Source organism: Schistocerca serialis, chromosome 6, assembly GCF_023864345.2.
Source record: "Schistocerca serialis cubense isolate TAMUIC-IGC-003099 chromosome 6, iqSchSeri2.2, whole genome shotgun sequence".
Classification (NCBI taxonomy): Eukaryota; Metazoa; Arthropoda; class Insecta; order Orthoptera; family Acrididae; genus Schistocerca; species Schistocerca serialis.
This window is the reverse complement of record NC_064643.1, coordinates 500550382-500622470: the sequence shown is the minus strand read 5'-3', so window position 1 is coordinate 500622470 and position 72089 is coordinate 500550382.

The window sequence follows — 72089 nt, the reverse complement described above, 5'->3', positions numbered from 1 at the left end:
GTCTGCTCTCAGTCGTTGGACCACGGACTGAACTTGATGAGAGAGATTAAGGCCGAAGCCTTCGACCCCTTGGTGACTCCCTCGTCTCCCCTCCATCCTTTCTTTCATACTTTCCACTTGCTACTCGTAGTAATCCCGTAAAAGTTTCGATGGGGGCCAATTAAGACGTTATTTCAATTACGGAGCGTCCCGCGGTGGCGGCCGTGGAATAAGAGACCCGTTGATGAATAGTTTGTTGCGGGCCATTTATCAGGCCCTCCAGCGTGAGGCCGCGGTCTGCCCGGCCGTGTGGACGCGCGTGCGTGCTCATGCGTGCGGACCCGTCTCGTGCGACCCGGCTGTTAGGCTGCCGCTGGCCTGGCGAGTTCGCCCCGGGACGGTAACTCATCGTGGCGTGGCGTGCCGTGCCCGACCGCGTCCACCTGCCACGATACGCCGACGGCTCCTCCCAGGGGATCCGTCTGGATGACGCAGGCGGGGGATTTCTGTTCCGGAATGGAACGCAGGAAAACACGATAGAGCCAGCATTATCGACTGAGTGATGCGAAATCAGGTGAAAGTAATGCCCTTACACCAAGTTGGTACGGTTATTAACTGTGACGATCTTCTTCACCTTCCTGGTCACACAGTCCCCTTTTTTGCTTCGTTGGTGCATTTTGTTCTACCCGACCGCAACCTTTGGGATTTGAGGCTTGCGACAACTGGCAGGTAGCCCGCGTGACTTCACAAATATGCTACAATAGCGAGTCCTACGTGTAAACCTTTAGGCTAACGTTGAATTCTAATCCCTAGGCTGTTGTTGTAGTTTTCATACTTTCGGTAAGCGTACAACGTTGCTGCAAGGTAAGTCGACTACCTTTGATAATATTACAAATCATTTTTGGGAACAGTGATCTGTCAGTAAAGTAAAATTAGTAAAAAAAACAGTCTTGATCACACAGACATTTATTGAAATTATGACCGATTTCGGCCCCCAGAAGTAGACTATCTTCAGATAATGCCCCATCCGGCTGATGATCATTACTCTTAGAAGAGCCGTGCTGAGCCCAATTGTAAAACCGCTCAGATTTACGACTGGGTCAGCAGAGCTGTTCCAAGCGTGATCATCGACAGCCGGGTGGTGCATTATCTGAAAATGTCCCAGTAATAGAGGTCGAACCCAGCCATATTTTTCATAAATGACTGTGCGATCAAGATCATTTTTCTTTTACTAATTGTGGCAATCTTTGAGCTTTCTTATATTTGAATTTGTTTCTAAATTTGTATGTAGTACGAAGAACCCGTTCTTTGTTAAGTTGTTATGTAAGTAGTTCTTGTTGAATCACGTGCAGTCTGGTTTCTTTCCCTATATTTCAGAAAGGATTTATCTGTGTGTTGCCTGATCTAGGTAAATGAAATGGGGCGTACATTTCGTGCACCAGATGGTGAATTACAGGACGAAGTAATAACATGCATGTGAACTAAAGTAAGAGGATCATACTCCAGCTGTCCTGCCTACTATGGAAAACAGCCAGTAATTTCAGAACCCATTTCCAAGAAGAGATAAATGCTCTGAGACTCAACTACTTTGAAAAATAAATTACTGCACAGTACATGTAGACCAAACATTTTATGAATGGGATAGAAAGGAATTTCATAGGGCCAATTGTACAATCTCCGATTAGCAACCGGTTAGGCTCTATTCCCGGAATAGTGCGAGAAACTCGACGTACGAACACGGAATAACGCCTAACCGGAGAACAAACTCGACATAACTTAACCAGCGATTTCTGGTCGGTTAGAGAGGTTAACCGGGGAATAACTTTTCAAGACGGCAAGGATGGTGATAGATGCAGCCAGCAATGGCGAAAATTTGGCCTGTTCATTAGAATGAGGAAGGAAAAGAAAGAGTGAAGAAGCCGATTCCGAATTTCTATCCAGATTTTGCTTACCAAAGGAAGTCATACTTCGTCTTGTTAGTGTTGTACGTGAGAAACTGAAGCATATGACGGACAGGTGAGACTATTTCACTGTTTTCATAAATAATACCGTTTATTTGTAGTAATATGCATTAGATTTCAGTGCCTCGTGAATTCCGTCGTGTTATTTATGTAAATCAGGCACATTAAAATGACGATTCGCACAAAAATATTCTTGTTTATCTGGTGTGTTTTACAACTGCTGCAGTATTGAAAAGGACTATTTCGTTTTATTTAGCAGAGAGTGCCTTATTAGACTTAACCAAATCGAAAAACCACACCAATTATATGTACAATTGACATTTACATCTTTTTCCGTTTTTGACTAAACATAAGTTTTTCGTGTTCCAAAACTTTTTAACAAAACAGTAGTGTCCCAATCTCATCCCTAGCAGAAAATGTTGTACCACCCTGTTTTCTATTGGAAATTCACCTTTTTGTAAACACCACAGCAGTGTCAAAACAATTTTCCACCTGTTACTGAAAATATTACGATTACAGGCCCATTAATGCTTCAGAGCAAGAAGATTCTCTGCCACCTACCATTAGTGACCGTAGACAGTTCTTACTCAGGCTAAGTTTGACACAGCAAAATTCAGAGGAAAGTAAGATTATTTTTTTTAAGTGATCGTTCTCCAGCTGTAGAACATAGCTGTTATTTTTCTGTTATTAGTATTATCCACATAGGCCTGCCCATGTTTATCATAAAATAAAAGCTGTATTTGTATTCTACAAGAACAGAACAGGAATTTAGTTGTTGCATTGGACAGAGTGCCTGGAATGCTTAGTTTTTACATTTCCTTGAATATCTAGTCATTTTTAGTGTTCTCCTTTATGTCAAACTGTAGCTAGTTGAATATAATTTAAAGTGGAATATCTTACATTGTACTTGCGTGAAGTACCATTTTTCCGATTGATTACTGATTGATGGCTTATTATGTTTAATGTAACAAAAAGTTTGACAGCACACTAATAGCATTAGTTCACTCAGCCAAATCTATAGCAGAAAATACTGTTCACTCGTATGTCCCCTTGGGACAATAGCTTTCCATCTTTTAGTCAATGCTACAGAGCAACAAAATGCTCCACCACCTAGCATTATTTCCATAAACATCTAAAGTATTTGTGTTTACTCAAGCTAAGTTAGTAAAGTTAATAGGAAAGTAGTTTTTTTTTTAAAAGAAAGCTATAGCAGATAGCTGTTGTAAATCACAGTAATTAGGTTTATCCATATACATATTTATCATAAATTAATTATCTCTGTCTGGCAAAAATACAGATACTTTTCATTCAGTTAACAGGAATCATTAGTTATTGGATCTACATAATCTCAACAGTTGACAGAGTGGCTGCAAATTATATTTTTAAATTTCTTTTGAGTTGTGTCATGTAATTCTTTTCTTTCTTTCAGAAATGACCTCATCCTACCAATGAACCAACTACTATAGACACTCAGATATTTTGTCTCTGGTGATTTCTTTCTGTCCATTGGAGACTTTATTGGCAAAGGCAAGGGGACAGCCAGTATGATTATTAAGAAGATGAGTATGACACTGGACACTATGCACAAGAGAATTTTTTTTAATTATTTCAATTCTCTGCTGTAATTAAAATAAACTAAAATAAACAAATGTGTATGGATTAATATATTTTTATTATAAAATTATCTGTATTAATTTTTATTTCCTGATTCTAATTTTGAGCTTCATCATCTCCCTTCACTGGTTCTCGTCAAGGTAGTTTTGAAGCAGCACGATCTGCAACTCTGCTAATTCTTAAAACTGATAGGTCTAAGCTGAGTTGACAAGAAAAGAAGGAAGAGCATAGTGAAGGTGCCAGGCCTCTGGTGACTTCCCCTTCTCCTCCCGGATTACATACAGGTGCTAGAGATGATTGAACAACACAAAATTATGAATAAAACAGTTTCTCAATCATTTATGGTAAGATAAAATAACAGCAGCCTCCAGTTTGGTATGTGCCATAGGTACATTTCCACCCCAAAATTATAAAGAAGATAATGGATGCTTATTGTAAATGTTGATATCTTATTTTTCATACATACCCACAATATAATCAATAATCATCACATCACAGAAACATGATTCATGTATGCTCAAGAACTGCAAAAGTGGATGCACAAATAGTGTTCAATAATTTAGCAAGGATATTTTCAGTGTAACACCCATTCCTGTTGAAATGAATGAATCATTCTAAGACATAAATACAACAGCAAGTTAGCCAGTAACACCCTTCAGAATTTTCAGTCAAATCAATCCTCACGATGTCTATGTTGTCGCAGTTTGATGGAGAGACTGTAAAGGTCAACTATTTCACAAAGCAGACCGATTTCACAATTGCTTCTATTTATGTGCCTATATACAGTTCACTTCACCATCTACCCTACATCTACATTTGATGGAATACTATCGTGTAGAAATGTTGCATGTGAATTGAACAGGCTGTGGCACCATTCTATTGACAACTTTATCAAATCGTGTATTTCACTGTGCACGATTTGGAACTTACATTCGACATTTTGGCCGCCATCAATCTACAGCCTCTGCTACCTTTCTGTGCTTAATATTTACGTGTATCTTTCTTTAAATAACAATAATGATCGAACGTCTACTGTAGCTGCTCTGTCGATTTATGTGAAGTTGTTTGTAAATGGAAACTTGCATATTTTTTCATATACTTTATTCGGAAATCTAGAAAGATCTCTTATGGTCAAATAACTAACATCTAATCATTTAACTAAATTTAAGACAGGAAGTTATACATATATGTACGCTACCAGTTTAGTTAAATGTCTGGACTAATATTTTAACTGAATGAGACTGCAACAGTTTTCGTGTTTTCTACTATACTCTTGAACCCGTTCACAGTACCTACCAGCCTCAAGGTATCCTCAAGCGAAAAGTTTTGCGATCTGGAACGTTTATCACTCATGTTTGACAGGCTATTTCTGCAGACGACGACTACGCAAAACGCAAACATGAAATGACATACGGAAAAATACCCAGAGGGCCCTTCACTCGTTGCCACCTTAACTCGACATTAACTCTATTTCGGGAATAACTAACCGAGGAATAAAGTGCCGACGTACAACGCGCACTCCAAGTTAACCAATGGTTAGCCTATTCCTCCGTTACCTATCCCTGAATTTATCCCGAGACTGTACAACTAGCCCATAGTAATGCAACATGATGCCAATGGTAAGATGCTAAATCTGTTAGAACAAACGGAAATTTACTTACACAAAATTAAAAAGACTGAATCTATGTTAAACGAACAGGCAGATTCGGCTAGCCCTAGTTATTTTAATAATTGTAAGGGTTTATTTTAAATGTACTCCTGACATACGTCAACTTATTAATACTCAGATCTCTGACGACGTCTCTGGCCTACGTGATAAACTTCATCTTTGATCAGATCTTGTTAAACTACATCTGTGAAGTGTATTTAAAATGCGTAAACATAGGTGCGCCTTGAGAGACGTGATGTGCGACGAAGGAATGAATTAAGCGACGGATGCTGACCTCAGAAGGTTAAAAAGATTCTTCCTTGTTTGTTCGGTAAGTTTTCATTGTTTTTCCATTGTTCCTCAGATATTTTACGAGCTCGATTCACGAATACAAAACCTAACATCTAAGTTTCGGGTATAGTTTAGCAGGGGATGCAACACGTCGGCTTTGACCAATGACGTCAGAAATGGCCAGAGAGCATGTATTACAAAGATGGAAGTGCTGAGAAGAATATTCAGAAACAAAGGAATGCGAGAGAGAAAAACTGTACTTCACATATGTAAGGGCCAGAAGTATTTTCACGTTAGCGATATCGCGTGTTTGTATCTTACTATTTCTCCGCAAAATACAATGGAAAGAAATGAGTGAAATATGTTAGTAACAAAGAATACATCACGTTACATGTATGTCAGTTTTATCTCGAAACTCTTTCGAACTGTATTGCTTAAGTGCAGTACGGGATACAAGTTTAGCGTACGTCGATTTCTTAGTTTCAACTAGCATTGCTGTCTTGTTGTTCACTTGGAACCATGCATCGCCTGCTTCACTAAACTGTAAATGAAACACCAGATGCAAATTAGAAGCTCACTCGAAGTGTGTTGCCCTAGTACAGTACGGAATACAAGTTTGTCGTAAGTCGATTTCTTCGTTTTCACTAGCATTATTGTTGTGTTCTTCACTTGAACGATGTATCCTTAGCTTCCGTAAACCCTAAATGGAACACGGGATACAAATTGTACATTTGTTTTTTATTTCGTCTCCGCTATTACTAACAGTCTACTGATGACAGAAGGACCTATGTTTGTAATATATGTATACTAGACTTCCGTTGACCTCTATGTATGTAAAGGTGGAAATAGACGTACCTTACATTTGCAACCTGTACCTCAATTAAACTACACGAAGACAAGAAGACGACACATGTACAATTTGTATCCCGTACGTCGCTATGGGGTACAGTTTTTTTGTTGCCTTGGACGCTAATAGTATCCCATTCGTTACATGAGCTATATAGCTGTACGCAACATTTGTATCTTGCTCTCCAATTGACATATATAGTGTCAGTGTGAAGGCGAAGTAAAGGACTGGATACAAATTGTAGTTGTGTCGGGGGTTTCGCAAGTACGCATTCGAAAATTTCGTACTGATACCAGTGCTGGGAAACGAAAGAAGATCGACAGCTGAGAAATTTCTGTTACGTACTTCACAACACGAAAATACACATATTGGTGGAATAAAACATTACGAAACCTCTCTCTCTCTCTGTTTCTCTCTTTCTCTCTCTCTCTCTCTCTCTCTCTCGCACACACACACACACACACACACACACACACACACACACATACACACACTCATTCACCAAACCCCCCCCCCTATCCTCCCCCCCCCGTTTCACTGTGAAATTAGCTGAGATGTTTGGGACGGTACGTTTTGGGTTGGGTTCTTTGGGGGAGGAGACCAGACAGCGAGGCCATCGGTCTCATCGGATTATGGAAGGACGGGGAAGGAAGTCGGCCGTGCCCTTTCAAAGGAACCATCCCCACATTTGCCTGGAGCGATTTAGGGAAATCACGGAAAACCTAAATCAGGATGGCCGGACGCGGGATTGAACCGTCGTCCTCCCGAATGCGAGTCCAGTGGACGGTACATTTTGCCAACATGTTTAATAAAACATTTCGCCAACATGTTTAATAAAACATCTAGGTGGCTTTGAAGAGTCGAAATCTGACGTTTCCCTTTCCCTATGAGAGATTTTACCGCTGACCAATACCCCTCTATACTGTTAGTGCAGGCACCTGTGGATAATGATCTGAATTCAGTGTTATGGTTTACTACAAGATGTTGATAACCCCTATCCCATAAATCCCTATATGAAGGAAACCCGTCTGAAATAACAATAGAACCCTCTGCAACCTGATCTTCAATTAACCTAACCAAAACTTCCTTGCTTCTATTTGGTACTACTCTGAACACTACATCGTCACAATGCTGACCTGAAACTACTGCTCCCCCCCCCCCCCCCCCCACACACACACACACCCATAATCCCACCTGAGGTGCCGGCTGCGGTGGTCTCGCGGTTCTAGGCGCGCAGTCCGGAACCGTGCGACTGCTACGGTCGCAGGTTCGAATCCTGCCTCGGGCATGGATGTGTGTGATGTCCTTAGGTTAGTTAGGTTTAAGTAGTTCTAAGTTCTAGGGGACTGATGACCACAGCAGTTGAGTCCCATAGTGCTCAGAGCCATTTGAACCATTTGAACCCACCAGAGGTTCCCCCCCCCCCCCCCCCCCTGTTGTACTTCCTTTTCCCAAAATGCGACTCGTCAATTTCGATCATAACACCCGCCCCCCCCCCCCAACCGCCCCACCAACGGCCCCCTGTATTTCATATATTCCTTACAAACCTCCCTACAAAACGAGTGCCAGTCCACTACCGTACGCTTACTCACACGACATTCATGCACACACAGCCACACATGATATCTTAAACACCAACAGTAACTGATTTTCATTATGTCTCTCAGGGCGAGCTTAGATTTCTCGAACCACGTTCCCTTCCTAATAGATCGCTACAACCGGTCTCTGTTGCAAATGGTTCAAACGGCTCTGAGCACTATGGGACTCAACTGCTGAGGTCATTAGTCCCCTAGAACTTAGAACTAGTTAAACCTAACTAACCTAAGGACATCACAAACATCCATGCCCGAGGCAGGATTCGAACCTGCGACCGTAGCGGTCTTGCGGTTCCAGACTGCAGCGCCTTTAACCGCACGGCCACTTCGGCCGGCTCTCTGTTGCACCTCCATACAAATAAGTCGTGAGTACGGCGACTTGATACACTGGTGAGGCGCATATGTTGGCCGCATTCACGACATCGGACGTATTCAGCAATAAGACCACACATTTGCAAGAAACAAATTGTGGTCAACATGTCTTCGCCGATAGCTTCCCTTAATTCGTCAAGATTCGTTGTAACAGACAAATCCATTCCTATAAACGAAAATAAGACACTAAAAATTGTTCTACAATAAAAAACTGATACTCCAAATTACCTCAATATCATTACATAAAAAAATTAAGTACCGTTTGAATAAGAAACAACCAATTACTTTAATTACTTTAATTAAATAATTTAATGAATACCAAGCGATCGCTTTTAGATTCACATTCAATTATTTTAATGTACAATGATAGCGCTTATCCAGAACACAAAACTGTTTTATTATCTATGCCTCGAAGTGAAGACATTACAGTACTATCTATGACTCATGTATGACGTCATTGGTCAAAGCCGACGGGTTTTATCCCCTGCTTCACTAGACCCTAAGTTTCTCACAACAGGTACATGCGTTTGATTCCCCTCAGAAAATGCAAATTATGTATTAGATGTTTAAAAACAGGTAGAGCCCGCTACCCGATCCCGCTTCCCCCGTCCCCGCCACCTTAAGGCAAAGATTGCGTCGATAGGAAGAGCGTCCCAGCCGCAAATTTCTGGACGGGATTAACCCGAAGAAGAAGAAATACCTCATATTTAGTCAGTCTGTGTCGTTGAAGGATACCAAATGTTTCGGACATTTACATTTCTTGACTGTTAATTGGTTCCTCAACTGTCTAAATCATGGGAAGGTGTTTAAACAGATTCTGAAAATTCATTTCATTATACTATTTTCTGAGACATGTACTTGTAGTAAAGATGTGAACGAAATCACTTAAAAAATGTCATTCTTGAAATATTATCATGGACAATTAGAAAAAAATGAAGAACCCTTTTGGAAATAACAACGGACGTAAATTACTTATAGTTTCAAAACAAATGCAGATTTCGGTGTAGCGGTGAGTCTTTTCGTTACTAGTTTTCCCGCCATAATGTTTATTTTCCTACACAATGTGATATGAAAGCTGCGCTTTTGACATCAGATCAAAGCCTAGGGCTGCACATTTCTAAAAAGTTTGAAAGTAAAGCCAGTACTCACCTTGTAGATAAATCGTATTTAAAGTGATATTACTGAAGAGTATTTATTCCCGCTGTTCCGTTATTCTACATTGTAAAGTAATATCGTGAAATGCGCAATAAGCTGGTTGATTCCGTAATGATGTTGCAATGTTTTAGGGATTATGGGGAAGCGAAATTGTATCGGTTTGAGGCATGGGACCCTGGTCTGGAAACGACCGAGTCGAAAGTTTCAAACGAAAATTGTTCTGAAACCTCTGACAGTGGAATACATGTACAGGTACCATTGTTGCATATATTGTAATGTCGGCAACTTTAAGAGGTGCTAGAATGGACCAAAACAAGAAAAAACATATAGTAGTCTAAATATGGGTTCTAAAGTGCTATCTCAAGGGCTAGGGACATTTGTTAATCTCTGCTACTTTGAAACATATCTCTTCCACTGAACAAATGCTCATAACTGTTAAGATTTTTTAGCGTCCATCGTTCTGTAGTCTCAGCCATTATATACAGGGTGGGCAAATAAAAGTGGACCGGAAATAAGAATTCCAGGTTACAAAAAAACACGATAGAGGAGAGGAAGTACAGTACTGACCTGACTATAGAAGATGTTGAAAGTCACAACCATTTATCTTTCGGCCCTTCTGGGCCCTGGTCGCAAAGTTGCTGAAGGTGGATCGAAGCCGGAATGCTGCAACTGCTGCAGTCTCATCCGAAATGTTCTGCTGCAGTTCTTGAAGACTATGGGGGTTGTTGCAATATACCTTAGACCTTAGGGCACCGCACGCACTCTGTCAGTCATGAAGATTGTGTAAATGTGCTCCAGCGTTCGGCCGGCTGTATGGGCTGTGGCTCCATCCTCTTGGAAGTACACTAAGTGATCAGAAAGTATCCAGACACCTGCCTGAAAATGACTTAAAAGTTCGTGGCGCCCTCCATCGGTAATGCTGGAATTCAATATGGTGTTGGCCCACCCTTAGCCTTGATGACAGCTTCCACTCTCGCAGGCATACGTTCAGCCAGGTGCTGGAATGTTTCTTGGGGAATGGCAGTCCATTCTTCACGGAGTGCTGCACTGAGGAGAGGTATCGATATCGGTCGGTGAGGCCTGGCACGAAGTCGGCGTTCCAAAACATCCCAAAGGTGTTCTATAGGATTCATGTCAGGACTCTGTGCAGGCCAGTCCATTACAGGTATGTTATTGTCGTGTAACCACTCCACCACAGGCAGTGCATTATGAACAGGTGCTCGATCGTGTTCAAAGATACAATCGCCATCCCCGAATTGCTCTTCAACAGCGGGAAGTAAGAAGGTGCTTAAAACATCAATGTAGGCCTGTGCTGTGACAGTGCCACACAAAACAGCAAGGGCTGCAAGCCCTCTCCACGAAAAACACGACCACACCGTAACACCACCGCCTCCGAACTTTACTGTTGACACTACACACGCTGACAGATGACGTTCACCGGGCATTCGCCATACCTACACCCTGCCATCGGATCGCTACATTGTGTACTGTGATTCGTCACTCCACACAACATTTTTCCACTGTTCAATCGTCCAATGTTTACGCTCCTTACACCAAGCGAGGCGTCGTTTGGCATTTACCGGCGTGATGTGTGGCATATGAGCAGCCGCTGGACCATGAAAAAAGTTTCCTCACCTCCTGCCTTACTGTCATAGTACTTGCAGTGGATCCTGATGCAGTTTGGAATCCCTGCGTGATGTTCTGGATAAATGTCGGCCTATTACACATTACGACCCTCTTCAACAGTCGGCGGTTTCTGTCAGTCAACAGACGAGGTCGACCTGTACGCTTTTGTGCTGTACGTGTCCCTTCACGTTTCCACTTCACTATCACATCGGGAACAGTAGGCCTAGGGATGTTTAGGAGCGTGAAAACCTCGTGCATAGACGTATGACACAAGTGACACCCAATCACCTGATCACGTTCGAAGTCCGTGAGTTCTGCGGAGCGCCCTATTCTGCTCTCTCACGATGTCCAATGACTACTCAGGTCGCTGATATGGAGTATCTGGCAGTAGGTGGAAGCACAATACACCTAATAAGAAAAACGTAAGGTTCTGGGGGTGTCCGGCTACATTTGATCTCATAGTGTAACTATAGGTCTTTTCTTCCCCCGTGAATGTTGCTAAAAATGGTTTCGTCCGGGTCACTTTTCTTCCCCCCGCCCCCGCGCCCTGTATTTTATGTGATCTCACTATTAATAACAAGAGAGCTGTAAAAGCAATGAAAATGATCTGATAGATAGTCCCTAATACGTGGCTTTTTAATTACTTGTGGAGCAATCCAGGCCAAAATCATTATTTGACCATATCGCTAATGAGAAGTGAAATCTCAAAGTTTCTTGTACTAAAAACCTGTAAATTATTAATTGTAATCAAAATTATTTATTAGTATTAACAGGGAGTAAGGGTTCGGCCCGTTAAATAGTAAAAAGGATCGTGGACGTAATGGCGTCGTATTGTTGCACTTCCAAGATACGTTACCAACGATGTCAATTACAAAATGACCAAAATTAGCCTTTTATATCTGAAGTTTCTTAAATAATTGACTTGGAGGGTTTCTACGATAGTACTGAAACGATAACAAGTGAATAATTTAAAACATGTATTTTTAAATGAATCCCTCTGCAAGTCATTCACATTATGCTCATCGATCAGCTAAAAAAAAAAAAAGACAAACATAGAATCGTAGCGAAAAAAGTAACGAACAGCAAAGTATATTTTTTTGCCTTTTAAGATAGTATCCATTGTCTATAAAATGTTGCTTCATTTGCGCAGATATTATCACTTTTTCATATCAGGTCATGGGAAAAGCTTGTATATATTTTATTTAAGGTTTTCAGTCCATTTTCATGTTGTTCACGATTTTACTATGAAAGTGACACTACAAAGCCCCCAGGAATGCTAGAAGCATCTGTAGCTCATAGCTTGCTTCGGGCATTTAATCAGGAGCGCACCTTCTTTATCATGTTGGCATCACAGATGATTTGTGTATCGATAGAAAAGAAATTGATGCGATTTCTGTATAGTTCTGCTTGTGCTCCAGAAGGACAAATTAAGGGGATATGTACGCAATCTATGGCCCCTATGACATTTGGAAATCTACCAGTTTGATAAAATTTCATTTGCACATGCAGTGGCTTTAAGGCAATTAAACTGTTTATCACACTGTTAAAAGCTCTTCCAGCAGTAGTACGATGGATATTAATGAGATCCCCTGCTACGATTTGATAAGTACCTGTGCGAAATACCGGGTGATCAAAAAGTCAGTATAAATTTGAAAACTGAACAAATCACGGAATAATGTAGATAGAGAGGTACAAATTGACACACATGCTTGGAACGACATGGGGTTTTATTAGAACTGAAAAAATACAAACGTTCTAAAAATGTCCGACAGATGGCGCTTCATCTGATCAGAATAGCAATAATTAGCATAAGAAAGTAAGACAAAGCAACGATGATGTTCTTTACAGGAAATGCTCAATATGTCCACCATCATTCCTCAACAATAGCTGTAGTCGAGGAATAATGTTGTGAACAGCACTGTAAAGCATGTCCAGAGTTATGGTGAGGCATTGGCGTCGGATGTTGTCTTTCAGCATCCCTAGAGATGTCGGTCGATCACGATACACTTGCGACTTCAGGTAACCCCAAAGCCAATAATCGCACGGACTGAAGTCTGGGGACCTGGGAGGCCAAGCATGGCGAAAGTGGCGGCTGAGCACACGATCATCACCAAACGACGCGCGCAAGAGATCTTTCACGCATCTAGCAATATGGGGTGGAATGCCAACCTGCATAAACATCGTACGCTCCAGCAGGTGTTTATCAGCCAGGCTTGGGATGATGCGATTCTGTAACATATCGGCGTACCTCTCACCCGTCACGGTAACAGTTAGAAAACCAGAATCACGAATTTTCTCGTAGAAAAAAGGCCCGATAACGGTAGATATGGTAAATCCAACCCATACCGTGACTTACTCGTCGTGCAATGGAGTTCCCACGACAGTTCTAGGATTTTCGGTAGCCCAAATTCTGCAGTTGTGGGCGTTGACAGACCCTCGGAGCGTGAAATGAGCTTCGTCGGTCCACAACATGTTACTCAACCAATCGTCATCTTCCACCATGTTTTGAAACGCCCACACCGCAAATGCCCTCCGCTTTACTAAATCACCAGGTAACAGTTCATGACGCCGATGGATTTTGTACGGATAGCATCGGAGGGTACGCCTAAGTGCCAACCAAACAGTAGTGTATGGAATGCCGGTGCAACGTGCGACTGCACGAGCGCTAACTTCCCCGTGCAATGACGAACCCGCTAGAGTCTCCATTTCTTCCTGAACTGTCTCAGCAGCATTACGCCTTGTGCTCGGTCAGCCACTACGGGGTCTATCGTCTAAACAACCCGTGGCTTCGAACTTTGAAATCATTCTCGCCACAGCTGCATTTGTCAACGGACCTTTACCCGTTCGAATCCCCTTCCTATGGCGATAGGATCGTAACGCTGAACTAGCACATTCCCCATTCTGATAAATACAGCTTCACTAAAAGCGCCTTTTCAGGTAACTTCAACATGCTGCGACTGCTGGCGCATCTGATTCTCTCTCTCATTACAGCTCCTTTTATACACGATTGTCATGCGCAGTCACTGACTTTTGCTGTCCAGTGCCATCTGTCGAATATTTTGTGAACTTTGTGTTTTTTTTTTTTTGGTTCTACTAAAACGTCATTCCAAGAATGTGTGTCAATTTTTACCTCTCTATCTACATTATTCCGTGGTTTATTAATTTTTCAAATTTATACCGACTTTTTGATCACTCGGTATTTTTAATCCTCAAAGAAGTTGTAGCCTAGGAGACAAAGCAAGGTTCCTGTCAGAGTTATGCTGCAGTAACGGCTCCAGCATACCAAGCAGCAACTCAAAAGATTCTTTACGAGACCCATACCGCTCTTTGCAATCACTCTTGCTATACATCACAAATGGGTCTCTTTTCTCCATAACAACCCGCATTCTTGAGATGTTCACCTCTTCCTCCATCGCCACATATTCTTCGTAGTCCCGGTAATCCATAGAATTCGACACTTAAAAGACAGAACTCAAAGGTACTTTACTCCTGTTACTGCCTAGGAGTAAATTTTGGCCTTATTGGCTCCTTAAGTTACTAACATAGTAGCGTTCTCTTCAGTGGTGCTCTCCACCAGTAATGGAGGAAATAAATTTATTTCGGAAGTAAACGAAACATTTATTCCTGGAGTAATTTACTCCTTTAGTTCGTTACTATGGACTGGAAGTCGCCGATTTGCTTCTCTCTTAGTAACTTACTACTTTAGTTTCACTTACTTCAGGTTAATGCTCGCCACCCTTAGGATCACGAAAGAGAAGGGAGATGCATTAGATCTGAAACAAAAACTCAAACACTTCCACCGAAGTCTAGTATATGACCAGTGAGCTCTAAACGTTTGGAGTGGTATGATCCGTTATTACAGCAGGTATGACGTGTGCATGAAAGAGAAGGGAGATGTATTAGACCTGAAGCAAAAATTCAAACACTTTCACAAAAATCTGTTATGTGACCAATGAATCTAAACATTCAGAATTATATGATCCGTTATTCAAGCAGACATGATGAGACTTTTGAGGTCTATTGTTGTGTTACGGTAAACAATGTTATTATTCTTTTACGTTTCCAACATACTGTAGGCAAAATTAATAAAAAGGGACTGTAGACACAAATATACTTTTTAGTTATTATTATTGCTTCGTGTAGATTTAATATTGTTGTAATGTAGAACCCACCGGCTGTGGGCACTACAGTGTTTCGCGAAGAAGACCCGTGACATGGAATGACGCTGTGTGTCTAATGCCGTACGGCAATGTCCCACCATAAGAAACAAAAATCTTGGCAAAAAACATCCTTAGAACTATTATTCAACCCATTTCTACCATTTAGTACCAAGATTTATTATAATAATTTGAAAGAATTAACTAAACAGCTGCTTGGTCAGTTTCTGTAAATTTGGTGTTGTCCTCATGCACGCTGCATTTGTTTAGCTGGGTACTGTGGCGGCGTTTCCCCATTGACCGAGTTACTCACAGCCCACAGGTCACTATTGCAATGGTTGGTATATTAAAAGCTTTGTGTTTCCACGACCGCGGAGATGGGATGCCCTGTGTCTCGGATACATACAAATAGGTTTGTACCACGTATCTCACCTAGCCTGCATTCAACTGTCACGCCGATGGCCAGTACAACCACTGACTACATCCCCGTTGCGGCTCGTGTCGAACTGTACCAAATGGCATGGCTACTGTAACGTTACGTCTCCGACACAGTAGCTATCTCCACCGGCTCGCGAGTGTAACTAACGTCGGCGGACAGGGCGTTGCGACATGCTACGTGACCGGTGCTGTTGTCGTCATAATTGTTAGTGCATTCTGACGTCCGGCCGCTGAGAGGTGCGCCGGCAGGCTACCATTACCGGCTCCACCGCAACTGCGCAGTGGCGACCCCTCAATTAGGCGCCTGCCTTCATATCCCGCAGAGCTGAATGGCGACCATTGTTGCCGGGACGCCCGCAGGATAACAATCGGCGGCGGTTGCCACGGCAGCAGCAGGCCACGCCATCCAGCCAGCCATATGGCTAATTGCTCCGTTCGGCCGGCTAAAGCGCCTCACGCGAGACGCACTGTCGTTTCCCACACCGCAAGGGTTACGGCGGACATCCCTTGCCTCGCCATTGTGGCGGACCTGCTTGCCGGTGCTCCGAGAGAGCGCGCTGCTGCTGAAGTTATCCTGTGCCACGGGGAGGTCCCTGACCCTACCTCACATTTACGCATTAACATCTCCTTCCTGTATATGGTGATTACTAATCTACTCGAGCTTTAAGTGCAAAGAGAAATCTTGAAAGTGAATTGCTGATTCGTCTAGCTCCGCAAAGTCGTCAAGAATTAATTCAGTTGTAGCTGTCGCTCACTCTTCATAAATTGTATGGGCCGTAAAATTAAAACCGCTGAAGGCTTCGTAATGACATTGTAACGGCGTTACGTGATCGGTTCATCGTTCTACGAATGTTAAGGTCAGAGTAGCTAACCACTGTGTAGAGTTTCGAATGCTGCTACGTTAGGTCAGAGAGGCATTAATGGCCACTGGTCAGCACCCATTGTGAGATTGGTACAGGCAGAAACCGCTTACGCTCTCTGGGCCCTGTAACCGCTCTTTAGAGAGTGGTTACACAGAAACGAGTATTAGATTAAATTCTGTAATACGAAATGGCCTAAGATCCAAAAAACGCTAGTAATATTTCGAAGTAATAGTTAGTTAAAATTTTACAAAGAGTAGATATTCGAAACAGAGTAACGCAAAGTAGTAGAAAGGGAATCCAGGAAGACTTAACAGAACTGCGTTTTGTTTTGAATGTAATATATAAACCAATGTTCAGCATTATTATCTCTCTTGAGTATTTGATTTCAGCGGTGGCGAGTGTGTTCGCAGTTCTTCCGTGGTAGTCGGAATTTTGAGATTAGAAGCCTAATTAAACTGCATTCTTAGAACTGGATTAGACATTGGAATGATGGAGAATAGATTATTTTGGTATAAGTTCATAGACGGAGTCAGTTGGAGGTGATTGGGTGTACGAACATTGATATTCAAGTGAATGGTGATTGTACGTGTTATACGAAACGCTACGATCGTATACATACGATTGTGAAGAGATTTATTGACAATACGGAAACTTATATGTTGCATTAGGACTTCATTTCCTGTATGAGAATTATTAAGGAGTATTGGAACGAAAATAGTTTGGACCTTATCACACTAGTATCCTTGCCGTTCGTTGTCAAGGTGATTCCGCTAATAAACGAGAAGTGAAAAATAGTGCCCGTTAAAAGAGTAAAAGATTAAACTTGTGCTGAACAGACATTGAAAGAATTCGAACCAATAATTAATGTCGTGTCGTGACAATTGAGAAGCTTACACACTGTAAGGCCCAGAAACATATATATATAATTTATCGGACATTAATGGCAAAGGACAGTTTCATGGGAAAGCATATCTTTGGCGATAGGTACACGAAGGAATGTAGTACTGACTGACTGTTATCATACCGAAACAATACACACTAGGATCCACTCTCCTTTCATTGATCCCCAGTGCCATCTCTCATTAATTTAAGAACTTAATTGTGTCAATAAAACAGAAATATACGAGACATTCCCTGTGTTTACTAAATTCCATAACCAGCTAGTACATAGACAATAATATCAGTGAACATTCAAGGGTTATTGATGGAAGTTGATAAACCTTTTTACAAACAGTTTTAATAGGATTCAACGATTGCATACAGACTGCTAAGGTAACTAAATCAAATTACTGAGGGAAACAAATTAGTAAAAATAGACTGGAACTCCATTGATATCTTACTCCAGAATAATTAAAAAAACTGTCTTTGGATCCGTCGTGGTTGAAAGTGTATGAAATATCTCTGGAAAAACGCGATCAATTTTCAGCTGCTAGTTCACACGACTAGATTCACAACGTGATTCAGAGATGTTTTATGCCCGACACACACGGAAGGGAATGGTTCTTAACTAGCCGGGACAATATATACACAAACATTCGAGATCAGCTCCGCTGCCGGGGGCAAAGGGCGAAGCGATATCTGGCAGTGGCGACGACGGTGTGTGTGCGGGCATAGCCCTTTCGGCCACCGTGTGTGGGCCCCGGACGGAAGAGACGATTAGGTTACTCTTCCTTAGGGCGCCCGTGAGTACGGATGCTCTGAGTAGCACGTCTGTCTGCGGAGCTGAAATGTGTGAGAGGTTTGTTTGAGTTACCGATAGTCACTCAGTTGCGTGGCATTGATAATCATATCGCACCAACTAATTCAATCAGGGAATGGTGTTAACTTCAGTAATTAACCAACAATTGCTGACGCGCTGCGATGTTGAAGGTTCTTAACTTCAGTAATATTCCGTTTATTTGGTGAGATGATTTCTGCAACTGTAACTTGTGTGGACGAGCGGTGCCACCACGTGATGTACAGTTTTAGTTAGTTTAGCGTATTATATATATGAATGTGTTGTGTGCTTTGTGAAATGCTTGTGGTAAATTTTGTTTAATTTACCTCACTTAGTAGCCTGTACTCTGGTGCACCACGTGTGTTTCTTTGTACACCACGAGGTTCCACTTTGACGTAGACACCTCTCGTGTTCAAATTGTAGCCTTAGTTTCATCACGGAGTAGGTGTTTTCTGGCTTTGTAAATTTATTTACAAAATTAAGAAGTTGTACGGTATTTTAAATGTTGGCTTTGTTCTCTAAAATTGAGCCAGTGAACTTACATGTGGATTAGGGAAGCTTTTTTTTTCCTAAGTTCTATATTTAGTTGTGTGAGTGACTAATGTGAACGTGGTGTGTGTGATCTTGATAAATCGTATCCAGTAATTTAGCAGTCTAGCCCCACATATGTCCGTCCAAATGCTGTGTTGTATAATGTGCCATGTGTCGATGCACGCGCTAGCACCGCAAGTAATTGTATTTTATCTTCTGTGTGTGTCTGTGTTACTGTAAATGAAAAATAAATGTGAGTTATTGTTAAATTCTTTGCTATTACATCTCACTGCACCATTCCGCTCCCTAGTCAGGATCCTTAAAATCAGTCAGTTTGCACCTCCTCTTAGTAATGTTTCATTAGAATTTATCGTGATTATTGGGTTGGTATTTTATTAAATCATCAAGTGATCTGCGAGGTGGCGCCTTTTTATCAGTTTAATTAATCAATATTAAATAAATTTGGCCCACTAACCAAAACTTATGTGTTTGCTATTTGTTGCAGGCATGCAAACGTAGCCTCTAGTTGCAGAGTCATTTTTGGGAGTTAGGGACCCAGTAGAGAGATATATTGCGTAGCTGATGTTATCAGAACCTTGCAGTAGTAAAAGGTAACAGGTATCATTCAACATTGTCAACGGAGGAAGCTGTGGTTCCTGTAAGATCGCTGAGGCCCCACACTTTCCGCTGGGTGAAGGGGAGGGGGGGGGGCGTGTGAACACACCCACGTGGCGACAGGGCGGGCACGTGCACACATCGACCGTCCACTGCACTCAGTCGTGTTGAAAACGGTGAAACGGAGACTTCAAAAGAAGATAAAATGGGTGCAATGCGCTTCCTGACAACGGGAGAAGTGCGGAGAACGAAAATCCATCAACAAATCACAGCTGTATACGGAGACCAATACATATCTGTTGCAATTCCAACGCTCAATCTGCCCTGTGGTGTAGTGGCTGCCAGCGTAACCGGCCTGTCCGCTGGACAGTGGTGTCAGTAATGCAATTCGGTGTTCCAGATGGTCCGTCCTTCCTTGAAATACAGAACTGTTAAGGCTTTCGTGGCCACTAGTTGACAAACTGCCTGTTGGCTTCTGCCTCAGGTTCGTCGGCCGACGTTCGTCTGATGCTTTTTATGAGGCTTCGCCAGCGCGAGTGGCTGGCATTGTCAAAGTTTCACCCTCCATTGCTGGTGGTGGACTGGAGCGCCAACGTCCAAAGGCTTCTCCGCGGTCATTTCGGGTGCGGTTCTCTTGCTACCTGCGACAGTCTTTCGCTGCAGAATCAGAGGCCTGCATACGTTTACCTTGAGGATTTGTTCTTTGTTGTTGAAGCTATTCTCGTGTTTTTGTATTTCTATAGCTCCTCTGAACAAGCGGGTGTGATAGTTCTTCTCTATTGCCAGAACTTCCGTGTCGGCGAATTCTATTACGTGGTCCGTCTCACATAGCGCGTGATCTGCCACAGCCAATTTCTCCACCTGCCCCAAACTGCAATGTCGCTTATTTTCTCCAATCCTGGTGTTGATTGGTCGTCCAGGCATTCCAACATAAACTTTTCCACATGTGCATGGTACACGGTATATGGTTGAAATGGCTCTGAGCACTATGGGACTTAACATCTGAGGTCATCAGTCCCCTAGAACTTAGAACTACTTAAACCTAACTAACCTAAGGACATCACACACATCCATGCCCGAGGCAGGATTCGAACCTGCGACCGTAGCGGTCGCGCGGTTCCAGACTGAAGCGCCTAGAACCGCTCGGCCACACCGGCCGGCTACACGGTATATTCCCGACATTGCAAGTGGGTTCCTTTTCTCCTTTGCCGATCTCAGCTACTCTTTGTTCTTCTTTGTCGGTTTGTAAATAGTGTTTACGCCGTGTTTGCGCAATATACGGCCGATTCTTTCCTTCAGTCTGGGAATGTTGGGCAGAAAGGGCGTAACCGACACTTCCGATTTGTCACTTTGCCGAGTGTTTGGCTTTGTTATACTTCTAATATAGCTTGTGGAGTACCCACAGCTCCTCAGAACAGTTTCCAAGTGTTGTATTTCACATCTGACGTGCTGGGCTCACATGTTCGTCTTCTCGTGTTACGAGCATATTAATCAAGCCTCTTTTCTGGCTCGGTTGGTGATTTGAAAGTTTGTGTAGGTATCGGTCCTTCTGTGTCGGTTTTCGATACATATTTGTGTACAAGGCTTTCACCATCCCATGCGACCAGCACATCTAGAAATGGTAGTTTTTACTTATATGGCCATGACCTTCTTCTTCTATGCGGATGCACACATATTCCCCGAAATCTTACGGGACTTGGTAAGAATGTCTTCCAGTGTGTTGGGGTGGGACACTACGAATGTAGTGTGTGGACATACAAGGTGAGAATGTGGGTCTCGCGGGAGGCGTGCGCGGGATAGTCCCTGCAGTCGCGCTATTCATCTGTGTCCTCGGTGGCTCAGGTGGGTGGAGCGTCTGCCATGTAAGCAGGAGATCCCGGGTTCGTATCCCGGTCAGGGCACACATTTTCACCTGTCCCCGTTGATATATATCAACGCTCGTAAGCAGCTGAGGGTATTACAATTAATTCTAAATAATGGCAGTTTTTTCTCCTTTTCTACTTCTATGGTAAGTTTTATGTTGGCATGGAGGCTGTTCAAGTGTCTTAGAAAGTCAGCTGTTCTTCACCATGTCTTCACACGACGAAGGTATCATCGACGTATCTGTACGACACCTTAGGTTTACAAGGTGCCAAGTGCATTGCCTGTGCTTCATAATGTTCCACGAAGAATTGGGCACCACTGGACTAAGACGACTTTCGCACTTTCGTATACAAAGAAACAGCATTAAAGCCGAGCAGGATGTCGTTTGGTGCAAGTTTTAGTCTCTTCAGTCTTCCCCACGTGCGGCTGGAGCAGAGAGGCCAAGTGTTTTGCCAGTTTATACGTAGGTGAGACAGGACCGTTAACCATCGGTCTTAGTGGAACGTTATTCTTATGGATCTTGATCCTTTCGACAGACAAATCGACCTTGGTTTACCTTTATTTTCACAGTTTCCGATGTCCAGAAACTGACAACTCCCCTACTTACACGCCACTTCCAGTACACTTTACGGAACAAAAATAGGAACACACCGTCACAGTGCGCAAATGTTGCTGTAAAACTCCAAAGAATAACGGTGAGAGGAAGCGCGTAAATAAAAAGACTTCGTTTCGCCTGTACTCGCGATAAGGGAGAGGCGGCGGGGACGCGTTTTGAATTTACAATGCGCGCCTCCGTACTAGGCGAGTCAGGTAACGCAAAACTGCTCAATTATTTCGGTGTACTTGGCGCGGTTGCGAGCAAAACGGGTTTTTGTTTCAATTTGGGCGAGCCGGCAGCGAGTGATGAATGCAGTATATAAAGGCGAGCGGCGGCGCAGCGCCGGCCGTTTTTCGCGGTGTTCGGCTCGTTTTCTGCGGCGGCGGCGCCGAGACCGGTTCCCTCCTGATCGGCGTGGGCCGCGGGGCCCCCTCCCCCCAACAGTCGCCGGCACACACTCAACCTTACTCACTGCTGCCACCACGCCGATTACGGTTAAACCGTGCCATCCGAACGCAGCCTCTTCCAAAGAGCGTAATATTCTGCCTGACTAAAGAAGTAAAGTACCAGAAGATATGGTCGTATGCCGGTAGGTATACAAGTTGAATCACCTAAAACTTCTACATCTACATGACTACTCCGCAATTCACATTTAAGTGCTTGGCAGAGGGTTCATCGAGCCACAATCATACTGTCTCTCTACCATTCCACTCCCGAACAGCGCGCGGGAAAAACGAACACCTAAACCTTTCTGTTCGAGCTCTAATTTCTCTTCTTTTATTTTGATGATCATTCCTACCTATGTAGGTTGGGCTCAACAAAATACTTTCGCATTCGGGAGAGAAAGTTGGTGACTGAAATTTCGTAAATAGATCTCGCCTCGACGAAAAACGTCTTTGCTTTAATGACTTCCATCTCAACTCGCGTATCATATCTGCCACACTCTCTCCCGTATTACGTGATAATACAAAACGAGCTGCCCTTTTTTCCACCCTTTCGATATCCTCCGTCAATCCCACCTGGTAAGGATCCCACACCGCGCAGCAATATTCTAACAAGAGGACGAACGAGTGTAGTGTAAGCTGTCTCTTTAGTGGACCTGTTGCATCTTCTAAGTGTCCTGCCAATGAAACGCAACCTTTGGCTCGCCTTCCCCACAATGTTATCTATGTGGTCTTTCCAACTGAAGTTGTTCGTAATTTTAACACCCAGGTACTTAGATGAATTACAGCCTTGAGAATTGTACTATTTATCTAGTAATCGAATTCCAACGGACTTCTTTTGGAACTCATATGGATCACTTCACACTTTTCGTTATTTAGCGTCAACTGCCACCTGCCACACCATACAGCAATCTTTTCTAAATCGCTTTGCAACTGATACTGGTCTTCGGATGATCTTACTAGACGGTAAATTACAGCATCATCTGCGAACAACCTAAGAGAACTGCTCAGATTATCACCCAGGTCATTTATATAGATCAGGAACAGCAGAGGTCCCAGGACGCTTCCCTGGGGAACACCTGATATCACTTCAGTTTTACTCGATGATTTGCCGCCTATTACTACGAACTGCGACCTTCCTGACATGAAATCACGAATGCAGTCGCACAACTGAGACGATACCCCACAGGCCCGCAACTTCATTAGAAGTCGCTTGTGAGGAACGGTGCCAAAAGCTTTCCGGAAATCCAGAAATACGGAATCAACCTGAGATCCCCTGTCGATAGCGGCCATTACTTCGTGCGTTGCACAAGAACAATGTTTTCTGAAAGCATGCTGATTACGTATCAATAGATCGTTCCCTTCGAGGGAATGCAGTATGTGCTCCAAAACCCTACTGCAAACCGACGTCAATGATATAGGTCTGTAGTTCGATGGATTTCTCCTACTACCCTTCTTAAACACTGGTGCGACCTGCGCAATTTTCCAATCTGTAGGTACAGATCTATCGGTGAGCGAGCGGTTGTATATAATTGCTAAGTAGGGAGCTATTGTATCAGCGTAATCTGAAAGGAACCTAATCGGTATACAATCTGGACCTGAAGACTTGCCCGTATCAAGCGATCTGAGTTGCTTCGCAACCCTTAAGGTATCTACTTCTAAGAAACTCATGCTAGCAGCTGTTCGTGTTTCAAATTGTAGAATATTCCATTCGTCTTCTCTGGTGAAGGAATTTCGGAAAACTGCGTTCAATAACTCCGCTTTAGCGGCACAGTCGTCAGTATCAGTACCATCGGCACTGCGCAGCGAAGGTATTGACTGCCTCTTGCCGCTTGTGTACTTTACATACGACCAGAATTTCTTCGGATTTTCTACCAAATTTCGAGACGATGTTTCGTTGTGGAACCTATTAATGGCATCTCGCATTGAAGGCCGTGCCATATTTCGCCTGTTTGTAAATTTTAGCCAATCTTCGGGATTTCGCGTTCTTCTGAACTTCGCATGCTTTTTCCGTTGCCTCTGCAACAGCGTTCGGACCTGATTTGTGTACCATGGGGGATCAGTTCCATCTCTTACCAATTTATGGGGTATGAATCTCTCAATTGCTGTTGCTACTATATCTTTGAATTTGAGCCACATCTCGTCTACATTTGCATAGTCAGTTCGGAAGGAATGGAGATTGTCTCTTAGGAAGGCTTCTAGTGACACTTTATCCGCTTTTTTAAATAAAATTATTTTGCGTTTGTTTCTGGTGGATTTGGAAGAAACGGTATTGAGACTAGCTACAACGACCTTGTGATCACTAATCCCTGTATCAGTCATGATGGTCTCTATTAGCTCTGGATTGTTTGTGGCTAAGAAGTCAAGTGTGTTTTCGCAACCATTTACAATTCGCGTGGGTTCGTGGACTAACTGCTCGAAATAATTTGCGGAGAAAGCATTTAGGACAATATCGGAAGATGTTTTCTGCCTACCACCGGTTTTGAACAAGTATATTTGCCAACATATCGAGGGAAGGTTGAAGTCCCCACCAACTATAACCGCATGAGTGGGGTATTTATTTGCTACGAGGCTCAAATTTTCTCTGAACTGTTCAGCAACTACGAGGGGCGTTCAGAAAGTAAGCTCCGATCGGTCGCGAAATGGAAACGACTATGAAAATCCGATAAAGCTTTGCACAGATGTGTTTGGTAGTGTCTCTAGTATAACCCCAGTTAGCATCACGTCGCTCTTCTCATTTCTGAGCTCGCAGTGAGTGCGTAAAGATGTCTAGAAAATAGTGTCTGCCGCCAAGTACGAGGGCCTGGTGAGAAATTTCGCCTGAAGCTATGCAGCTAACATTACATAACTGTCGTGCTGTTTCGTCTTCACGACAATTCTCAGCCGCATTCTGCAGGGGCAATGAAGATGCTCCTGCATCGTTTTCAAATGGAAATGTTAGATTACCCACAATACAGTCCGCAATTGTCTCCCCCTGAGCTTCATCTCTGGTCACATGAACCGCTGTCTTTGAAGACAACATTTTGACACAGACAACAAGGTGTAGGCCAGCGTGGAGAATTGGCGGAAAGCACTGGCGGCTGCCTTCTATGATGAGGCTATTGAAAAGTTGGTACAACGCTATGACAAAAGTCTAAGTCAGAACGGCGACTACGTAGAGAAGTAGCCGAAAGGTGTAGCTAATTGTTACAAGTAAAACATTTCTGATGTTCACTGTGGTTTCAATTTGGCAATCAATCGGAGCTTACTTTCTGAACAGGCCTCGTATATCATCGGAGTCTGGGGGCGGTAGAAGGAGCCAATTATTAACTTAGTTCGGCTGTTAGGTATAACCTCCACCCATACCAATTCGCACAGAGTATCGACTTCGACTTCACTACAAGATAAACCACTACTGACAGACACAAACACTCCACCACCAATTCTGCCTAATCTATCTTTCCTGAACACCGTCTGAGACTTCGTAAAAATTTCTGATGAACTTATTATAGGCTTTAGCCAGCTTTCTGTACCTATAACGATTTCAGCTTCTGTGTTTCTATTAGCGCTTGTAGCTCTGGGGCTTTCCCAGCACAACTACAACAATTTACAACTGCAATTCCAACTGTTCCTTGATCCAAGCACGTCCTGTATTTGCCATGCACCCTTTGAAATTGCAGCCCACCCCGTACTTTCCAGAGGCCTTCTAACCTAAAAAATCGCCCAGTCCACCCCACACAGCCTCCGCTACCCGTGTAGCCGCCAACTAAGTGCATATATCACAGGAATGGAAAGTATTATCGATGTGCGGTTTTCGCCGAACGGTTTGGTAGTCAGGGGCTCGTAGCCTTAGCCAGTAAACAGATTGTACACTACTGGCCATTAAAATTGCTACACCAAGAAGAAATGCAGATGATAAACGGATATTCACTGGACAAATATATTATACTAGAACTGACATGTAATTACATTTTCACGGAATTTGGGTGCATAGATCCTCAGAAATCAGTACCCACAACAACCACCTCTGGCCGTAATAACGGCCTTGATACGCCTGGGCATTGAGTCAAACAGAGCTTGGATGGCGTGTACAGGTACAGCTGCCCATGCAGATTCAACACGATACCACAGTTCATCAAGAGTAGTAACTGGCGTATTGTAACGCGCCAGTTGCTCGGCCACCATTGACCAGACGTTTTCAGTTGGTGAGAGATCTGGAGAATGTGCTGGCCAGGGTAGCAATGGAACATTTTCTGTGTCCAGAAAGGCCCGTACAGGACCTGCACGTGCGGTCGTGCATTATCCTGCTGAAATGTAGGGTTTCGCAGGGATCGAATGAAGGGTAGAGCCACGGGTCGTAACACATCTGAAATGTAACGTCCACTGTTCAAAGCGCCGTCAATGCGAACAAGAGGTGACCGAGACGTGTAACCAATGGCACCCCATACCATCACGCCAGGTGATACGCCAGTATGGCGATGACGAATACACGCCTACTGTGTGCGTTCACCGCGATGTCGCCAAACACGGATGCAACCATCATGATGCTGTAAACAGAACCTGAATTCATCCGAAAATACGACGTTTTGCCATTCGTGCACCCAGGTTCGTCGTTGAGTACACGATCGCAGGCGCTCCTGTCTGTGATGCAGCGTCAAGGGTAACCGCAGCCATGGTCTCCGAATTGATAGTCCATGCTGCTGCAAACGTCGTCGAACTGTTGGTGCAGATGGTTGTTGTCTTGCAAACGTCACCATCTGTTGACTCAGGGATCGAGACGTGGCTGCACGATCAGTTACAGCCATGCGGATAAGATGCCTATCATTTCGACTGCCAGTGATACGAGGCCGTTGGGATCCAGCGCGGCGTTCCGTATTACGCTGCTGAACCCACCGATTCCATATTCTGCTAACGGTCATTGGATCTCGACCAACGCGAGCAGCAATGTCACGATACGATAAACCGCAATCGCGATAGGCTACAATCCGACCTTTATCAAAGTCGGAAACGTGGTGGTACGCATTTCTCCTCCTTACACGAGGCATCACAACAACGTTTCACCAGGCAACGCCGGTCGACTGCTGTTTGTGTATGAGAAATCGGTTGGAAACTTTCCTGATGTCAGCACGTTGTAGGTGTCGCTACCGGCGCCAGCCTTGTGTGAATGCTCTGAAAATTTAATCATTTGCATATCACAGCATCTTCTTCCTGTCGGTTAAATTTCGCGTCTGTAGCATGTCATCTTCGTGGTAACAATTTTAATGTCCAGTAGTGTAATAATACTTAGAAAGCTTATTTTTGTGCAAACATACACTCTTTGAAACCGAACAATGACTATTGACATTAACTAGGTAGGGTAAATTAGAAATTGAGTGGTGTTTGTTGCAGAATACTAGTGCGAGTTGTTTACGAAATATCGTATTTTGAAAAGTTTCTACACTGATACTTGTTGCTGCTGTTCAGCCTGTGTAGTTACAAGGTACCGTGTCGTTATATTTCCTTACACTGTGCTTGTATGTTCCTTGAGCGCACTGCGACTTGCTATCCAGTCATAGTGTTGCTCGTGTATGACAATCTATGCAGTATGTCATGAGTGGACGGTAGGATTTACCAGTGCAGAGAAAGCCGTCATGTTCATGGTGTATGGAGAGTATGGGATGAATGCAGTTCATTCTTGTACGGTGTACACGGCAGGTTATCCCAATTGATGACAACTATCTCGGCAAATATTTATCAACACAGAACTAAGTAAGTTACGACAGAAGAAGGGGAAATTAATGTTCTTCAGCTGTTGCCGTTGATCCGCACGTTAGCTCCTGTCCAATCCAACGAGGAAGTGGCATGAGTCACACAAAAGTCCTATGCATTCTATATCGCCGTAGGTTCCATCTCTACCACACCTCTCTTCATCAAGAGCTGCACAGATACGATTATTGCAATCGTGTTAACATCTGTACATGGACATTAAGACAGCATACTCCAGAAGTGTCATTTATCTTGCTTAGTGATGAAGACACATTTATCAATTGTGGCTAGGTAAACCATCGATACATGCACTATGGGTCTGTTGACAATCGCTGTTGGCTTCGTCAGGAGGAACGTCAGCGTCCGTAGAGTGTAAATGTGTGGTGTGGGGTGCTGAAACATCAGCTCGCTCATAGGCCCGTTTTCATGGACAGAACACTGAGCACGCACAAGTGTCGCAGACTCCTAACAGACCATCTTCCACGGATGCTAGAAGCCGTTTCTCTGCTATGTAGAGGGAACCTGTGGTACCACAACGATGGCTGTGCACGACGTACTGCAGCTTGCCTTCAAGAACTGTTTCCAGATGGTTTTATTGGACGCAGACGACCTGCACCTTGGTCGGCCCATTCCCCAGATTTGACACCTGTTGACTTTTTTCTGTGAGGAAACCTGAAAGACGCTGTATACAAGGACATACCAACAGCACCCGGTGACACACAACGACAGATTACTGCAGCCTGCTCGAACATCTCCTCTGGAATGCTAAAACATGTGCTGCAGTCATTCCATACCAAGCGTGTACTGGCGCTGCCGGTGGTCATTCTGAACACATCCTATGATCGTCATTTCTCTCGTTACTAGTCAGGATCCACATAACAGGTGTTTGTACTTGCGTTGTTCCTTAGTGTTTTCTACCAAAGGCGCTGTGCAAGTGTCGGTATGGGAAGTTTTGAAAATATGATATGTCGCAAACGAGTCGCAGTAGCGGCCTGCAACAAGCACATTTTAATTTACCCTACTTTTAGGTTGTTGATGTCAGTAGGCACTGTACCATTTAAAAAGTGTATGTTTGCAAAAAAAAGTCCACTGTCTAAGTGTTATTTCTTTCTGTTGATCGTATTCGGGAGGACGACGGTTCAATCCCGCCTCCAGCCATCCTGCTTTCGCTTTTCCGTGATTTCCCTAAATCGCTTCAGGCAAATGCCGGGATGGTTCCTTTGAAAGGGCACGGCCGATTTCCATCCCCATCCTTCCCTCGCCCGAGCTTGCGCTCCGTCTCTAATGACCTCGTTGTCGACGGGACGTTAAACACTAATCTCCTCCTCCACCTCCTTTCTGTTGATTGGCTAACAATGCGAGCTCCTGATTACCAATCCATTCTCTGAAAACTGCACATAAATAGCACTTTCTATTTCTACTGCGATGCAAGTGGTAGATGATTCACCATGCATAAATTATTAGAATGGCCACCAGAGTTCATTAGCGGGTTGTTCATATATATGCTGTTAGCAGTCCTAGTACGGACGTGAACAGCGTCAGCTTTTGAGTTATCGCTGAGGAGATACCACGTACTCGTGTGAGACAGTGTTATCAGCACCTGACAGAGCGTGAAAGAGGCCTCACTGCGTGCCTCTATTTCGGCTGCTGATCGAATCGTACTAACCCAGATTTCTGGAGTGTAAGGATGTGACTCTGGCGCATGGTTCGACTGTATGATAAAGTTAGGGCAGGCGTACTCGTCGTCATGGTATCAACAGACCACGTCGGGCCATAGTAAGGAAGGACTGCCGTCTTGTGCACCAAGAACTTTGCAGTCGCTTCACATTTGTGCCTGCCAACTGAGAACCAGTAATGGACTCTGCACTATTGGTCGGTGACTAGCAGTTACTTTAGTGAATTGCCGTCCAGTGTCGAGGCTGCCATTACCATCACAACATTAATGCCTGCTTTTGGAATGATACTGGGACTGTTGATGAACTGCCTCGTATTGTCTTCAGCTATCTCAAATGACCCTCGTCAGCTACTGTGGTGGCGACGTGGGCAGACGTCGCAGTCTTCCACTAACTTGGAATGGCACAACGTTGTTATTCCTGGAGCCATGGAATAGGTAGCCATCGGTTGTTACTTCAGGCCACGTCTAGTAGTGATTGAAGCAAGTCTGACGACACAACTGTAGGTCCTCACATGTTATCTCTCATGCGACAGTATCGCGGTGACATTTTCAGCAGGACAATGCTAGTCCACGCATGCCACGTGTCTCTGTGAACTGTCTGCGTGATGTTACGGTACTCCCGTGGCCAATGACGGATCCAGATCTGGCTCTGATAGTACATGCGTGGCATGAGCTCGGACATCAACTCCATCACAGTGCCAGTACATTAAGAACAAGTTGCAACAGTTTTGGGCCATCTTGTCTCACTAAGGATACAACTATTTTATGAGACCCTTCCCAACAGACTCAATGCAAATAACCAGGCCGGAGGGGATGCAACATCGTAGTGATCAGATGTCTTATAATGCCAAGTTCTTTGTAAATTTGAGTAGATTTTGTAATCACTGCAGTAACTGCTTGCATAAGGGCCAGAGGCAGACCAGCGGACTCAATTTGTGAAGGTCTTTCTCCTGAATACATCATCCAATTCTTCTGAAATCGTAATCATTTGTTTGTCTGTACATGTAAATCACTTCTACCGATTTCCGTCCCATTCGGACAACTCCTTCGTGGTGAGGTGGTTTTTTATTTTTTTATTTTGCCTTAGAGTGTAAGTCAAACTACAGACAGCTCTTGCCTGCGAACGATATATCGAGAGCATCCTTTCAAGTTATCCTTTCAAGCACAGTTCCAACGACTAACCACAGCAACCTGGACCACGATCAGTTCGGTACAACTGATGTCAGTCTTTACACGAACGATGACTTGATAATTCAACTACAATTCCAAATTTGTACAACGCTAGGTCAGTCAGACATACAGTGAGGTGCAGAGCTGCGATAGATGAGACGCAAGAACCTGACCATATCAGTATGATCGCTCCTCGATACCACATAGCACACAATAACGAAAGATGTAGAACACGGCATACACTGTCACTTTTAGCCTATCCAGCTAGCGGAAGACACCTCGGCCTCTTCCTGATGCACACCGCTGACGGTGTTGATAGCTCGTCAGCGTGCTGATTTCAGCGGTACAACTTGTTGGTTGTCTTCGTCGTACTAGTGTCGTCTTTATGTTACTGACCACTAAGCTGTCGCTGCACGCCCAGCCACTGCCGACTGGTCACGATCGCTTCGTTGTCACTCTCGCCAGTCTTCCGGATCTTCATGAGTTCTATAACGCACTCTGGCGGATGCGATTAACCTAGCCGTCGACTGTGGCAGCTCAGTTCACTGAGGTGCATAAATATAAAACCAACACTCATGATTCAAAACATGATGACCTCCTCTTTAATAACGTGGTCCATCTCTGGAAAGCAGTGCAGCAGTGATTCTGTGAGGCATGGATTCGACAAATTCTTGGTAGGTTCCTGGAGGTATGTGGCACAGATTAAGCAAAGTTCCCCAGTTCGAGTCGCGGTCTGGCACACAGTTTTAATCGGCTATCAACTTTCAAGTTACGTAGTTCCTGTAAGTGGCAGGTTGGTGGTTAGTGGTCCACAACTGGCTCACGATAGTGGTCCAGATGTGTTCCATTAGGATCAGATCAGGCGAATATGGTGACCAAGACATCAAAATAAGGTCACTATCATGCTACTCAGATAGCTGTAGTACGATTATGGCCTTGTGACACAGACAGCTGTCGCGCTGGAAGAGTCATCGCTAGAAGAGACATCAAAAAAATGTTGAAATGTGTGTGAAATCTTATGGGAGTTAACTGCTAAGCTCATCAGTCCCTAAGCTTACACACTACTTAATCTAAATTATCCTAAGGATAAACACACACACCAAAGCCCGAGGGAGGACTCGGATTCCGCCGGGACCAGCCGCACAGTCCATGACAGCAGCGCATTAGACCGCTCGGCTAATCCCGCGCGGCTAGGAAAGACATCAAGCATCAAGGGATGCACAATAACCTTCACGTAGTCCTCGGATACCATGGTGCCTTCGATTACTATCAGAGGTCCCAAAAAGAACAGATGTATGTCCTCTATAGCATATCCTGCCCTTACCCACCTGCGTACATGGGGCAGGGCACGTTTCGAGCAGCCATTCATCTGGGTGATGGCATATGCGGACACAACCATCGCCTCGTGATCCTTCCGACCAGACAACACGTTCACACTGATCCACGGTCCAATCTCGCGGATCCTATTCCCACTGCAACCATAACTGATGTCCGACACCTTGTCTCCTATTTATGGTTTCACCATCATTCAACAACTTTTCATAGCTGCTCACGACCGCAGCATGTGAACAACCGATCAGCTTTGCCGTTTGAGAGCTGATCTTTCCCAGGCGCCCGTCAACAACAATTTGCGCTTTGCATAATTCATTTATGTCAGTGGATTGTCTCATTGGCCCATATCGTCGCTAGAACGATTCCGCATTCGCCTCTGGCCATCTTACTCGTATATACTTTCCTCATGTGCCCGCAGCTCCATCAGGCAGTATTTATTCTTGTAGTGGGTAGGGGTCATAATGTTTTGACCTATCAGTGTGCTTATCCAACGCATCTTGAAACACGTATGTAACGTAGCAGCGATGGTGAGGCACGTTAAAATCTTTGACCAGAGAGCCTATTACCGTGGTTAGTATGCGCTTGACCGCGCGAGTGTTACGAGCAGTACGCTAGTAGTCGTTGTGCAGTGCTCTCTGTCGGTAGCAGTAGCTCAGTGCAGTCGTCGGTATTAGTCGGTCGGTAGTAGTCGTGCAGTACAGTTGCGAGCAGTCTGTCAGTGGGCAGTCTGTGAGCAGTGCAGTATGTCGGCAGTAGTGGTCTAGTCCTGTCACGGTCGCGAGCGGGACGCAGTCGCAGGCGTCGACATGGGTCTCTGGTCAAGATGCTGAATGAGGTATATTATTAATGTAGGTAACGATCAGATAATGTAAAGTTTATTTATTGTAATTAATTTTCAACAAGTGCCCCAATAATAATTTTGATTTCAAAGCAATATTTTTAACAAAAGAACTATTTAATTGAACGAACGATTTCCTTCCATTTCCTTTAAAGAAAAGTTTCAGTTAAATTTAAAAAAAAATATAAAAAAAAAATTAATACTTGCAATGCATTTCCTCCAAGCCGTGGCCAACAATAAGAGCAGAAATTTGACATGCAGTTTCAATGAGGTAAGAAATTAATTATGATTTTTTGCACAGGGCCAAAGACCGATATTTCGGTTTAATTGAGTTATCATTATCACTGAGATTTTCTTATCACTGAATTGACTTTCATTTTGTGGGGAGCTTACACTAGGGACAGATTGCTAATTTTTATTTAATTGTCATTGTCATTAAATTTATTTGCTAGGGAGGTTACACTTAGCTCAATGATCATTAGCAGTCTTAAAGAATATCAATAAATTTTTGTGGGGAGGTTACACTTGGCGACACCCAGTCCAGGATCGTATTTCGATGAGAGTCTTTTGAAAAACAGTCAGATATCTGCTCTTATTTGCTTAGATATAATTAGGATTTGGCACAACGCTTTTACTAATTTTGTGACTCTCTTTCCACAGATCAACGGCAATTCTTTGCTCTGTTGTATTTGTGTGTTGCTTTTGCATCTGTGATTATTTGTTTTGTGAATAATTGACTGTTGTAAAAATGCCGCGAAAGACTATGAATAGTGTATCGCGAGGTATTGTGAACGAATTTACCGACTTAAACAACGTGACTGATAATAATTGTGACACGCAGAGTAATGATGACAATCCTGCGTTCACTGACAATCAAAGCATTCCAACCACTAATGATGATTTTTGTCTTAATGATGAACAAACGAACTCAATTGTCTCTTCTGTTAATTTGACGACAATTGATGACGCGGGACGCTCTATTGTAATGAGCGCTACCCAGCATAACACACCCGATTTGGAAAATTCAAGTAACGTACAGACAAATTTTTTGAATGAAAATGGTCAGTGTACTGAAAATACGACGGATTCATTTAATTCCGAAATAGTGACTGACAATGTACGTTCGAGTGACAGATCTTTTTGTAAATTACAGAATGACCAAATGGTCACACAAAACGAGACAATTCCAGATCGACCATTGAATAGCACAGAGAATATAAACGCTAATTTTGACTTGGTACGAATTATGAGAAGTTTGCTACAACAGCAAAGTGAGAAAATAGACAACAATTTCAAACAACAGAGTGAAAAACAAAGTGAAGATTTTAGACAACTTAGGGAAGATAACAAACACTTAAATGAAAAACTTGACAATAATGACGAAAATCTCAAACAACTTAGTGAACAGGTCAGACAACAGAATGAAAAATTAGACAACAATTCCAGACAGCTTAGTGAACAAATTAGAGCCGTTGCCGCGCAGTGTCATGACACTAAGGAACAGTTGCGCGTGGAAATTGAGGCTTGTTCAAAAAAAAGTAGCGAAGAAATTAGGTCTGTTGCTCAGGAATTAAGGGAAATGCAAACAGCTGCAACAGAAACACTCAGAGACGAAATTAACGGAGTCGCTAAACAATGCTCTGAAAAAGCTACACAATTACGCGACGAGTTTAAACCAATGACAGCAGAACTTTCGCGCACAATGGATGAAAAGATTGACGCGAAATTTGAACAACAGAACACTCAGACTGACGAACGCTTTAATCACCATATACAAAACAGTGATACGCGTTTCCGTAAATTTATTCAGGATCAAAACAAAGTAAAACGACAAGTAATGGAAACCATCACTGCTCAGAGACAAGAAGACAAACGTAAAATGTTTGCGAAGGCAAAAACGTATGTAGACAATAATATTACTACAGTGTCCGACAAAATTAATACCATAGAACAGTTGAACGCGGAATTACGTGATGAAATTTCTGATCTTAAATCAAAAACAGATACACACACAGTAAATATTCAAACAGTGACAGACAGATTCGAACAATTAGAACTAACACAGGATTGCGATGTCATCAAAGCTGATGTTAAAAAACTGAGCGAAACTACACGTAAGTTGCAAAAACAGATTAATGCGTCCGATTCTAAAACCGATGATCAGGTTAAAATACTGACTGAAAAATGTGATGAATTGGCCAGTCGTATTGACGTTATAGAAAGTAGTAATGACAATAAGTCATACGATACTGCACCGATTTCATTTAACCAAACACCTGAATTTCAAAATTTACAGCAGACAATTAATGAGATCGATTCATCTAACAACACGTTACGTAGGAAGTTGTCAAATTTACAACAAGAAGTAACAGAAATGAAAAGCATTTCAGTTAATAACACATCACAGCAGACGCCACTTTGCGAACATTTGTCAGACTCGCGCAACGTGTATAATGTGAGCAATTTACAGAGACTACGCGACTTAAAATACGAAAAGCCACGCGACTTAAAATCTGAAAAGCTACGTAACTTCAAATCCGAAATGACACAGACAAATAGATTCACACACAAACCTGAACGTGTTCACAAATTCAGAGACAAGAACGTAGATTACGAGCAATTTTTATCTGTAAGAAAATCTAAGGAATTTAATAATGACAGAGCACAGATACACGATTTGCACTGTATAAGACAATTTATTTTTGTATTTTCACCGCTATTGCCTGTAATTCGGAAGCTGGCTTTGAACCCGATAAGACAATTTGCTATTGTACTTTCAACAGCATTACCTGTAATGCAGAAATTGGAATTAGCAAGAATACAACAATTTGCTTTTGGATTTTTACCGCTATTGCCTGCAACGCAAAAGCTAAAATTTATTTGCGGTACGTAATTGACCTCAGGGGATTCATTACGCTTTAATGAACATGTGCCGTAGCGAGCATAGGGCCCCGAGCTGTAGTAGTGCTATTTCGTATTTAGTTTTCTGCACTGCTGCCTTCTCTTCTACTATCCTTTACATCTATCAAAACTGCTCTTTAACTATTGCCCTATCTAGTATTAAGAATAAGTAATGAAAACCGGATATGACAAATTTTTACCGAATGTGACAGTTTTCATTAGGCACTCCTGAATCACGAGAATTTTAATAACGGATAAAATCGTAAACATCAGTATGTGTAAAATTATCAGCAATAGCAAACCACATTTTAGTAACAATAGATGTTTTTCACCACAATAGCATGAAAGTCAACAGCTTAGCATACTTAACCAACAATGCAGTCTACAAGGTCAACCGAACTTTAATGTTTCGCCGCGTGTACGTATAGTCCCAGCTCCAACAAATAGTAACGCATGGCAGCAAAGAAATAACAACGTACAGACAACACACTATTTCAACTCGTATCGCAATGCGCCGTATAGAAGTTACTATCATGACAGACGTAAAAATGATGAGCACAATTTTCAGCGTACATTTAATAACAGTCGATCTTTTCAGCAGCAAGAACATCAGCAACAACACATTATCATGAATGATCCAGACAATAGGTGTCATCCATAGCGTAATACGTCTGGAAGAAGTAATAGAACAGTTCAAATAGTAGAAATGCCACAACATCCAGCTGAAAATAGTAACACATCAGATAGAATCTGACTAGATACTGTACAAGTCGCATCTTCCAGTAACACAAGCACTACCTTTGACACGCCAAATGTAATTCACGAAAATGTAATTACTTTTGATGATATCAGAGACACTCTTTTGCAGGAAAGACCATTTGTTCAGAAAACTATTTCACATCCTGTTATCGAAATTAAAATTGGTTCATCGAAATTTTCAGCAGTAATTGATTCCGGCTCACCTATATCAGTAATAAATGAAGAAACTTTTAACGAGTGTAACAAAGAGAATACCTATCCGACGTTACCTTTAGGCAAAATGAAAGTAAAAGGAGCATTGTCGAGTAAAGGAGTAGACGTTAAATTACGGACGCATTTATCATTTTGTATCGCATGTCACACTTTTCGCTCTAATTTTTGGATTGTTCCTTTATTGACAACAGACGTAATTTTAGGTACGAATTTTCTGGTACAACACGACGCAGTTATTGATTTTCAGAATTCTTATTTAATGTTAAAGGATGAAAATGTACAACTTGCTTTAGAATTTCAGCACTCACTATCTGCGGAAGAACAAACAATTAACCGCACAGAGGTCATTTCCGCAACACGTGACATAGACTGTAATCCCACATTGTTCACGGATACGTACGTACATAACTATAATACTCCAGACGAAGCTGATTACGACGTAATACAGATGATTTCTGATAAGGTTAAAGAGAGCAGTGCAAATACAGACGACGAACGCACGCAGTTACACGAAATTCTTTTACAGCAAGCTCCAGTTTTCGACAACATTCCTGGTACTATGTCCGGATTTATGTATGAATTTAAACAGCACCACACATTTAAAGCAAAGCATTATCCCATTCCGTATATTCATAGAGAACAGGTTAAAAAGGAATTGCAGGATATGCTTGACCAAGGAATTACAGAACCGGCAGTTAGTCCATACATAAACCCGCTACATATTGTTAAAAAAAAAGATGGCTCACTTCGCCTCGTACTTGATTCACGTCACATTAATGACATTATTATTAATGAAACAGATCGACCACAGACACTAGAGGAACTTTTACAGAAATTTCATGGTACAGCTATCTATTCCACATTAGATTTGAAATCGGGATTTTGGCAAATTCAACTTCATCCGAACTGCAGAAAGTACACAGCTTTTCTCTGTTTTGGTGACTGTTATCAATTTTGCAAATTACCATTCGGCTTAACTATTTCTTCTGTAGCTTTTATTCGCGGTTTGAACACAATACTTCCGACAGAACTTAAGGACAGAATTACGACGTATGTAGACGACATTCTTATCGCAGAAGCTAACTGGTCTGAACACAATGTGGTTTTAGAACAACTGTTGCAAACTTTTCATACACAAGGACTTACGGTTAATCTTAGTAAATCGCACTTGGCAAAACTTCTATAAAATTTCTTGGACACGTAATTTCAGCAGAAGGTATTGCACCTGATCCGGAAAAACTTCAAGCTCTACGTGACATTACTATTCCTACAACAAAGAAGCAACTACGCAGTTTTTTGGGCTTAATTAACTTTTTTCGTAAATTTATTCATCATTCTGCTTTAGACACACCTAGATTATGCCAATTAACAGGTAAAAACAGTATTTGGTCTTGGGATAAGCAAGCACATTCTGAATTCATGAACCTGAAACATGCTTTGTTGAACGCTCCACTTTTATCGCACCCAGATCTTACCAGAAATTTTTCCATTGCCACCGACAGTTCTAACACCGCTTTAGGCGTACACATTTTCCAGGAAATTGAAGAAGATGGTTCTACAGTAATTAAAAACATCGCATTTGCAAGTCGCATTCTGTCACCTGCTGAACGAAATTATTCTGTTACAGAACTTGAAACATTATGTGTTGTATGGGCTTTTACGAGATTTTGGCACTTTCTTTATGGCAGACATACCACTGTTTACACAGACCACAGAGCGATACAATTTTTACTTTCGGCTAAGTTCACTCACGACAGATTAAGCAGATGGAAACTTTATTTACAAGAATTTAATTTTACAATAGTTCACATTCCCGGCACACAAAATGTTATAGCAGACGCACTATCGCATTCTCTGAGCAAAACAATCAGCAAGACGTAGCAACCAACTTCTGCAAAGCAAATTTCAGTGTCATGTACATTCAGCAAGTTGCATTTGAAAACTTTATTTCATCGTCATTACAGGACATAGCACAAGAACAAAATAAAGACAACGTGTGGAAAGAAATTAAACACATCTGGCAAGATAAGAATAATGTTACGATTAGAAACCATTACACTGTACGCAATGACATTCTGTTTCGCCGCTCTCATCCTGACAGCAACAACTGGTTATTATGCATTCCTGACGAACTGGTTAACAAATTAATCTGGTACACTCATTTAAGTTACGCACATTACGGAGCAAGAAAATGTTTTCTTATACTGAGACAGAACTGTTATTTTACCAACATGGAAAAACGTATACGACGAGTTTTAGCGTCTTGTAAAATTTGCCAGAAAGCTAAATCAGACACCACTTCACATATTCCTCCTTTATATCCCATTGTACCTGTTAAAGTAAGACATATGGCCGCAGTAGACATTTTTGGTCCGATTCCGAGAACTAACAGAGGTTTTTGCTACATCTTTGTCGCTGTTGAGCTCACTTCAAAATTTGTTACTTTCACTCCGTTACGCAGAGCTACTGCTAAAACTGTTTCGAAAGCATTTGTAAAACATTTTCTATTTCATGTAGGGCATGTGTTGAAAGTAATTTCTGACAATGGATCACAATTTCGTTCTAGCATATGGACACGCATGTTACGAGCTAGAAACATTTCTCCGATTTATATATCCAAGTACCATGCTTCTTCGAACCCTTGTGAACGGTTAATGAAAGAAATTGGTAAGCTGTGCCGAATATACTGCCACAAAAGACATATTGATTGGGATACACACATACTCTCATTCCAAGATGTAATTAATTCCATTCCAAATGAATCCACTATGCTATCTCCGTCTGTTATACTGAAAAACGTTGAACCACCAAACAAAATTAAAGAATTAGTAAACTTCCCTAAATGTCGTCGCCTACGACACCATGAAATAATTGACATTGCGCTGAACAACATCAAACGTGCCGCAGAGCGCCGGAGAAGACAGCAAAAACAGGTTTGTACACGCCGCGACTTTCACGTTGGACAGAAGATATTAGTACGTACACACTATTTATCCAGCAAATTAAAAGGTAAGTGCAGTAAATTTGAACTTCTATACGCAGGTCCATATCGGATTCGCAGCATCCCTCATCCCAATGTTGTACACGTCGAAACTTTAAGAACCAGAAAATCGAAAGGCAACCACCATTGGTCAAATATTAAACCCTTTATTGAATGAAGACACTGTATGATTCATCACACTATGATGCCATTTACTAATTTTTTTTGACCACTTATGCAATTATATTCACATGACTAATTATTGATGATTATCGTATTTTTTCTTGGCAAGTGCCCGGCAAGGTAAGGTTAGCAGGTCACTTTTCTTGTCGTTACACATCAGACCGTGCACATTTTCCATTTTTTTTTTTTTTGTGTATATGATTGTATTCCAGTTTTGTTTATATGCACTGTGAAATAGTTAAAATATAACACACACCAGTTGAGTTTGACATTTTGTTGCCCTATGACATCTCAAGATCGTGACTGTTTTACATTTTTTGCCGCTGCATTGTGATATTCTCTGTACATTTTGCATCTGAACACTGTCAATGTCTTTGACATACTACGTTTTCTGTCATGTTATGCTGTATGGTTAATTATGTCACCATTAACCAGTCATTATTGAGTGGGTATATGATTTAAATGCAAGACATTAATCTTTGTTCATCAATTTCAGAAAGAAATGGTGCGTGTAAGAAATAAATTCAACAGAAATGGGAATTTCACCTACGGAATAAACGAAAGAAGATGCAATAACTTTATGAGGAAGAGCAAATGGATCAGGATTAACAAGCATTAACAAGAATATACTATACTCATCATAGAATAGCAGTCTTAACTAATTTTTCTTTCAGAATACAAGGTGATTGATGCAGGCTGTCAGACAGAACTACACATCTTAGTTTTAGTGATGAAATATGCTAGAGATAAGGAATAGTGGTGTAATGAGTAATGAAGTAATTTTTTTTTTTGCAGATGATAATGAATGCTAATGAATAATGATGAAGGATATGCTGTTATGAGTAATGAAGTTTTTCTTTATAGGTGATGATAATAATGAAGTTATGATAATATGGATAATGAAGTAATGGATAATGAAGTTTTTTTCTTTACAGATGAGGATAATGTTGAAGTTATGTATTTATGCTATGTAGTTATTTAAGTATTTGTTGCAGTTTGCTTTGACAGCAGGTGTTATATTGCATAGTAGGATGACGGAGAGTTTTGGAAAGGACAGCTATGAACACATTTTTATACACATTTCACTACCTGTTAATTCGAAGTTCACTACTTTTCAGCATAGTATGCGTTTCTTCTTTCAGCTCAATAATCCATTTTGTATTTTTTTTTCAGGAGAAGCTTTTCATGATACTTACTAAACCTGTTACTTATTATACCTGTTCTAGTACTTGCATTTTATTTTTTTTACCCATTTGTGTCTATCATTTATAAATGTGATCACATATACTGCCTTGTTACATAACCTTGCTACAGCTGACTCATGACGAATGACGTTAATTATCCTCATTTGCAGCAATAGGTCAAAAGCAAATAGTGTTATGCCTCAGCAATTAATTATCGATCCCAACGCAATGCATTGGTAACAAAAAAATGTATTAACAGTCCCAAATAGTGACACCAGTTCGAGAAAGTTCTGAGTAATGCTGAACAGCAATGAATACTATGTCACTTGCAAAATGATTAATTAATTATGCTATGCTTTGTAACTGGAAAAGAATGCGATTGTTTCATAATGCTTTGTAATTAGGAGAAGGCTAATGATTATTACTATATTGGAATGACACATAATTAATTAACTATGCTATACTTTGTAACTGGAAAAGAATGTGATTGTTTCATAATGCTTTGTAATTAGGAGAAGGCTAATAATTCTTACTATATTCAAATGACAAATGATTAATTACGCTTTGTAACTGGAAAAGAATGCGATTGTTTAATAATGCTTTGTAATTAGGAGAAGGCTAGTGATTAATACTATATTGGAATGACAAATGATTAATTAACTATGCTATACTTTGTAACTGGAAAAGAATGTGATTGTTTGATAATGCTTTGTAATTAGAAAAAAAGCTAATGATTCTTACTATATTGAAATGACAAGTGATTAATTATGCTTTGTAACTGGACAAGAATGAGATTACTATTGGAATGACAAATGATTAATTAACTATGCTATACTTTGTAACTGGAAAAGAATGCAATTATTTCATAATGCTTTGTAACTAGGAAAAGAAGGTTACTGATTCTATGTAAAACAATTAATGAACATTTTTCTGTAATACTACATACATGGTACAGAAATGTTCAACAACTGGGCTATGAATGCCGCAAACTACTAATGAAGAATGGTATGTGACTTAATGTCCTTCACCTTATGAGCTAACTACCCTGAATTACTGCAATGTCCATTTGTCCTGTCTATCCTAGTGATCATGGAGCACTATCTTTGGTTTTGCACTAATTCTACGTTGGTGTGCCTTGTAAGAGCGTGGTGTTGACACGACATGCTGTCCACCACCGTGAGCGATGAAGACGTTATTATGGTCCCACTGTTTGGTGTACCTAGTGTACTGCCAAAATGAAAACATGGAACATTACTACGACAGTTCAGTGTCTTGGCTACGCTGATAAATTCTGATGGGAAAAGAACTTCAAATTGTGTCACTTGGTGTTGTACTTTTGTGGAAAGATATGGACTTTCAGAACAGCTGTGTACAATCTAAAGTGCTACAACCATGATGCAATCCTTCCCTTTCCTATCCTAATTCTTGTCACATAGTGAAAATCATTTTTGCTAACATCATTTATGTTCATGGGTTATACATTTTTTTCGATTCGCTGAACTCCAGTGCGAGTACACTTATGTCACTGGTCGACATGATTTTTTGCCATTATGTTTATTTATTGCGAAAATGCTAAAGACATTTTTTTTGATTTGTTCTGAAGTACAGTATATGTGCACTCTTGTCTTTGATACTGTATATACATTTTTTTTATGATATGTTCTGAACTACAGTGCATGTGCACTTATGTTAGGTGTTAATATGTTTTCTACTGAACTTCAGTGCCTGTGCACTTTTCTCATTTTTCAATATGATTTGTACTCATTCTGTATATTCAATACTTCAGTGCGTATGCACTTATGTCATTTGTTACTCATTGTATATACATTTCGTCATTTGCTGATATGTTCTGAACTGCAGTGCATGTGCACTCATGTCACTTGTCAACATGATTTTTTTTGCCATTCTGTTTATGCTAAAGAATTTTTTCAGTGCCTGTGCACTTTGTTATCTGTCAAATAATTTTTATATACATTTTTCTGATTTGCTACTATGTTTTGTACTCACATTTTGTCTTTGTCTGATATATTTTGTACTCGGTGCGTGTGCACCACATTTAATTTATGTACTAAATTTGAATATTCTGTAAATTGTAAAAATTTCTTGCGATGGCAAGTCCAAATGACTCACCATCGCTGCCAAATTTTTGCCCCCCCAGTGGAGGGTTATGAAACACGTATGTAACGTAGCAGCGATGGTGAGGCACGTTAAAATCTTTGACCAGAGAGCCTATTATCGTGGTTAGTATGCGCTTGACCGCGCGAGTGTTACGAGCAGTACGCTAGTAGTCGTCGTGCAGTGCACTCTGTCGGTAGCAGTAGCTCAGTGCAGTCGTCGGTATTAGTCGGTCGGTAGTAGTCGTGCAGTACAGTTGCGAGCAGTCTGTCAGTGGGCAGTCTGTGAGCAGTGCAGTATGTCGGCAGTAGTGGTCTAGTCCTGTCACGGTCGCGAGCGGGACGCAGTCGCAGGCGTCGACATGGGTCTCTGGTCAAGATGCTGAATGAGGTATATTATTAATGTAGGTAACGATCAGATAATGTAAAGTTTATTTATTGTAATTAATTTTCAACAAGTGCCCCAATAATAATTTTGATTTCAAAGCAATATTTTTAACAAAAGAACTATTTAATTGAACGAACGATTTCCTTCCATTTCCTTTAAAGAAAAGTTTCAGTTAAATTTAAAAAAAAATATAAAAAAAAAATTAATACTTGCAATGCATTTCCTCCAAGCCGTGGCCAACAATAAGAGCAGATATTTGACATGCAGTTTCAATGAGGTAAGAAATTAATTATGATTTTTTGCACAGGGCCAAAGACCGATATTTCGGTTTAATTGAGTTATCATTATCACTGAGATTTTCTTATCACTGAATTGACTTTCATTTTGTGGGAAGCTTACACTAGGGACAGATTGCTAATTTTTATTTAATTGTCATTGTCATTAAATTTATTTGCTAGGGAGGTTACACTTAGCTCAATGATCATTAGCAGTCTTAAAGAATATCAATAAATTTTTGTGGGGAGGTTACAATCTGTACGTGCACTCTTGTGCTTTACACAGAAATCGATGCGTCTCCATTGCGTCCTTGATATCTTGCGGAGCATCACAGGAGTTCAAAATGCTTCCTAGACATATTTACAGAATGCTTTTATTATCGTTGTACCGACGTTGAGCCACAAAGGACTTGATTATTACGTCAAAGATCCGCCGCAGTTGCGAAAAGATACTGGTGTATACCCAGGTTTCAGCTAGAGTAATCTAGCGTTCTTCAGAAGCATAAAATAAATTAATACATGCCAGAATAAGGCACGGTCAAACATAAAAAGCTAAAGTACCGTGGTACCATGTCAAGCTACGTTACTTAACTTAGGAACAGCCGCGGCCCCACTTCATGGAAAGCGGTCGGTAAGCCGCGGACGCTGCGTTACTTTAGCTTTTTATGTTTGGCCGTGCCTTGTTCCGGCATGTATTAGTTTATTTTATGCTTCTGAAGAAGGCTAGATTACTCTATCTGAAACTTGGGTAAAGACCAGTAACTTCTCGCAACTGAGGCGTATCTTTGACGGATTAATTTATCACAGTTGCTGACAGGGCTGCAACATGTTAAAAATTCTTAGACTTGATTATTCCCAATAATGAGTTATTGGGGCTGTAGGATCCGAGCTTTGTGGTAGCCATTTCAAGGGGGAGAGACGTTTCTGAACGACCCCCAATACAGTGTTCGTCAAGGATCACTTGGAACTGAATAGAAAATAGCCGTATCGTGCTGTAACCACACGTGAATCTTAACTGCCTTCTCATCAAGGTGAGATACTGAACGCGTTTGCTACACGTCTAAATGAATATTTACATTTACATAACGTCAAAAAAATATCGTTCGAACTGAGTACATTATCATCGAGACTGGACCGTGGATCATAGTGAACGTTTTGTCTGGTCGGAAGGATCACGAGTCGATAGTCGTGTCTGCATACTCCCTGCCCATATGGTAACGTAAGGTGGTCTCCTTACCAAATCTTGCAGGTAATGGGGACATTCCGTACACCAGAAAACCAATTTACCCTTGTGAACTGAGGTTGCAGCATATTTTCAAGAAAATAGCACTCTTAAAAGAGACACAGCATTGGAAAATGCGCTGACAAAGCATGACAGGCTGCAATTCGCTCCTTCAGTTAGTTGCAGATAATTCACTGTTAAACATATGTTTATATGAAATATTTTGTATAGGCTGTGTTGAATAGTTTCAATAATGGTTAGCAGCTGCACCATGCAATACGAAGCTGTACTTAAATCCTTTCATTTTCAGATTTCTTTTGATGTAAGTCATCCACTGTTGAACCCCGTAGCTGTTGGGGAGCTGTTGTTGTGCCAATAGGTTTCATTGGAGACTACTCAGTCGATTGAACGACTGCGGCACAAGTTTCCTATCGCATTTTGTTTACGTCCACGATGTGGCTGGTTTTGAAACTACTTGACACAAAAGAACATTTTTCCAGTAAAGGCGGTTTGCGTTACGAGGTAAGACTTTGTGAAAGCGATTTCTAAACGTACTCATAATCTTTGTCTTGTCATTGTCTGTGGCCGTTTGTGTACTCCATACGCGCCAACAATCGCTCCTCAACTGTGTGACCATGGCCTCTCACATTAGTGATGGCTACACCTGAAATAATGCGATACTGACACAAAAAAATGCAGTTCGTGCAAAATTGTTTTTTTATCGGCTTAAGTGGATGGACGCCAGTAAATCATTTATTTTTCGCCAATGATACAAAGTCAAGAATGATACAGAGTCTATTCGGGCACTCGGTACATGTGATGTGTGCTGAGGGTACAGTATCTAAATCTGCGTCTACATCCGTAACCTACAAACCACTGTGAAATCCATGGTAGTGGTCACATTCCATTGTACAACACAGTGTTGTTTCTTACCGTTTCAGAATAGGGTGACCAATGCGCAGTGACCAATCTTGGTCCGAAACGCTGTGTGAATTCATTCATTTGATCTGAAGGGGAGGCCGGTAAGTGTTTTCCACCTTTCGGTCGGTCAGCGAATCAAGGCGCAAACCCTGCAATCTTTCTCAAACGATTTTACAGAAACTATTCGGTAAAAAAATTACATTTTTGCTTTACTTACAGTTTTATATGCCACGTTCATGATGAGGTGGCCGTCATTTCGTTACTGGCGGAAGTAATTGTGATATTTACATAAAATTAAGACACTGCACGAAATTCGGAAAACTTTGGAATGAAAATTAGAAGTCGATATGATTTTGCGTTTCGTTAGTATTACATGATATGTTGTTGCATATGAAATTTAGCAAACATATTGGGTAGAGGTATCTATGTGTCTCCAATCTTCAGGAAATTGATCTGGCATAGCACACCCATTTATGATCGCGCTGTTCCAGCGACAAAGCCAGAGTGAAATAGCCAAGATTTCTCATATTTCATAAACGGTTTGAGATACCGAAACAGATTTTTGCAAATAATAGCGCACAAATCGTTATTATGTAAAACTTCAATATCTATTGTGTTATTCCACTAACTACAGACTTTTTCGATGAAAGAAAGTAATTTTTAACGGCCATCTATAGATGGTGAAACGAGGATGCTATGGGTTTTGGAACAACACAAGTGAAAACCGTGCACGTTTTTGTGTACTAAGGGTGTGCTTTTTCATAAGCTAGTGACCTGACTTTTCCTCAGTTCCTCACCTAGCAAACTTAATAGATCACAGTTTCAGAAATCACTCGCTGTTGCGTCTGCATAACATTTTAGCGAGCTGAGATTGTGTAAACTCCGCTGTGTTTTGGCAAAAGAAGCAAATTTTAACAGGGCAACAAAAGAAATGTTTAGGTTTTACTCATAATTCGCCTCTCATGACGCTTCTCTGAAAGCTACAATTGGTTAAAAAGCCAGGCAAAAATAAATCGCTGCATTTTCGGTGGAATTGTTTTTTAGATACTAAACAAAGCAGAGGTGACACTAAATCTTCTTAAGTGGTCACAATGCAAGTGAGGGTTTGGAGTGGCCCCACTTAAGCCGTCTAGAGTGGCCGAGCGGTTCTAGGCGCTACAGTCGAAGCGCGCGACTGCTACGGCGCAGGTTCGAATCCTGCCTCGGGCATGGATTTGTGTGATGTCCTTAGGTTAGTTAGGTTTAAGTAGTTCTAAGTTCTAGGGGTTCAAAAAATGGCTCTGAGCACTATGGGACTCAACTGCTGAGGTCATTAGTCCCCGAGAACTTAGAACTAGTTAAACCTAACTAACCTAAGGACATCACAAACATCCATGCCCGAGGCAGGAATCGAACCTGCGACCGTAGCGGTCTTGCGGTTCCAGACTGCAGCGCCTTTAACCGCACGGCCACTTCGGCCGGTTAGTTCTAGGGGACTGATGACCTCAGAAGCTAAGTCCCATAGTTCTCAGAGCCATTTGAGCCAGGCCCACTTAATATTTACAGAAAATGTGAGTGTAGGCTTCAGTTTAGAGCGGCACTTTCCCTCCAGCACTCAGCATTTCCCCCTCAACACCTGCCCTTAAACGCCACTGGTACCGCTCTCCTCACACGTGCCCTGCACATCTACAGACCAGGGCATTCTGCGCGGACTATACCCAACGCGCGAAGAAAAACTGTTTCCTTACTGGAGCGATGCTTATGAAGCTGTAGTTTGTTACAAGCTCCTTCACATTAAACTAATCTTGAAATGTGTCTATAGACCTTAGTGTAATAGTTGACGCCAATTTTCTAGTGTCTCCTACTTAAGTTTTTTCAGCTCTTCGTGACTCTACCCATGAGTCAAAGAAACCTGCCATTATTTGTATATGATCATTGTCTGGTTAGTCCTATCTGGCTTGGCATTCACGAACATGAGCAACATTCTATCACATCACACAAGCGTTTTGTGAGTAACCTGCTTTGTGAATTTACTGAATTGTACCAGTATCCTACCGATGAACGGGTCTGGGACTTGCTTATCCTACGAGTGTGCCTACATGATCAGTCCTTTTCATACCCCCACAAATTGTTACTGCCAATTACTTGTTTTAGTTGCCAACTTCCGATTGGGACTCATTCACACTGCAGTCATGACATACTACAAGGATGAACAAAACTGTGGAAACACCGCGAAAATTACATTCTTGAATTGACCGTAGCCGAGCCTACAGGTTGCATCGCTCTATGAACAGCAGGCACCTGTGCAATGTCCCAATACGTTTCCAGGCGTCAGCTGCGGTCAGAAGAGTGTTCTGTGCAGTTCTGAGTGCATTATATCGAAGCTCAGTGCATTTGCATGTGGACAAATTATTGATACTCGTATGGGAGCTTCTGTAACCAAGGTAGCCGAGGTGTTTGCTGTTTCAAGAGGAACAATATCGAAGAATCATACCACGTACACGGAAAGTGGAAAAACACCATTCGCTAAGCCACAAAACTGGTGAAACTGTGTCTTGAATGATTGTGACGGACGGTCACTGAAGAGCATTGTGACGGAAACTAAGAGGAAGAAAACTGCAAAAGGCACTACAGAACTAAATGTCTATCTTGCGCACACTGTCAGCGCCAAACCATTACAAACAGAGCTCCTGAAGTACGGAACTATTGGGTGACTTGGAATTTCGAAACCACTCACTGACAATAAAAATCCCCTTAACAAGAAAACGTGGCGTGGAAGCCATAAAACTTGGACTATGGAGCAATGGAAGAAAGTAATTTGGTTGGATGAGTCTTGTTTTTCACTGTTTCCAATTTCTAGCTGAGGTGACCCCCCCCCCCCCCCCCCCTCCACGAGAGAAAGATGGCTGGGGGATCGGCGATGATTTTAGGAGCCGTGTAGTGATATTCCAATGGTCCCCATGCTTGCCCTGTAAGTTCACATTACTGCCAAGGATTTTGCTGCCATTTTGCCTGATCACGTCCGTCCCACGCTGAAATATTTGTTTCACAGTGGTGATACTGTGTTCGGAGACGACAGGATGCCTGCTCATAAAGCACGCATGGTCCAGGATAGGTTCTGTGAGCACGAGGATGAATTGTTGCATCGCCCGCGACCTCCACAACCACCTGATCTCAAAATTATAGAGCGTTTGTGGTCTGCTTTGGAGAAAGGGTGCGAGATTTCTCTCTACCTCCAGCATCTTTACCTGTATACCGAAAAACATCGGAGATTTAGGAAGGCCCCAGGAGAGATGCAGACTGAGGATGGAATCCCGTGACCGAAACCGACAATCACCAAGGCAAAAGAGCATCGCATTCGTAGGTCACAAGGTCTGTCTACGCAGCAGGTAGCTCCATCTTCTCCATTGTGGCAATCAGTCGCGATCACCGAATAACAAACAACATTGCGAGACGTTCTGCCTACAGCCTGTCAACCTACAAAGTTACGTTTGCTGCCGAAGGGGTGACTTGGTGGCAGATGCCAGCGCCTGTAACTTCAAAGTTGTTTAGCGCCATTGGATGACGTTTTGTACATGTGTTCCTATTCTCGATTTGTTCCTAAAGACACCTTCTACAATCCCTCGAAGTCTGACGCAACGTTTCTGGTTCAAAATGGTTCATATGGCTCTGAGCACTATGGGACTTAACATATGAGGTCATCAGTCCCCTAGAACTTAGAACTACTTAAACCTAACTAACCTAAGGACATCACACATCCATGCCCGAAGCAGGATTCGAACCTGCGATAGTAGCAGTCGCGCGGTTCCGGACTGAAGCTCCTAGAACCGCTCGGCCACCGCGGCCAGCAACATTTCTGGGACAGTCTGCATGCACAGTACTAGGAAATAGACTAATCTAGAGATTATAGTGCCTGCTTTGACATTACATCAAGTGAAGGTGGCCCTATAAGATTCTAAATGCCATTCTGAAACGCAGATATTTTTCTGTGGCTGAATGCCATTTCTTTAGGTTGATGCTCTTCGGTTCAGTCCAAAGACTGGCTTTGTGCAACTACCCCGACTGCTCTGTCCCGTGCAAGCCCCTTCATCTCTGCATAACTATTACAAAATACATCTTCTCACACCCGTATAACATACTCAAGCCATTGGCTCCTTCTACAATTTATACTCCCCACTTCTCCCGCTCTTCCCAAGTCCATTATTTGTTGATACCTAAGGATGTTTCCTATCAACTGCTCTCTTCTTTTACTCAAGATGTGCCACAAAGATCTATTGTTCTCAACTCGTTTCAGTACCTCTTCACTGTTTATCGAGTCAACATATCCAGTCTTGAACATGTTACTGTAACACAATTTTTCCAAGGTTTATTATTTGTTGTCATCGTTTCACTTAAATATACACTGAAGAGGCAAAGAAACTGGTTCACCTGCCTAATACAGGGTTATTACAAATGATTGAAGCGATTTCACAGCTCTACAATAACTTTATTATTTGAGATATTTTCACAATGCTTTGCACACACATACAAAAACTCAAAAAGTTTTTTTAGGCATTCACAAATGTTCGATATGTGCCCCTTTAGTGATTCGGCAGACATCAAGCCGATAACCAAGTTCCTCCCACACTCGGCGCAGCATGTCCCCATCAATGAGTTCGAAAGCATCGTTGATGCGAGCTCGCAGTTCTGGCACGTTTCTTGGCAGAGGAGGTTTAAACACTGAATCTTTCACATAACCCCACAGAAAGAAATCGCATGGGGCTACGTCGAGAGAGCGTGGAGGCCATGACATGAATTGCTGATCATGATCTCCACCAAGACCGATCCATCGGTTTTCCAATCTCCTGTTTAAGAAATGCCGAACATCATGATGGAAGTGCAGTGGAGCACCATCCTGTTGAAAGATGAAATCGGCGCTGTCGGTCTCCAGTTGTAGCATGAGCCAATTTTCCAGCATGTCCAGATACACGTGTCCTGTAACGTTTTTTTCGCAGAAGAAAAGGGGGCCGTAAACTTTAAACCGTGAGATTGCACAAAAAACGTTAACTTTTGGTGAATTGCGAATTTGCTGCACGAATGCGTGAGGATTCTCTACCGCCCAGATTCGCACATTGTGTCTGTTCACTTCACCATTGGGAAAAAATGTTGCTTCATCACTGAAAACAAGTTTCGCACTGGACGCATCCTCTTCCATGAGCTGTTGCAACCGCGCCGAAAATTCAAAGAGTTTGACATTGTCATCGGGTGTCAGGGCTTGTAGCAACTGTAAACGGTAATGCTTCTGCTTTAGCCTTTTCCGTAAGATTTTCCAAACCGTCGGCTGTGGTACGTTTAGCTCCCTGCTTGCTTTATTCGTCAACTTCCGCGGGCTACGCGTGAAACTTGCCCGCACGCGTTCAACCGTTTCTTCGCTCACTGCAGGCCGACCCGTTGATTTCCCCTTACAGAGGCATCCAGAAGCTTTAAAACTGCGCATACCATCGCCGAATGGAATTAGCAGTTGGTGGATCTTTGTTGAACTTCGTCCTGAAGTGTCGTTGCACTGTTATGACTGACTGATGTGAGTGTATTTCAAGCACGACATACGCTTTCTCGGCTCCTGTCGCCATTTTGTCTCACTGTGCTCTCGAGCGCTCTGGCGGCAGAAACCTGAAGTGCGGCTTCAGCCCAACAAAACTTTATGAGTTTTTCTACGTATCTGTAGTGTGTCGTGACCATATGTCAATGAATGGAGCTACAGTGAATTTATGAAATCGCTTCAGTCATTTGTAATAGCCCTGTACAGTGTAGGGCCCCCGCGAGCACACAGAAGTGCGGAAACACGACATGACATGGGCTCGACTACTGTCTGAAGAAGTGCTGGAGGGAACTGACGCCATGAAACCTGCTGGGCTCTCCATAAATCTGTAAGAGTACAAAGGGGTGGAGATCTCTTCTGAACGGCACGTTGAAAGGATACCCAGAGATGCTCAATAGTGTTCATATCTGGGGAGTGTGGTTTCCAGCGGAAATGTTTAAACTCAGAAGAGAGCTTCTGGAGCCACTCTGGCTGTGTGGGGTGTCGCATTGTCCAGCTGGTATTGCCCGAGACCGTCGGAATGTATAATGGAAATGAATTAATGCAGGTGACCAGACATGATGCTTACGTACATGTCACCTGTCAGAGTCGTATCTAGACGTATCAGGGGTCCCATATCACTCCAACTGCACACGACCCACACCATCAAAGAGCCTCCACCACCTTGAACAGTCTCCTGCTGTCATGCAGAGTCCATGGATTCAAGAGGTTCTCTCCATACGGTACTCGTCCGACCAGACAACATGTTTCCACTCATCAACAGTCCAATGTCGGTGTTGACGGGTCCAGGCGATTCGTAAGGCTTTGTGTCACGCAGTCGTTAAGGGTACAGGAATGGCCTTCGGCTCCGAAAGCCCGTATCGATGGTGTTTTGTTGAATAGTTCACACTCTGACACTTGTTGATGTCCCAGCATTGAAATCCGCAGCTGTTTGGGAAGGGTTGCAGTTCTGTCACGTTGAAAGATTGTCGTCAATTGTCGTTGGTCCCGTTCCTGCAGTGTGTTTTTCCGGCCGCAGCGATGTCGAAAAAATGGTAGTACGGGAAAATCGCCAATTCATAACTACCTCGGAGATGCTGTGTCCCATCGGTCGTGCGCCGACTTTAACACCATGTTCAAACTCACTTAAATCTTGATAAGCTGCCATTGCAGCAGCAGCAACCGATCTAACAACTGCGCCAGACACTTGTTGTCTTATACAGACGTTGCCGAACGCAGCGCTGTATTCTGCCTGTTTCCGTACATCTGTATTTGAATACGCATCCCTATAACAGTTTCTCTGGCGCTTCAGTATATAGCTACATTCTAAAAACTTCAGGAAAATGTTGAATCAAAAACACCTTTAGCTCTCTACATTTGCAATTTTATTTTGTTTTTGCTACCAGTTTCGGCGTTCTTCAGGTCCCCTGTCCGACGTATTTCAGTACGCCATCTTCAAGCCTCCTGATTGACGTGTAGTAAGAATCCCACCTCTTGTACCATCGATATAGGAGCTAGCATAGAGTCATTACTATCCGTAGACTTCTTTTTAACATCACGAAGATGAGCGAAGTTGTCGCGCTCAGGGGCTTGAAGATGACATAGTGTAACGCCGAAACTGTTAGCAAAAACAAAATAAAAGTGGAAAACAGACAGCTGAAAGTGGTTTTGATTTGACATTTTATATTGAACAGCCGGGGTCCCCAAACCAACCTGTATAAAGATGGACTTCCAGAGACTTCGAGAAAAGACTGAATATCAAGTACACTGTTTTTGTTCTACTGGTTTACAAATATGTAATTTCTATATCAAGAAGAAATGGGAGAACCAGTAAATACGACTTCCAGGAAATATAATTCTTATATTTATATAAAATGCTAAGATATTCCTCTTTTTAAGAAAGACTATTTTTGTACCCAACGTCGGCATTTTGTACCCTCCTTACGTCTGATATTGACAGTCTGCTGCCTGAACAGACCTTTAGCGTCTCTTTTCCTAATCTAATTCCCTCAGTATCAAGTGATTTAATTCGACTGCACTCCAACACCTCCGTTTTACTTCTATGTTCGTCTAGTATCCTCTTTTCAACTAAGTGTCCATTCTTCCAAGAGAGAATTACAGTGCAGTTACGATTTTATTTTATTTTTATTTTTTATTTTTTTTAAGTGATACGTTATCGGAGGGTACAAATTGTGTGGCCCCGCACAGTCCCCCCCTACCATCCCAGTACTGGTACACGGTAGTGCCGTGGATCTGGCCGCTGCCCACTCCGTGCGTGTACGGCAGACCTGGCGTTTCCAGTGCATTCACATTGCGTGTCCCCGTAATGAGACCGTCCTGCGGACAAGACAGCAATTACGTGCAAATTCGCGACGTCTCCCGATAATTACTTCGTACAGATTTGTTCGTGAATGTTACTCCCGAAACGTTGTTTTTCTCGAGCACTGACCGAGATGAATGTCATATGGGAAGCTACAAAAAAATATCAAGTAAAATGGTAGGGGGACTTTTGCGGAATCACGCGATTTTTCGGCGACCGGACAACATTAAGTGGTGCTGGTCCTAAGAACTTGTAGCCCACTCTCACATATGGTTTCAGCATCTATCACAAAGACATACTGCAACCTAAAAGTCTTCTTTTTTCTTCGAGTCATCCGTCTTCTGACTATTTTCATGCGGCCTACCACGAATTCATCTTCTTTTCATCTCAGAGTAGCAATTGCAAACTACATCCTCAGTTATTTGCTGAATGTATTCCGATCTCTGCAGCATTTACAATCTACAGCTCCCTCTACTAACATGGAAGTTATTCCTCCATATCTTAACAGATGTTCTATCATCCAGTCCCTTCTTCTTGTCAGTGTTTTCCATACTTTTATTTCCTTGCCGTTTCTGTGGATTTTGCGGAGAACCTCCTCATCCGTTACCTTATTAATTCACGTAATTTTCAACATTCGTCTGTAGCATCGCATCCTAAATGCCTCGATTCTCTCTGTTCCGGTTTTCCCTTAGTCCATGTTCCACTACCATACAACACTGTGCTCTAAACGTACATTCCCAGTTATTTCTTCCTCACAGTAAGGTCTATGTTTGATACTAGCAGACTTCTCTAGGACAGGAATGCCCTTTTTGCCAATGATAGTCTGCTTTTTATGTCCTCCTTGCAACAACCATCATGGGATATTTTGCTGCTGAGGTAGCAGAATTCCTTGGTCTACCTCCGTGATCCCCAAATCGCTGTTCTTATTTTTGCTACTTCTCATTACTTTCGCCGTTCTTCGATTTACTTTCAGTCCTTATTCTGTACTCATTAGACTGTTCGTTCCATTCAACGGATCCTGTAATTCTTCTTCATTTTCACGGAGGATGACAATGTCGCCAGTGTATCGTATCATTGATATTCTTTCACCCTGAGTTTTAATTCCACTCTTGAACCTTTCTTTTACTCCCTTCATTGCTTCTTAAATGTATAGATGAGTAGGGGCGAAAGACTACATCACTGTCTTACACCCTTTTCAATCCGAGTATTTCATTCTTGATCTTCCATTCTTACTGTTCGCTCTAGGGTCTTGTACACATCGTATATTACCTGCCTTTCCCTCTGCTTGCCTGCTTTGTACACTGGAGGGCCAAAAAAACTGGTACACCGGCCTAATATAGCGTAGGGCCCCCAAGAGCACGCACAAGTGCCACAACACGACGTGACATGGACTCATGTCTCAAGTAGTGTTGGAGAGGAAATGACACCATGAATCCCGCAGGGTTGTCATTAAATCCAAAGAGAACGAGGGGGTGGACATCTCTTCTGAACAGCACGCTGCAAGGCATTCCAGATATACTCAATAATGTTCATGTCTGGGGATTTTGGTGGCCAGGGGAAGTGTTTAAACTCAGAACTAGTGAAGAAAGAAAGAAATAACATAATCGCCATGTCAAAGAAAGAGCAAAACAGTAAATTTCAAATGAAAAAAAACACTAAGAAATTAAAAGAAAAATACACGCTAGCAACATCAGTCACAAGAGCTGATAAAGGGAACAGCACTGTATTGATCAATAAAGAACAATATATATCATCTCTTCTAACAATATCACAAAACTATAATCTGATCCAACAGCACTCTTCCGGATATACATAAAAAACAACATCAAAGACATCAGACACATACTCACAGATAAAAAAACAACACATAACACAGAATAACCCAAAAACACCAACACTTAGAAGCCAAGCCAAGGTCCACAAACCCCACACTCCATTTAGGCCTGTTATTAATTTCATGAATGCACCATCGTATACCATGTGGCAAAACATATAAACAAAATCATAATACAACATTATGAAATCAAAAACAGCAGAACAGTGAAAAACACAAATGAAGGACTTACACATCCTGCAAACAGTATCACTCATCTCTTCTGACATAGAGAACAAGTACACCTCAATACCCACTGCAGACACAATAAAACTAACTGAAGGAAACTTACTGACATACAAAAAACCAGCTGCAGACAATATTAATGAAATAACAAAAATCCTCAAGGCAATCACATCCCAAAATTACTTCCAATTTGAAAAGGAATTTTACTTACAAGAAGATGGGCTTTCAATGGGATCCCCAATTTCAGGAACACTGGCAAACATATTCATCAACCACATAGAAAACACCATCTTTGATACAGTAATCACAAAGAAAGCATACATCCACTATGGATAAAATTCATACAAAATTGTTCCCTGGTACAGGTAGGTGGATGACATAATCTGTATGGTAGATGAACTAACAGAGAAAATTTATAAACTTCATACAGATGTAAGCAACACACATAAAAATATTCAATTTACCATGGAAAAAGAAACACAGAAGCAAATACATTTCTTGGAGATAACAATAAACACATAGAACAATAAACACACATTTGACATCTTCAGAAAGCCAACAGCCACGGACATAATTATACATGCTTCATCCAACCATCCACAAAATCAGAAATTTGTGGCCCTACGATACATGTTACACAGACTAAATAACATCCCACTCAGCAAGAAAACTAAGAAAAACAATTACAAACAGTACAACTCATAGCCTCAAAGAATGGTTACAGCACCCATATAGTACAAAAACTAAACCAAAAAATTAAAACACAACTAAAGAAAAATCAGAACAAGAGAGAGCACAAACACCAAAGAACCCCACAGACACCACAGCACACACGGAAACACAAAACAATAACACTCATGACATGAATAACAGAAAAACATGGTACACTCTTACATACAAACACAAAGCAACACACAAGACAGCAAATATACTAAACAAACAGAGATTACAAATAGCCTACAGAACAAGAAACACACTCCACTCACATTTACAAACAACAGGCAAACGAGAAAAATACCAAGCAGCAGATATATACCAGCTAGAGTGCTAAGAACGTAAATCAGTGTATCTGGGGATGACAAGCAGGAACTTTAAAACTATATATGAAGAACATATAAGACGTTGGAAATATTAAAATAGCAATGGAAAAGAAGGTACTCAATGATCAAATCCATATAAATAATAACTCTCTGATTATGCTAGCCACCAAAACAATAAGAAACCGAAATTTAACCATGGCAAATAATTAATGAATCTCTTTCTCCTCTTCTCTTCTCTTCTCCCCCCCCCCCCCCTCCTCTCACCGCCACAACACAGAAACTCATATTTTTAAAAAAATTAAAAAATTAAAAAAAAAATAACGACAAAAGCACACACACATACATAAACTCATATTAAAAAAATACACAGCAGGATACACAAACCCATATTTATTATTAAAAAAATTGCACGCTCAAAATACACACACACAACAAATGAAAAACATTAAACACAACACAAACAAAAGACAGTCAACCACACAACAACAGTTGGAAACACTACACACCAAAAACACACATGTTGATCACCAAATAGAAAGTGCAAGTGAAACATGCTGCTATGCGATACATGCGGATGAAAGAACGCCAGAAATCGGCCAGCAGGTGTATGAAAACTAACAAATACATCTCCAGGACCACACACATGTGTTAACAGCCCTGAAAATCGTAAGTAATATCGCACCATACATTCAAAATACGTAACTTGTGCTACGAAAGGCGCTTCTAACCTAAAAAGCAAGAGAAAAATACGACAAAATGTAATATAGTAGCATATTGTATCTACCACATAATACATTTATTGTATGTATAAAAGGAAACATCTATTTTAGACCACGAGACTCATCCGACCAGGCAACAAGTTTCCAGTCATCAACAGTGCAATGTCGGTATTGACGGGCTCAGGAGTGGTGTAAAATTTTGTGTCGCGCAGTCATCTTGGGTACACGGGTGAGCCTTCGGTTCCGAAAGCCCATATCGATGATGTTTCGTTGAATGGTTCGCACGCTGACATTTATTGATTGCCCAGCATTGAAGTCTGCAGCAATTTACGGAAGGGTTGCTCTTCCGTCACGTTGAGTGATTCTCTTCAGTCGTCGTTGGTCCCGTTCTTGCAGGATCTTTTCCGGCCGCAGTTATGTCGGAGATTTGATGTTTTACCGGATTCCTCATATTCACGGTACACCCGTGGATAGGTCGTAAGGGAAAATTCCCACTTCATCGCTGGCTCGGAGATGCAGTGTCCCATAGCTCGTGCGTCGACTATAACACCACTTTCTAACTCACTTAAATCTTGGTGACCTGTCATTGTAGCAGCAGTAACCGATCTAACAACTGCGCCAGACACTTTTTTATCTTTTATAGGCGTTGCCGACCGCAGCGCAGTATTCTGCCTGTTTACATACCTCTCTATTTGAATAGGCACGCCTATACCAGTTTCTTTGGCGGTTTAGTGTATATCCTCCTTGCCCTGCCCATCATGGGTTATTTTGCTACCTTGGTAGCAGAATTCCTTAACTTCGTCTACTTCGTGATCCCCAGTTCTTATGTTAAGTCTCTCAATGTTGTCATATAAAGATGTCAGCTGTCACAAAAGATCTACACTCCTGGAAATGGAAAAAAGAACACATTGACACCGGTGTGTCAGACCCACCATACTTGCTCCGGACACTGCGAGAGGGCTGTACAAGCAATGATCACACGCACGGCACAGCGGACACACCAGGAACCGCGGTGTTGGCCGTCGAATGGCGCTAGCTGCGCAGCATTTGTGCACCGCCGCCGTCAGTGTCAGCCAGTTTGCCGTGGCATACGGAGCTCCATCGCAGTCTTTAACACTGGTAGCATGCCGCGACAGCGTGGACGTGAACCGTATGTGCAGTTGACGGACTTTGAGCGAGGGCGTATAGTGGGCATGCGGGAGGCCGGGTGGACGTACCGCCGAATTGCTCAACACGTGGGGCGTGAGGTCTCCACAGTACATCGATGTTGTCGCCAGTGGTCGGCGGAAGGTGCACGTGCCCGTCGACCTGGGACCGGACCGCAGCGACGCACGGATGCACGCCAAGACCGTAGGATCCTACGCAGTGCCGTAGGGGACCGCACCGCCACTTCCCAGCAAATTAGGGACACTGTTGCTCCTGGGATATCGGCGAGGACCATTCGCAACCGTCTCCATGAAGCTGGGCTACGGTCCCGCACACCGTTAGGCCGTCTTCCGCTCACGCCCCAACATCGTGCAGCCCGCCTCCAGTGGTGTCGCGACAGGCGTGAATGGAGGGACGAATGGAGACGTGTCGTCTTCAGCGATGAGAGTCGCTTCTGCCTTGGTGCCAATGATGGTCGTAAGCGTGTTTGGCGCCGTGCAGGTGAGCGCCACAATCAGGACTGCATACGACCGAGGCACACAGGGCCAACACCCGTCATCATGGTGTGGGGAGCGATCTCCTACACTGGCCGTACACCACTGGTGATCGTCGAGGGGACACTGAATAGTGCACGGTACATCCAAACCGAAATCGAACCCATCGTTCTACCATTCCTAGACCGGCAAGGGAACTTGCTGTTCCAACAGGACAATGCACGTCCGCATGTATCCCGTGCCACCCAACGTGCTCTAGAAGGTGTAAGTCAACTACCCTGGCCAGCAAGATCTCCGGATCTGTCCCCCATTGAGCATGTTTGGGAATGGATGAAGCGTCGTCTCACGCGGTCTGCACGTCCAGCACGAACGCTGGTCCAACTGAGGCGCCAGGTGGAAATGGCATGGCAAGCCGTTCCACAGGACTACATCCAGCATGTCTACGATCGTCTCCATGGGAGAATAGCAGCCTGCATTGCTGCGAAAGGTGGATATACACTGTACTAGTGCCGACATTGTGCATGCTCTGTTGCCTGTGTCTATGTGCCTGTGGTTCTGTCAGTGTGATCATGTGATGTATCTGACCCCAGGAATGTGTCAATAAAGTTTCCCCTTCCTGGGACAATGAATTCACGGTGTTCTTATTTCAATTTCCAGGAGTGTATATATTGGCGCGAGACACTTGAAAGGTACAGGGATGTGCTACTGCTATGGGGTTCTTTGTATTAGTGTGGCTCGGCTGCTTTGTGGCGAACCGACAGATGTACCGTGCGTCAAATCTGAAAGGCGTGGCTTCTTCGTGCTATCGCTTGGGGCGGTTGCGGGTGCGGCAACCCCCGAAAACAAAACGCTTGTTGTTCCTCCCCTTCCGGCGGCGTTTAGAGGGGAATTTTTATGGCTGACGGATACGAGCGTGACGCAGTTGAAGCGGTTCTTATCAAAGTAATTTATCTCTCGATTTTATGTGTTTGTTACGTCGCGACGTCGCGTGGCGAGCTCCCCCGCGCCGCGCCCGGCCTGTCTCCGACAGTTACCACTGCTGCTGGCCATGGGGACACTTCGGAGGCGGTAAACAACCCAGTGTTCAGTGGCCCTGGGAAAGGGAAGTACTTCGTACTGCAGGGTTGCTCCCTGATTCCACATCGCGTGGTTCGACAATGCTGCAGTTCTATCATTACGACAAAGGACCTAAGAGTATTGGGTAAGTATAGCATTAGGTGGAAGCTCAGACCATACCCATTGAAGACAGAAGATGGGCCTTCCATCTGAACAACAAATATGAAACTACTGTTTGCAGATAATTTTCAGAGATAATTCAGTTTCACGTGTGAAATATGAGTCACAAAGATGGCACGCCAGAAAAAACTGCCTTCAGCGAAGATGCACATTTTGCGATGACCAAGTGTCCGGCGCTGCTCGCTTTACCTGGGGGACAACCTGTGCTAACTGGTTACGGTCCGGCCTGTTCCTCGGACTCTGGCCGGTGCCGTATCGGTTTTAGCCAAATTCAGAAGAATCATTCCCTCAAGCATTCCCTGAGGGATAAGATAGTTTCCATCGTCACTAATACCTAATCCCATTGTCACCGAGTCATTAGCGATGTGTGCTCTTGCACTGCCCTCATGAAACAACCGTTGGTATTTTCGTTAGTTGTTAGTTCTCTGATAAACTGGCTACAGCAGATAGTTCGTAAGTTATGGCACGATGGCAAAATAGTGGCCAAATAATTCATGCTGCATTGGGTACATTACACCAGCAATCCACTTTCCACATCAAGCGGTGGCTCTTGTTGCAACCGACGAGTATTATCAATACACCATCGTCATTTGTTATGCAAGTTCACGTAACCAGGTAAATTAATCCATATATACCAGGGTTGCCCAGAAAGTAATGCACCGCATTTTTTTTTTCTCAGCCGAAAAATATGCAACGAACTTTACGTTTGCATTATTTGAAAACGCTTGCGGAAAGTCTACGGAGCATCTGCTGTCGGCAGAAGTACAGTTAGTCGCTGGGCACAGAGGGTGAGGTAATCAGAAGGCGGTTCAGCAGAGCTCCACGATTTGCAGCGGTCGGGGAGATCATCTATGGCAGTCACACCTGACGTGCTGCAGCGAGCTGATGTTGTTATTCGCGAGGACAGACGCATGACTCGGCATTCGGCGCTGCATCTGTCAATCAGCAAAGGAAGTCTGGATGCAATTATCCGCACTCTTGGATATTCAAAAGTGTGTGCAGGTTGGGTGCCGTGGTGTCTAACGGTGGATCACAAACGCTCAGAAAAAACATTTGTCTTCATTTGTTCCAATATTTTGAAGCTGAAGGTGAAGTCTTCTTGTCTCGGAGTGTGACACGTGATGAAACTTGAGTTCACCGTACTGAGCTCAAAACAAAACGACAGTCGATGGAACGGCGACATTTCCACTCCCCACAGAAGAAAAAATTCAAAGTAGCTGCTTCCGCCGGTAAGGTCATCATCACCGTGTTCTGGGACTGTGAAAGTGTGATTCTCATCGATGTGATGCCAAGAGGTAGTACCATTAATTTAGGAGCATATGTAACACAAAATAACTTGGTACAGTGGAGACTGGTCCCAAACTTCAGTAGTAGACTATGTACTAGTGGATAGGCAGATGATGAGCAGCCTCACAGATGCTAAGGTCATTCCATCTGAGGCCTTAGACAGTGACCATCGGCTGTTGGTAGCCACCCTGAGAGAGAAGAAAGATAGGAGGGCAACAGACATACAGGAGAAAAGGTTGAAGACATGGATGCTGAAAGAGGATGAACGGAGGACCCAGTACCAGACACTGATCAGGAAGAAGCTGCCAAAGGAAGATCAGAGAACAGTGGAAGAAGAATGGGGAGATTTTTAAGAGGGCTCTAGTTGAGGCAGCTGAGACTGTGTGCGGAAGAACTAGCACAAAGAGGAGAAGTAAGGAAACCCCATGGTGGAACAACATATGTAAAGAGGCAGTACTTCGAAAGAACAATGCCTTCAGAGAATGGTTCCAGACCCGAACAGAGGAAGCTAGGGTAAAATATAAGGGAGCAAGAAAGCGGCACAGACCATAGTAAGGGCGGAGAAGAAGAAGTGGATGGAAAAATGGACAAGAATGTTAGAAGAGGACAGTGAAAGGAACAAAAAAGTACTTTACACCATGGTAAGAAATAAGAGGAACGACAGAAGCGAGTGCCTGAGGATCATGGATAATAATGGAAGAGTTGTGGAGGAAATGCATGAGCTCAAAAAGATTTGGAAGGAGTACTTTGAAGATCTGTTGAATGCCGTCAAGCGGGTAACTAACAGCGATGGAGAGCCTAAGGCAGTAGACGATTATAATAGTGGGGAAATAGATGATCTAACTTGGAATGAAGTGGAAGAAACCATAAAGAGGATGAAAGGGGGCAAGGCACCAGGTTGGGACGAAGTAACAGTGGATATGATACGAGCAGCAGGAGAAATAGGAACCCAGTGGCTATACAGAGTGCTGAGGGTGGTGTGGAAGGAGAACAGAATTCCTGAGGATTGGAAGAAAGGAATTATAGTCCCGATCTTCAAGAAAGGGGATAAAAGGAGATGTGAGAACTACAGAGGAATCACCCTGCTATGCCACTGTGGAAAAATCTATGAAAAGATCCTGGAGAAGAGAATAAGAAGCAGTATTGAAAGTAGACTGCAAGAGGAGCAGTATGGTTTCAGACCGGGAAGATCAACAACGGACCTCATATTTGCGGTAAGGCAACTGCAGGAAAGGCACTATGAGTACGGGAACGACTTAATCATGGCCTTTTTAGATATTGAGAAGGCGTATGACAGTATCTATAGGGATAAGCTCTGGGATGTGCTGAACGCAAAAGGGACAGATGAAGAGATAACACGAAAAGTCAGAAAAATGTATGAGGGAAGTGAGAGTTGTGTGAAAGTGGGGAGGGAACGTACTGCATGGTTCAAGCTGGAAAATGGGCTGCGACAGGGAAGTGCACTTTTGCCTTTATTGTTTATTATTGTTATGGATGAAATCCTACAGCAAGTATCAGATGCAATTGGAGATCATAAAATGAAAGCAGTGCTTTTTGCCGATGACCTGATGTTATGGGGAAATTGCGAGAAGGAGGTGCAAGAGCAGTTAGATGTATGGGAGGCAACGGCAGCACAATACGGAATGCATTTCTCTGCAAAGAAAAGTGAAATAATTGTCACAACAAGGAAGAAGAATAGGCCAAATGTGGATATAACTTGTGGAGGGGAAAAACTACAAGTGGTAGAGAACTTCAAGTACCTGGGAAGCATGATTGAAAGTAAGGGGGGAAATGCAATGGAAATAAATGAAAGGTGCAGAAAAGCAGGGCAGTTCTTCAAATGCATTAGGGGGCTTATTTGGAGCAAGGAGGTGCCACAGAAATCCAAGAGAATTATATACCGAACCTACTTTGTCCCCATATTGGCATACGGAAGTGAGACATGGGTAATGCACAAAAGCGACAAAAGTAGAATACAAGCTAGTGAAATGAAGTTCCAGAGGAGCAGGTTGAGGTAACAAGACGAGACAGATTGCGAAATGTGTATGTGAGAGAAAGACTAAAGGAGGAACCAGTACAGGACAGGATAGAAAAATCAAGACTGCAGTGGTATGGACACATGAAGAGAATGGATGAGGGAAGAATTCCAAAGAGGATGTTTGATCTGCAACTGGAGGGGAAGAGGCCCAGGGGAAGACCAAGAGATAGATGGGTGAAGGGAGTGAAGGAATGTGTGACGAGAAGAGGAGAGAACTGGACGAAGGTGGAAGAGGGGGAATGGTGGAAAGACAGAACACGATGGAGAGGCTTGTGTTCCCGACAGACCCAGCCAGTGGCTGGAAACTGTCCAAGATGATGATGATGATGTAACACATTAACAAAACCCAAGGCGCGATTCCAGCGACTTGGGCTCCACAGCAAGCCAGGAGAAATTTTGCTGCAACACCATAACGCTCGGCCCCACACAAGTGTGAGGACTGCTGAACACATCGCAAAACAGGGTTTGATAGTGTTACCCCTTCCACCCCCATCCACCCTACAACCCTGACCTAGGCTCCTCGAACATCCACTTTTTGGGCCATTAAAGGATGCCATTCGTGGAAGGCATTTTGACGATGACGAGGAGGTGATTCACACAAGCACTGGTTCCGCCACTAGAACAAGGATTGGTACCGACAGAGCATACTCGCCCTTGTTTCGCGCTGGAGGAAGGCCATAGGACCTGATTGATATTACGTGTGTGTAGTTCTCATCACGTATAATAACGAATTGTTGAAAAAAATGGGGTGCATTACTTTCTGGGCAATCCTGATAGTAAAACGAAAGAGAGATAGAGACAATGTCAAGATCTAAAACCAAAACTAAACTCCGTCCGAACTGGCCTTGGAAGGTCCAACATTCCGACCGACCGCCGTGTCATCATCAGCCACAGTCGTCACTGGATGCGGATATGAAGGGGCATGTTGTCAGCACACCGCACTCCCGGCCGTATGGCAGTTTACGAGAGTGGAGCCGCTATTTCTCAATCAAGTAGCTCCTCAGTTTGCCTCACAAGGGCTGAGTGCAGCCCGAATTTCAGGATCAGCCTTTCTATATTACAAACACTGGAATAGCAAGTTCCAGTACACCTACCGGATGCGAGCTACATTCATTTCTCTTCTGAAACCTGTCAACCATATGGTACAATCCGATCAACGGCCGGCGGGTGTGTTGCGATTGGAGGATTATCCCCTAGTAAAACGTCAGGGATACCGCTCGCGTCCCACGAGAAACATCCTCCATACTCGAGAACAAAACCGCGTTTGATCATCACAAGGGACTATTGCCATATTGTGCACAGAGCATTTCGTAGTCCCTTCACCTCTGCGCCCCCTGTCCGAGTAAGGAGGGAGGAGGACCTTGGTGTTCAACGTCCGTCGAGTGCGAGATCATTAGAAACGGCGCACAAGCTCGTGTTAGGGAAGATGCGAAAGGATATCGGTAGAACTTTTCAAAGGAACCATCTCGGCATTTGCCTTACACGATTTAGGGAAATCAGGGAAAACGTACATCAGTATGGCCGGACGCGGGTTTGAACCGTCGTCCTACCGAATGTTAGTCCAGTGTGCTAACCACTGCGCTATCTCGCTAGGTGCCATCCGAGGGCAAGTACTGAACTAACTTCATATGAAAGTTATCTGAGTATCGTACCGCGTCACACAGCAAATAATTTATGACGCGGTGCCATACCAAGAAAACTTTCGTATCAGCTGAGTGTAATGCAGGGAGCGTACGCAGTTAGATCAGAATGGGCTCCAAGCAACATTCTGTGTTATTCCGCATCGTTGATCGGAGACTAGCAGCAGTCGGACTACGAAATTACAGTCCTCTGCGTAGGCTGCCGTTAATACAACAACACAAAAGGCTATGTTTGGAGTGGTATCGTGACAGGCTGCCTCTGAGCACTAGGGGAGTTAACATCTATGGTCATCAGTCCCCTAGAACTTAGAACTACTTAAACCTAACTAACCTAAGGACATCACACGACACCCAGTCATCACGAGGCAGAGAAAATCCCTGACCCCGCCGGGAATCGAACCCGGGAACCCGGGCGTGGGAAGCGAGAACGCTACCGCACGACCACGAACTGCTGACCTGTCGTGACAGGGAAGCACAAACTACTTATGAATGGCGTCACACAGTGTTCAGCGATGAATCACGTACCTGCACTGCCCAGGATGACCATCTTCGGCGAATACGTGTTTCATTTATTTATTGCCATTCACGTATGGGCCCAATAGGACCACGCGAGGTACAATCAATCAAAGTCGCTTTTGATGGTTGGCTTTCCTGTGTGTCCAAACGTTTGATCCTTTCAGAATGAAGTCTCTTTCTTTCATCAGACCACAGTGTTCCAGTCAGTTTTCTCGTTTCCCTCTGACCAACTTTACAATCAAATATCATTTTTCTGAATGTTTTTCTGCCTGTGACTGCCTGAGTTATATCGGCTGCTGTTAGATCCTCCTTAATCGCAGTGATCCATTTCATTGGCTCAGTTTTGGCCTTACTTCTGTTTTCGTAGAATTCTACTATTTGTTTTGTTAACCTAATGGGTGCCATTCTTTCAATGTGCCCATGAAATTTAAGTCTTCGTTTTCTCATGTCACCATATATGTCTGTGTATTCTTCTATTTACTTATTACTTCTCAGCCTATAAGTTTCACCTTCAGTAATTTTGGGGCCTAATATTTTCCTAGAAATCTTTCTTTCTTTCTTTTGAATTTCTTTCAATATCCCTCTTCCTATTTAAAATCAAAGTTTCTGCTCCATAAAGACATTCAGGTTTGATTACAGTGTGTAATCCCTAAGTTTACTGAATCTGAAAAGTGATCTTTTCTTATAAATATTTTGTGTTAATCTGAATGCAGTTGCCATTTTTTGGTAGCGAACTTCATTTCCAACTTTTTCCATACCGTTCTCTTGTTTGATTGCCCCCAAGTATTTAAAGTGAGAAATCCTTTTTATTTTTCCATGTTTCGTGTTCATAAAATATGGTGCTTGTTTTTTTGCATGTCATGTATTTCGTTTTTTCGAATGATATCTGTAGTCCTACTTTTTCCGCAACTTCTTTAAGAATTTATATTTGTTTTTGAGCTGTGGTAATATCCCTAGTTAAAATTTCCAGATCATCTGCGAAGGCGAGGCAATCTACTTTAATATTAATTCTACCTGAATTTATTGATTGATCTATATTTTGACTCGATTTTTGCTCTCGCCATTCTGAAATTACCTTTTCCAAAACACATTTAAACAGTAATGGGGAGGGTCCATCTCCCTGTCTAATAGCAGCCTTTGTATCAAATTGTTCAGAAATTTCTCCCATGACTTTAACTTTAGACCTAGCGTCGGTTAACGTTTCCTCAATCGGTGTTAGAGTTTTATAATCTATCCCTTATTCCTTTAAAATCTGGAAAAGAGATTCACGATCAACTGAGTCGTAATCCTTTTTAAAATCCACAAATATACATACAATATCGTTATTACAAATCCTTTGGTGCCTAAGGATTAGTTTTAAATTAAGAATTTGTTCTAACTGTTCTTGGGCTGGATCAAGTAAACATTGCGAGAGAACTTTCTATGTGACCGGCAGAAGAGAGATTCCTCGGCAATTATTAATATCGGTTCTATCCCCATTTTTATTCTGTGGATGAATTAGGGCATTTTTCCAGTCCTCGGGTATTTTTTCACTTTACCAGATATGTCCTGTTAGTTGAGTGACCTCTTTTATAGTGTTATAACAAGCTGATTTTAGTAGTTCTGCAATTATGCCTACTTCTCCAGATTCTTCAATTTTTTTAGTCTCTTAACTTGTTTAATTATTTCGATTTCGGCAGGTTATTTAGATTTAGGGTTGGTGTTACTAGTTTGCTGTTGGAATTTATCCGCTGGTTCTGGACAGTTTAATAGTTTTTCAAAATAAGTAGCAAGTACCTTACAATTTTCCTGGTTGTTAAGAGCCAAACTGCAATTTTCATTTTTGTAGCAAAGACTTTGAGGTTGGTAATCGGTTAGTTTTGTCTCGAATGTTTTATAAAAGTTTCTCGTATTGTTCTTGTGGAAGTCTTTTTCGATTTCTATAAGTCTGACAATTTCGTAGTTGCTTTTAGTCAGTCGGATTACTTTAGAAATTTCTTTTCTTACAGTTAGAAAAGTGTTGTACATATTTTCAGTGTTGTTACTACTCCAGTTTTTGAATGCTTCATGCCTAGACTTAGTTGATGTTTCACTATTCGCGTTCCACCAAGGGTGTTTCTTGTTTCTTTCGAAACGGAATTAAATTTTGTGCTGTTTTGATGAACTTTTCTTTTAGACTTTGCCAATTGTTGGATTGTTTTTTGTCAAGTTTGCCTGTTAGAGTTGGGGTTATTTTAGCAGTGTGAAACTTTGGGATAATTTCTTTTGTTTTGAAGAGTTTTTGAGTTTGAGTTCGCGTTAAATAATGGTCAGAATCAATATTAGCCCCTTTCCTAACTTGGACATTTAAAATTTCTTTGTTGTTAAGATATGAAATTGCTACAAGAACGACTTGAAACTCCCCAAAAAATGCATTGGGAGCCCGCCAAGTTTTTGTTTAGAAGGGTTGTTTTTAAAATGTGTTGACATGATTTTAAGGTTAAAATTTGTGCACTCTTTAACAAGTCTTTGGCCATTTTTGCTTGTCCATTTATGCGCAGGAAATCCACTCACCGTTTTCTTATATTTTTTGTTTTTACCTAATTGAGCATTAAAATCGCCCATTAAGTTTTTAGCGTGGTTTGCGGGAATTTTCGAGACGATGCTTTCTAACGTTTCTCAAGCTTCATTAACTTCTTCAGATTTTTTTACGGTTATCCTCATTGACTGGCATATGGGCATTTATTAAATTGTCTGCTTCGTTTGTACATTTAAGAGAATTTGTCATTGTTCTATTATTAACGGGTTTTACCTCCGTTATTGAATTTAAAATATTTTTGGAGACTGCAAAAGCAACTCCCAGGTGTGGTGTATTATTAAGTACTCTTTTGTCAGTTTTACTTTTAAAAAGACGATAACTACCAAAATCCATGGTGTTATTGTCCGTCATTCGTGTTTCTTGAAGTGCCAAAATCTGGAACTGCTGTTCTTTTAATGTATCTCTCAATTTACGAAATTTACTTAGTTGCAAAAGTGTTTGTATGTTAAATACTTATTTTGATTTTAATTTGGCTAGAGGACTCCGACTTCCTCTGTTGAATCACATTGCATTTTGATATGGCCGCCCCAGAATCCGAAAGACCAGTTGCGCGGTGGATTGACCAACTGGGGTAATATTGTGAGTACCAAAATGCTCCATTATGATTGTACCTGCAATCAGGTGGGATTGACTAGATTCATTGAGAGAACGGAGGAGCATTAAGACAGGAAGGGCTAGCGCCGGAATACAAATTTAAGCCGCACCATTGGTGAACAGACGCTGACCTCTTTGCCGCTTGCTACAAGACATACGCAAAGTGGATTTCGTTTTCTTTTGCCATGGGCGGTACTTTTTATTCTGTATTCGCAGCTGTCCACCGTATGTGATGGAACATTCACTATCCGCCACCTGTGACCCATCCAATACCCTAGGCATCGTCGGCTTCTTAGACTTTTAGTTACAAAGTCTTGAAGCCTGGATTCATTTATTTAACCTGATCTGATTAGGGCCATGAGGCCCTCTCTCATTTCAGACAATGGTTTCACATATGCAGTACCTTTTATATATCACAGTTACCTGAGAAATAAGAATTTTAATACGACAACTAGTAGTAAGATGATGTCTGAAAAGGCAATATGAATAAATTATACTGACTACGAACTAATAAAGTTAATACTAGCAGTACTTGTACTGCTGCAGCTGCTGCCACTAATGGTGATAATAGTAATAATAAAAATAATGAAAAAAATAATGGCGCTAAATACAATAATGATTGTGGCAGAAATATGAAGAATTGATAGGTGTAGAAATAAGATGTTTTCCGATATAGCCGTGTTCATTGATGTGACAGTGGGGTATGGAAATCTCTGCACTTGAATTCATATTTTCCTACAAAGCAAGGCGCGTAATAGAGGACGGCAGTTCTGAGAATTAGTTCTGCTTCAAGTTTTGCGGATGGGAGAGACCTGACCTTTTTTCCAACCTGGACGATCACATCTGTACCGCAGGGTTATGTGGAGCATCATGGTCAAGAGAGGAGCTCATTCGCTGGCGGATTACATCTTGTCGAAGGAGGCGAAGCAAATTTTCGTACTGTATTTAAGTGTGTAGTTGGGTGAAGAGCTTAGCAAATTTTTTGCCTATCATTTCTGGGATCGCTTTCTACAGACAGTTCCTTCTTTCAGACAAATCCTGTACTTAAGAGTGGAACGGCTGGAAAGGAGTGTAAGATAAATTAGGAATTGCACGCAAGATAAAAGTGGGTTTGAACCCTTTCTGGCAAATTATAATGGTTACAAAGAGTGATCTACAGCAGGTCTTGTTTCAGGTGCGCCGTCTGCTCTATTTTCCTCTCGAGTGCCTGCCCTCCTATTTAAGTATAATACAGACAAAACGATCTCTATAACTTAGATAACATCTGTCAGTCGCGGCTCGGGGCTCAGTGAAAGAACAGATGTTGAATAATTTACCGGCAAGCCCATTACGCGCACGCAATTCCTTTTCCACTAACAACTGTCGCTCCCCGTCGGGAAGTTTGATCTCTTCTTTTTGCGCGTTTCCGAACAGGCGCCTAATGAAAGCGGTCTCGGGAAAACGCCCAAGGTAGCGCGGCCCGGCCTGCATCACGAATGCGCATTCAAACGAAGCTGCCCTGGGCGCACAAGTGCGGTCGGGACTTGTCGTCCGACCCTCCTTCCCGCCGCCACTGTTTTCGCGCCTGCACGCCTCACCGCCGACCACGGACGCTGCGGTTCAGTATTTAAATGCTGCGTAATTAGTTTACTCTTTGAATCGCGTCACGTCCTTCTGGAAACAGGGCCGCCCTCTTAATATGCAATAAGAGAGCTCGGAGCGCTGCACTGTTAACTGAACGATATTTGAAGGACGCGTCTTTGCAGGTATCTCTCTGGTTTGTAAAACTTGCTTATGCAAGCAGCCTCGATTAGAATGCGAGAAAGAGAACGAAAATTTAACATCTTTTGTCCGTAAAGAACAGTCTGGTCTATTGCGGAGAACACATGGTTCGTCGTGTGCCAGAATAATAGTGTAGTCGTCCACCATCCCACGCCCCTTTCGACTCGTTAACTTATGCCTAAATTTGCGAAATCAGCCCGTGAAATGCTAAATGAAGAACGTTGATGATAAAATCCTTATAGGCGCAAAGCCGCACCAAATTCCTCATCTGGCTTCTTCAGTGCTCGAAGCTTCTATCCCTTCCCTGGGAGCCGGCCGCTGTGACCGAGCGATTCTAGGCAGTTCAGTCCGAAACCGCGCGACTGCTACGGTCGCAGGTTCGAATCCTGCCTCGGACATGGATGTGTGTGATGTCCTTAGGTCAGTTACGTTTAAGTAGTTCTAAGTTCTAGGGGACTGATGACCTCAGATGTTGAGTCCCATAGCGCTCAGAGCCATTTTTGAACCTCCGCTGGGATCTTGCTTATTAATCTAACAGTGTCCCTGGATGGCTCAAAACTTATTTAATAAGTTTGTTTGCGTGGCCAGCAAGCGCAGAAATAAACGTTTTGGAAAAAAAAGACTTCTTTACTGCTGAGTATTTTATTTGTTCCAGATGTGTTTCGCCTTTTACTTTAAGGCATCTTCAGTGGAATATAGAATGATACAGTTTTGTTTTGATATGCGATATTTGTAGATTATAAAACAGTACACGTCTTGTTTTTTACGTAAATAAATGATTACTTACAGCTATTCGAGTTTTTGGGATCTCCGTTTCCTCTCCCCACATCAAAACAAAAAAGTATTGTGCTAGATTGCACTGAAGACGCCTTAAAGTTAAAGACGAATCGAGCCTGGAACAAATAAAATACATTACCGCAATAAAAAGGATGTTTTTATTTACAAAATTTGTGT